The sequence below is a fragment of the Pezoporus flaviventris genome, unplaced genomic scaffold (assembly GCF_033815535.1).
Source record: "Pezoporus flaviventris isolate CSIRO_AGI_PZ_B2104156 unplaced genomic scaffold, CSIRO_AGI_Pfla_v1 ptg000022l, whole genome shotgun sequence".
NCBI lineage: Eukaryota > Metazoa > Chordata > Aves > Psittaciformes > Psittacidae > Pezoporus > Pezoporus flaviventris.
The window spans coordinates 6,745,538-6,817,626 of record NW_026892570.1 but is presented as its reverse complement, the minus strand read 5'-3'; the positions used below and the strand labels follow the sequence as shown (position 1 = coordinate 6,817,626).

Genomic DNA, 72,089 nt, shown 5'->3' with positions numbered 1-72,089 from the left:
CACGGGTACTGAGAACTGGATTAAGTTGGCATGGCAGAAGTAGCTGCAGCAGCTGTGTAGCAGCCACACCTGGGCATCTGCCAGGCTCTTAACCTTTCCCATCTTTTGAACCAAGAGTCAGAGCCCAGATGTTCCTTCAGATCTCAAAACATCTTCCCAGCAGAAAGGATGTACCTGTGCTCTGCAATTTGGGCCTCTCCTCCTTGAAAAGACCTGAAGCCAGGATTTACAAATCAGAGGCTGGATCAAAAGAAGTTGGTAATTCACTTGGGAGTGAGCCTAATGAAAGCCCTAGTAGTTACAGCACTAGGGCACTGTTAGTTGGCTTTTCCTAAACTGTCTTGCACATTTGTTATTTATTTCTGACTTGTACAAAGGAGCAACATCCAAGTGTGTTTTGTAATTTGGCAAATGTCAAGAAACTAGGTGGCTGCTTTTCTGATTTCTCTTCTTTACATGCAAGGCTTCCCCTTCCCCCTGCTGCTCAGCAGAAGTAAACAGTATTCCCTGGGCCAGAATTTAGCTTTCCTTCAGCTCTTCATAACATTTAACTCAAGACAGTTAATGTCATTAGTTAGAGATCTCCAATTTAAGTGTCATAAAATACTAATCATAATAAGGCGCTTGATGTCTCCCTCTGGGTGTGCCAGCTCAGGATGCTGCTGAAGTCCTATTGGGCAGGAGTTACCAGGACAGAACAAGAAAGGTGTTTTCTCATGCTAGGGAGAAGGTTAGTCAGAAACCTCCTCACATTATTGATGAACCTAATTTATTTTATTACTTTAGAAAAGAATCCTGATTATACCTGGAAAATAGCTGATATCCCAACAGGAAATGGTGTGCACAAGACCACTCAAGTTTATGACTATGCTGCAACAGCACATTTTGCTGACTATTGAGTAAGAGTAATGAATAAGACTTTGGCCAAGTCAGAAGCACAGAATATCCACAGGGCAGAAAGAGCCTTGTTTTGGTTTCATGAGAGGAAGTCCTGATGATTTCAAGATTCAAGAGTAAAAGAGGTTGTTTTCCATTTCCAGTAAGCAAATTATGTCTGGAGATGACCTTCCCAAGGACATGATTTTCAAAGCTTGCTTGCTTGCCTCATGCTTAAACTCTACTACACAGTACTAATGGGCTGCATTCTTTATTCTATCAGTCTATAAACAAATAATTCATGTCAGAAGTGTTATGTATATAGTCTTACATGAACTCAGAGTTAATGCAGCTTTCAGACACCTGCTCTTTCTGTAGATGTATTTTAAAAGCCATTTTCCTGCCAGCTGCTGAGCTGGTGCTAGATGGGATTTCATTAGTAAGACAGATAGATACAAGCTGACATCCTGGTTGAATCAGTTATTGGAGCTAGGGCTTACAGAAAATCCTTAGGGATGTGTGTACAAGCATGTGAAACCACCAAGGAAAAGAGCAATATAAAGTCTTTGTTACTTAGAGCTGTGACAGTTGTCCCAGAGGTTAGGCTGGCTATAGAACTACAGGCTGAAGGTAGCAGGGAAACCATCTTGAGCTATATACATGGCTTTTGTTTTGTTTTATATATTAAACCTTGCATGTTAACATAATAAATATGCATCTGGCTTAGCCTGTTGCTAAGAGTGACTGGAAGGCTGGCAGAGCTTCCTGGGGATTCACCACTGCTGGGAAGTCCCACTGGGGTTTTTAGGGTGTTCCTCCACTGAGCTGCCAAGCCCTGTCTGGGTTCTGGTAGATGAGGGTGGGGGAGAAGAGCCTCCTGGGCACACTCTGCCCCATGCCAGTGGGGCACACAGCAGTGCCTGGGACTCCCCACATGACTGCGAGGTTGTATATGAGTCTCTAGCTGACTTGCATGCAGGGCCCTGTAATAGAAGGAAGTAAAAACAAAGATGAGATCTTGCTAGCACACATTTCCAAGAGACTTCTGTTAAAACAACAGTGGATTTTTTTTTGTGTAAAGTAGTTCCTTTTGGCTGCGTTGGAAAGTGCAACTTTTTTGCCAAATGGATCTTGCATCTAGAGATTTTGTCATTGTAAGCATGTCAGGAAGGGAATGAAAAAGAAATAAAAGCTGCACTGACAGCGTACCTTTCAACGCTGATGAGGGATGCCTATGATCATACACAGAAATGGGAGATGAGTAAGACACTCAAGGCCATAATCTGCTCCAGCTATGCAGAGATGCCGAAGAACAATGAAGAGGAGCAGTTGGCTTAGGAAAGTTTCTCAGGGCTGCAGGATGTTGGATATGTGCCCCTATTCTTTTGGAAAGTAATACCATTAAGTAATGGAGAAGAAAAAGGAAGACACATACTCTTCTGAAAAATGGCCTATTACATCTCTGGTTTTAATCCTTTCAGTCCAGAGAAAATATGGTGCACTGCAGGTGATGGATGTGTTGCATTTATAAAATCAGAAAATGCAAAGTTGGTTCCTTCAAGACTTAAACTCAAGATGGGTTGTAAGAGAACAGACCTGACACTGCACATGATATAATCATGAACGAAAGTTGTGCATGCGCTTCTGTGTTTTTATAGATCAGGAGTTTGTAGCAGATTGTGCTCTGCCCCATCAAACCTTCATGCCATTAGTAGAGTGAGAATTAGGTGCTGTGAGACAGTTTCTGCCAGGAGGCTTTGGTAAGCAGAGTGCCCAGCTGCTCTGGGCCTTGAAGCATCAGCCCGAATGTTTGACAGCAGAATTTTGATCACAAAATCTGAAGCCCTCACGTTTGCACACAGACCATGTCTACTTCAAGCTCCCCATGCTCTTCCTCTCCAAAACCTGAAAATTTTATTGCTGAAATCCTGCTTGTTATTGCCTTGCTGACCGAAGTACTTTTGTTTGCTCTCTCACTGCAGATACCTGAAGAAGCACCATTTGTCTTTTCAGAAGAGTCTGAAAACAATTTACCTGACTTACTTTACTTTGAGCCATTGTAATCAGTTTATGTCTGGGTATGATTTCTTTTCTTCCCCACAATTATACTAGCTTCCAGTCTTACCTTTATGCCATAGTTTATATCTCGTGAGTTGAATCTTAATAAAAGACAGTTACAAGCCTTTTTATAAGCATTATTACTGTTTGTTGGATATGTAATGTAAGTATTAAAGTCTGAAGATGTTCTGTCTGCTATGCTGTCAGATGCATTTCTGTAGCAAAACTTATGGCACACTGAATATTTAGTTGTAATAACTTTTTCACATAAACTGTGGTAATGCCATCTTAAATATATTCTTTCATTGCAGGACTAATATGATAGTAAAGCATAGGGTTGTTTTTTTTTTAATTCAACTTGAAGAATCTGACTGTTCTGAACCCAGTAGCAAGTTACTGTTTGTAACCATACTGAGCTGAAGGCTTGCTTTCACAACCGTAATATGTTCACAAACACATCCAAAAGGAACTGAGACCAGCCTGCATATATAGGGTTGACTTTCCCTTCAATGTGTAGCCAGTGCAGAGCATTTCTGTAAACACAGAAGGAAACCAAGCATGTAGACCTCTGGGCACAAGGTTCTTAATTTATGGAAATCACTGCTACCCAGCAGAAGTCCATGAAGCTACGACAGCTCATTCCCTGCAGCAGATCTGCCCTTTGGCTTCTTCAAATGTGTGTTTGTGTGGTTATTGTGGGACAAGCTGAATGTGGCCATCCACACTGATTAATGTCTGTCTTTGGGAATAGGACACCCCTCTCAAAAACATTACTTTTGTAAACTGTGTGCTGTGTAGGAACTAGTTTCTGGCAATGCGACAGAATGTTGCTGCATTCTGCACTCAGAAAGACTATTTCTCACCAATTATTAAAAGCTTTCAAATTACATAGTGGTAAAAGTCCTATTGCCTGAGAGGAACTCTCTGGCCAGACCAAAATACATCTGAAAAACTTCAGCGTATATTCTTCCTGCATTTCTAGCTGTCAGGACTGAAGACTCCAATAGGTCTCCAGGTCTGGCTAATTCAGACCTCTAACTGGGACGCTGTTAAATAGGTTCAGAAAAGATTTGGTTTCTCTTAAACAAAGCATCTCATGGTGGTAAGTTTCACCATTTCAGGAAGGAGTGGTGGGCTATCATTTCTTAGTCTGCTGCAAGGCTAAGCACAGAAGGCATGTGAAAGCACGTGAAAACAGCAACCTCACTGGACTGTGTCAACACCCAGCACTGATGTGAAAATCAAAGCTGCTAGGTGGAATGGAGTTTATCTGAGCCATGGAGCAGCAACATCCTCTACTAAATAAATGTTCTTGCTTGCCTCCATCCAGGTTAGAACGGTACAAAGGGCCAGCAGCAGGCCCTGGTCCAGCTAGGTAGTCTCTGACTACTAGGGTATCAGTACTATTGGTCAGTTTTGTTGCAGGAGTACTTTAAAGTCCTAACTTGGAACTGATCTGCATTTTCAAGATGCTATAAATGTGCAGCAGAAAGATAACGCAGCTCCTGAGAGCTGGCAACTGAAATATGTAGTGAGCAGGAGCTGGTGAATTCAAGTGGGTGCACAAGGCTGTGGATGGACGCAGCCTTTTTTTCTGCTGTTTCTAGATTTGCTGGATGACTGAGACGGCACTAGACAGTGGAGGTTTTGGGAACACCAAACAGACCATAACCAGGAAAATGAGAAGGCCTTGTTGGTTTCTCAGCTCCTTATGATTCTCTTTAAGGAGCACCCTCTGCTCTGGGACAAAGTGCCAGGCTGTGTCCAACACATACACTGAATTCATCTCTGCTTTTGATATGCCTGGAAGCTGTTAATTCACTCAAAATTGGTAATTCACTCAAAACTGGAACTCTTTTTGTCAACACTAGCTACTTGCAAAGGCAACAGATGCAAATCAGCACATTAGCCAGCACAGAGCTTCCCTGTGGAGATGTTTAAAGGGGACAGTGCCCAGTTCCCTATTTTTGCTCTTTGCTTTCACCAAGATGTTTGAAGTCTAAACCACTGCCTGGCGGTAAAGAAAAGACAGCCTCTTCCTCTGCAAGCTGCAGGGTACTTTGAAACAGATTGTCAATTTCCCTAACAGTGATAAAAACATACCAAATTTTTCTTTTTTTTTTTTCTTTAAAAAAAAAAAAAGAATATTGATAAACGAGAATAGAACAGGTTTGTAGCTTTAGAAGTCTGGTGCCCTAGACCATTCTTACATCTACTCTTGGACTTTACCACCTGCTGTTAACGCAACTTTATTTACTACACAGGATGCAGAAAAACTAAGCTATCAAACAGGACTCTTCAAAACATAGTGTAAATCCTCTTGTGTTAATTGTGGTTATGCTCAATGCCTTCTGATGGGGTAGGCTGTGTAAGTGAAGGCAAGGTAGAAAAGAAGGTAAAATTATAGTGCAGAGACAGTGTAATACTAAGACTGCAGTTTGTGAAACATTGTATTACATAGCACCTCACCAAATAAAGTCAAGTATGTGTTTTTAAATATTAGTGAAGACATGGCCTTTATGGGCAGCTATTGAAGGATATTTCAGTTTCATAAAACAAGGCACAAAAATAACACTGGTAGATAGTTATTGATATTCTTTTTTCTTTTGTTTGAAACTTACTTTTAGAGTATAGAAATGGAATTCTCTAGTTGAAACAGGTCTGTGCAGTTGGTCAAAAAAGGACGGAAGACTTGAGCTGTTATAGGAAAATGATAAGCCAACAACAGCTATGGTATAAATGAGAATATCTCAAGTAAGTAATTGAATTTGTTCATAAAGGTGATAAGTGATGAGAAAATCTGCTTGGGTTTGTACTTGATGCATGCCAGCATCCGGGTTTTCTATTGGTCTGAATGACAATTCACAACTGAGGGCTTGCAAGTACCTTTCTATAAGGATTGAAGCAATTTGGAGTTACAGTTACAATAAGTATCTAAAGGAATGTTACTTAAAAGCAACTGAAATGTGATCTGACTTTTTTTTCTTAAACCATACAATATACTTACTTTTGTAAGCAAGTGTATTAACCCTAAACATGCTTTAATTTGATATTTCTTGTACCCCACCCACCCCTTCCCCTGAATTCTTTGACATGATGTGGTAAAATACAAGCAGCAAAGATGTTTGTACAGCAAATGTATACAAAAAGTACATACCTTTTTTCAGATAGACTTTTAGATCAGAATTGAAGAGCTGCCAAGGGACTTCCTCAGACAGAAAGATGTTCTTTGAACAGTGTGCAAATGACCCAACTTGTTGAAACAAGCCAAAACAAGACCATTTATTGCTAGATAATTGCATCAAATCAAGTTTGAATTAAATGCAATTTTAACTGTGAAGGGAGATAATATAATGTAGCTAATATAGAATAGGAAAACAGACTTCAGGAACAAAATTCATTCCTAATATACTGTTAGTGGAACCAGTAGATGTTATTCTGGTGATATGACTCACACTGTCATACAGAAACGATATATGATAAATGATATATATATCATTCTCCTCAATATACACGAAAAGGACCTTTTTTAATATGTTATTAATCACTTTAAATAATGCAATTATTAAATGCCATATTTCTTGATGAGTGAGCTAGAGTGTTGTAACAGCAGTTACCTAAGACCTTTTTGGTAAGTCTCAGGGTGGTTCAGCAAAGTTGCACACCTGCTTAGTACTCCAGCATTTCCACACAATACCATGGACCACAGCCTGTGCTCACTTATGGCAAGAAACTCCAGTGTAATAGGAAAGCAGGACTTTTAGCCATGGGAACACATATTTATCCTGGATAAATTACTTTGAAATTGATCTGAAAACTGATTATTCTGCCAATATTCTTATAAAAAAGAATACCCCCAAAATATGACTGTGATGTCCCTAAAAACAGTTTTGTGCTCAGATCAGAATACTTTGACTTGGCTTAAAAATTGATTTTGCTCTGTGACTGGTGTCTCTGAAAGGCCACTGGCTTTTGTGTGTGTTTGGGTTTTGGTTGTTTTTGTTGTTGTTGTGGACTTTTTGTTTTTTTGGGGGAGCTTCTTTTTTTGTTTTTGTTTTGTTTTGTGACTGAGATGAAGACAAGCAAACACTGTGCAGAACTGCTCAATGTAAAGCAACAGATTTCTTCATAAAGGTCAATATCACGAGGTGCATCTAGACCATCAGAAGATTTCACTCTGATTTTACTGTCTAAAGAGCAAAGTGAAGGCATGAGGCACTTTAAAGACCAACGATCAAAGAGAGGGCTATGCTGGAGCCCTCATGTGGGAATGGTGCATGGGCAACAGCACTCCGTCAGCTCTATGGCTAAAACCAGTTCCAGTCAACACCATGATCCAAAGGCACCTAAGAAGAGAAGAAAGCTGGGACTGAAACTTGCTAAGACAACTGGCTTAACCTTCAGTTTATATACCATTTTCAGTCCATGTCCCCCTACACACAGCTTGAGGACACTGAAGTTACAATAGGATAACATTTGTATAATATAAGGAACTGTCCAACACTTTGAAAGACAGTGGTGACACAGGTCATATTTATCGTATGTTTGTACCAAGAACTGAGCATGATCTTGCTTGGTGCCTCCATGAATGGTCAGACCTGCAGTATGACTACTAGGTAGACTAGTAGCAGCACTGAGAAATTAAAAATGTTTAAGTACTCAGAATTTGAAGGGAAGGTAGTGAAAACTGGTTATTGTTTCACTTCTGCCTCAGTGCCCTCTAAACGCATAAGGAGGGCAGACTGTGTTTGGTGTTTCTGCTAAGGGGAGAGAATGCTGCATGTGAAGCATGAAAGAAATGTAGTCTGATACTGCTTCACTGACTGTAAACACCTTTCCTCTTCATGGCTGCTCTGCACAGCCCAGCCCTTAGACTCAGTTTACCTCCTCCTCAACCCTCCTGTGGCCAAAGTGGCCACAGGATCTGCATAGGGTTGCATATGGGGCAGCCGAGGGAGATGGGAGCCAGCAGCCACAATGGCAACCTGTCCCAGCTGTCGGTGCAGCAGGCATCTTCCCGCATGGTTCCTGGGTACGGGTGCTGTGAGACTCAGTGCTTATCCTCTGTCATCCATCCTGTCACTGCTGAGGGACACCCTGGCTCCTCCTGCACGAGTGCCGCTTGCTATGAAGAGAGCCTGGCTCAGACAGGACTGTGCTTCTTCCATTGCAATGACAGCAAAGCATCACCCACCATATACAATTTCCCATGAGAAGGACCATCCCACGGGTGTCCCTCTAAAGCATTTATTTCCTGAACAGATGTGGATTCAGCTTGACCACAGGTCAAAGAAGAAATCAACTCCTCCTGTGCTTCTCCTTAGAAATGAAAGGCAGGTGATATCCATAGGTAAGAAAGAGAATATGTTTTTTTCTAACTACGCATTTTCACTAGAGGGATATGCTCAGCAAGGTGAGTGGTTCAGCATGGGGGTAAGGGTGGATAATTTCTTCATTTATTTCTGTGGGTTTACTGTGGGGTCTGCAGCTTGCCAAAGGACTATGCAGAAACATAGTGTTTCTATATGTCGTTTTCCCAGTAAAGGACAAAACCATTGAGTTCATGTGGGCTACATTGAGGTAGAAAGAATGTCACTTCAGTGCAGGATTATTAAACTTGTCCTAATTTACTCCTTTGAACAGCATTTTGACCTACATGTCCATAAAAGGTTTCCTGATGGTTTACGTGTGTACGCGTGCCTGACATAAATAAAAGACACACTAAAAAACTGAAGATACTGAAAAGCAATCCCATAAAATATTTTTACAGCAAACAGCTGCATGTCTGGTCTCTTTAGATTTATGTTAAATTCTGACAATTATCTTCAAATTTCTCAGTGCAAGAATCTTGTTCTTTCGAGATTCTATTCTGTAAAACTTCTAAGTTCAAGCATGAACATGTTGCTGTCTTTTCTCTTTCCCCCCCATATATCTGCATCAGGCAGATTACATTAATTCATCAAGACAGCTAAAGTCACTGCCTTTTAAACTTGTGCTATGTGTTACATTCTCTTCCTAGACTCTCGTTTTAAATAAAACTTTATCTACTTGGAGACCACAAAAGGAACAATTTGCTGCAAAAGGACATGCTCTGGGATCAAACAGGGCAGTCTGTGGAAGGGCTACAGCTCCACATCTGAGTTTCAATTCACCTTCATCCTCTATCATTTGTGGTTTTCTGGGTCTAGCAGTAATCTGAGCAACTTGTTCTGACAGATTTAGTGTGTTTCATACGGTAATTGGAATCTCACTACTTTAATGTCTTCATTCAAACAGTTTCCCTGATCATGGCGCTGAAAGGGATGTCTTAATGCTATACATAGCTTTATGTGAATAAAGGAGGTTTATGTGATTATGGTAATAGTTTGTAAAATCTAGGAGAAGGAGAAAAAGAGTAATTTGGAATTCATTTATTCATAACAGCAAAAGTTAATATTCTTCTTGCCTACAAAAGGGTTTTGTACATTAACCGTTTGTCCTGGATTTCTATTTCTTTGCAGAACTAGTTTGAATTGCTTCAGTATTACAGTTGCTCTAACTTCTTTTTTTGTCCTTTTTAGTCTCTTCAAAATACTATTTTTCCTTAAATAAATAGTCCTGATTCCATAAAGATGGTATTAAACCTGTCTTCCACCTTTTCTGAAGTATTTGAACAGAATGTTTAATTCTGGTCTCTGTTTTGTAGCTAAGCATTTTACTCATACAGAATAAATTGCCTTCCTACAACTGAAGATTAAAGATTTAAGCAATTTAGCTTATTCTTTCATAATTTTAAAATTTCTTGTTAATGGTGCATTTGTTTCTGGAACAGGGGCCTAGTGTGTGTGCACGTCTTTTTTATATATGTTATCTATATTGTTTTATTGTCTCACTGATTTTTACTTTTTTTTTCTGATGATTCTCCTCTTCACCTTCTGTCTTATCTAAGATTTTTCAGACTTCCCTAAATGTAATTTTAAACCGAGTTCATAAAAGCCTAGCTACAGTTTCAAATACTTAATTCGTTACCTGGGACCAAATTGTGTACTCCCTTGGCCTGACTTTGTCAAAAGCCTTGCAGTTGAAAGCAGAAAAAAGCCTGGCATGTGGTCATGAGAGGATTGAAGAGCAGAGACTATAGGCACAGTGATTCAGATTAATCTCTGTATTAACTTCAGTGAAGCAATACATCTGGAACATATTAGAACAGTTTTGCTGTGTGATCTGTCAGTTACGTGTTATCATTCTAGAGAGCAGATCTTTAAAGCCTTGTCCTCCAGGTTAAATGAATTCAGAGATAGCAAACTGACAAATAGCAGGAGATGCTTTTCCTTAGAGGTGTCTGTGGGGAGAATTTGCAGCAACATTAGGCCCAATGCCTGTCATTATTTTATGGGGGAGCTGAAAATACAGGGAAAAATACTGTTAATAAGATCTGTGGATGACAAGAGGAACAGAGATCTGCTAGAGAGATACAAGTACAGAGAAGGCAGGAAATTTCAGAAGAACAGCCATCTGGCCATCTGCCTTTTTCTTAAGTTGTGTTGGCTAATAGGAATCCCTGACCATACCTCTCTGTGTGTGCATGCACTTAGACAAGGATAGAAATGACATAGTTCTCTTTCTTGTTAAACTTTGGTGACCCCTGGTGAGCTTCTTGCATGCTCACTCTACCTGTGAGGAGCATAGCTAGAGAGAGGGCTTTGCCCTTTGGGTGAAATGGGGGCTGGATGAGACAATCCATTAGGGCCATACAGATCCACAAGTGAATGGCCCTTATTCCCTGGCAGTATCTGCAATTTTGGAATTAATGAAGAATTATGGTTAGTCCAACAGGGGTACCGAAGGCCACTCAGAAGTGTAGGAGCAGGGACCCTGCAGCAGTATCTACAACGTTCTACTTCTGGGGTGGGTAGAGGTTGGCCAAGCTTATTCCACTGCAGTGGGCTTGCTGCAACCAACAGCAAGACTAAAAGTACTGCCTGTATGTCTGAGATAAGGCATATTTATACACAGTTCCACATTCCTAAGCACAGCATAAGCAAAATAAATCAATCAATCAATGAACGTACATTAATTTAATCTTACACAGGGCACAAGGATGAAATGCCTTTTTTAATAGTGCGCTGTCACAGTGCCCCTAAAAACATGCTACAACTGCCTGGGTGCAAGCTGAGCTTTAGTGCTCATCCGAATGTCTCAGGGCAAATATCCAGCTACTTTAAGTTTGCTGGCTTATGAGTGGAAGACTGTGCTTCTCAAAGTTTTTTCACGGGTGATGCATACTGTGTCTCTCCTCCTTCCCAGCCCATCCTGCCTTTTGGAGTTACGGATTTCCTGGTGACCCCCAAAGGCATGCAGACACATCCTCTAGCAAGGGCACGAGCATGCTGGCAGCAGATCAGCTCCTTGAGTGAGGAGCAAGGACTGGCTGCATTTAGTGGTTATAGAAATAAACACATGGAGTGCATGTACCAGTATGGATAACATTACAGTGCTTGTGTTAGCTGAAGAGGATGCAGTATTTGTTTTTTGTCCCATAGTGGGCTGGAGGTCCAGTGACAGCCCTGAGGGGTTTAGACCACCATGTGTATGGTTTACAGAGGGTGCTGAGATCGCAACTGGCCAGCAAACCACAGAATGGTGGGTTGAGTGCCCACTGACCTCTGTAACAGCGGGGAAGATGCCAGGCACCATCACCACCACTGCAGTCTCTCAGGTGAACTGGATTCACACCTCCCAGGGAGGAAGGGAAGGGTCCTGGAGGCTCCCAGCAATGCCACCTGGAAGTGCTCCGCTAGCCCCTTTATGCTCACAGCACATGGACTCCCTGATACAAGCCTGCCTGATTTTTTACTCTAGAGAGGTGCGAACCCTCAGAAGATTTATATCAAATGGCAGCTTGCAAATAACAGTGAGACCCAGAGCCCCTGTGTGAAGCACAGAGCTATAGCAGAGGCTAAGGGGTTTGAGGGTGTCTCACAAGCAGCAGGAATCAGCTTGATAGCTCATGTTCTCAGAGATCCCTGATACCTGATTGCAGTGGTCTAAATTGATCAATAGTGCAAAATTTACTAGTGTCAGGGGGACAACCTAATTCAGGGAGCAATTCACCGGATGAAGTCTGATGGGGAAGTATGGGGACAACTCCTTGGTCACTACTTGCATGAAGGTCTGTGAGATTTAGGTGCTTAACTGGGGTCTGGAAGAAAAATCTGTTCTCTTCATTATCAAATAGCAGACAAAATATAAATCAGCTACTGCAACTTGTATTTCAGAAAGGTTCAGAAGATTTGGATGCCTTGTTCTTTTACATTCAGCAGTCATTAATTCACCTTTACCCCTCCTTTTCTTTACCTTGGGACCCACCTGTCCCTGTTCAGACCTGCAACACCTTTCAGGCATTCCATGTCAACACTTGTGAGGTCATCAAGGTTAACACCTGCGGGTTATGCCCCTTGTTCTCCTGGAGACAAGGTGTGTGAGACACCAGTCAGTGTCCAGCAGCTGCAGCCGGTTCTCTGCTCCCTCCCTTCTAACTTCTTTTCTCCACAGCAGCAAGATGTCAGAGGTAGAAAACACTTTCCGCAAGTTTGCGACATACGGTGACGCAGCTGCCAGTGGCAATAGCATGACAGGGAAGAACTTCTCCAAGATGTGCAGAGTGTGGGGTGATGGATGGGAAAGCCGTGACCAGCACTGACATTGACATCGTATTCAACAAAGTCAAGTGAGTGTTGCAGGGAGGCACGGTGGGCAGCGCAGCCAGCTGGGAGGAGGGAACCGCAGGAGGCAGGCAGGCTCTTGTGTGAGGAGCAGCCTCTGGGCAGCCTCATCCCACTGCCACCCAGTGGCAAGGTAACTTTCTTCTTTTTCTCTCTTTGCCATAGGGCCAAGGGTGCTCGCACCATCACCTTTGCTGAGTTCCAGCAGGCCATGAAGGAGCTCTGTGTGAAGCACTTCAAGAACAAATCACCAGAGCAAGCGCTGCAGGCTGTGTATGGCCTCACTGAGGGGAAGGAGCCCAGCCACATGGTCACCACGGTGAGTACGAGTTTCATCACTCACTACGCACCTTTAGCTGTCACGGGGTGTTTGTTCCTGCTGCTGGCACATGCGTTGTCCTCACAAGTAGGGAAGAGCTTGTTTGTGACTTGTTTCTTAACACTGGCTGCATCTTGCTGGCCTCCTTTCTTGCAGAAAGCCACTGAGGCTGGCGGCATAGAGAGGCTGACAGACACGAGCAAATACACTGGGACCCACAAAGAGCGTTTTGATGAGAGTGGCAAAGGAAAGGGTCTTGCTGGCCAAGAGGATCTGACAGACAACAGCAGCTGTGTTGGAGCCTACAAGGGGGCTGGAACCTATGACAAGACACACTAGGACTGGAATTACTTAAGGAAATAAGGACTTTCCCTCTATAACATGGGAGAAGAAGCAAATAAATATCTCATACAAGCAGTCTTCTGTGCCTGTGCACCCCAAATCTGGCAGGGTGGGAATGCATGGGGTGAGCACTGGATGAGTGCTGGATAGTGTAGGCTCCCTGTCTGACCATGCTTTGATTGCTATGTGGTGGGCTTAAATCCAAGCACAAGCTAGCCTATGGACAAGCTAGTCTACTGCCATTGCATTGCTTTGCATTTCCAATCAAGTGAACATTAGGTTAGTCTCTGAGTAGTCATTATTTAACCCTCCCAACATGTGATACTTTCTGCTGTGTTTTTTGGTTTGGGGAGCAGTGTGTGCATGCTGTTGTAGAGCTACACTGGGTCACTTTTGAGTTGACTGCTTCTTGTGGCAGACAGCCCATCAGTGGTACCTGACCACACGCTGAAGAGCGCTCTTTCAGGGCATAGAATTCAACATGTACCTCACTGTGGAGAGGGAAGGGGGACCACTGACATCAGTTTCTGCTTTCCCTTTTGCCTAGTTTAAATCCTCTCACCTGTTTCTAGCATTTGGCATGCTCACTCATTACTGTTCACCCCACTTTAGAATGCATGCAGCTGGGGAAGAGTTTGTGAGCCCGAAGAAAGCAACTGAAAAGCTGTGGTGCTGGGGATCAGAAAGGAGAGAAGGACTTTGTGGAGCATAGCAGGCCTCTGTACTTAAGAGAATGGTTTGCAAGCTCTGCCTGCACTCTCATCCTTTCCTCAAATCCTCTTTCTTTTTCTGGTAGCTGCCTTTGCCACCCAGCCCCATCACTGTGATTGGTTACGAGATCTCTTGTGCTATAGAACTAGAATCATAGTTCTTTCCCCGTGGCCTTTCAGCAGGCTGGTAGGACTAGCATGTCCCCTGTCTCTGCGGCTAGATCTCTGTGTGTGTGGCCAGTTTTGAGGTGTTCAGTGTGGGCACACATCTAGGACCCACTGCTGAGCAGTGAGGGGCTCCTTGGGTGTGTGACTGGCTTTCAGTCCACTGCAGCTATCTTCCCTGCTGAGCAACTTCAGACTCCTGGATTAGCATAATGGAGCTTTTAGGAATAACTGAAACAGCACCTTTGGGACAGTTTTGCCTGACATTATGGAGAATTATCTAGCTGTACTATTCCAGTCCTACAAGCCCTCATCATGGGCCATGATGTTTGTTAAGGCACAACACTTGCTCAGAGCGCATTGCTCTTTGCCCCATAGCACTAATGAATGTCGTCCTTCCTCACCTAACAAACCAGTTAGGTGGATCTAGGAATTAACAAACCTCACTCACTCATGCACTTTCTCTTACATTGTCCTTATGCACCAATGACCTTTTAGGCTACTTTATGATCCATTGTGTTCCTAGGTAACTTGTGTGCAAAGTGGTTTGGTGACTCTGGGCTATATGGCAAAAAGTTCTGTAGAAAAGGGTGCAGGTGCATTGGGCATAATTGGCAGGGTCTTGGTAGCTGGGCGCTGCAGGGGTGACCTGAGAGGAGATCACAGACCACCCTATACTGGCCCACAGCCTGAGGAGGGCTGGAACAAAGAGATGCCACCAGTGAGTGCTAGAGCAAAGAAACCCCCTAGCACAGGCAGGCAGACGGGAGACCCTGAAGGAGGTATGACTCTAAAGAGACTGTGGCTGGTGGAGAAGGGCAGACCAGTGCAGTGAGAAACAATAACCGGAAACAGAAGAGGAACCACAGTGGCTGACCTCAGTCTCCTGTGCTGTCCATGGCCCTGAGGCACTGAGAGGATGGAAGGCCGGGAAGGGGCAGCAGAGGTGTCTGGGAGGAAACTGATGTACTCCCCCTCAGTGCTTGTTTAATTGCTTGTCTATATTTGTTAATATCAGAATGGATGATTTAAAGTTTCTACTAGTAGGCAATAAACTATGAAATTCAAACTCAAGACTGCTCTTTTGCTCAATACAGTAGGAATTGGATATGGTAAAATAGAAATAAAAGCATTGGAACATATGTAAAATAAAAAAAATAGGCCTTATACTTGCTTTTTGAGTTTTGGTACAACTAAGATCTTTAAAACATACTCTAAAGACTGCTGTTCTCAGCAATGCTGTATTGGTCCATCATGTTCTGTGCAATAATTTAAGGAAAGTACCGGTAAATGGAGAGTAACAGAATGGTGCACAAAAAGCTAATGCACTCAATAAAATAATGACAGAACATTCTCAGATAGCTCTTCTTCTTGTAACATAGCATTCCTTATTTCAATACAGTCTGTAGGTAATTGCAACAAACATTAATACTTTAGAGCTATGACTGCTGTTCCCGAAGCTTTCTCTCATTAGCTCTGAAGTGGATCTACTCATCCTGTTGCTCTCAAGATGTGCCTGCAAAAACACTGCTGAGAGGTTGCAGGACTCGATAATGTTGTCCTGGGCTCGAATAAAGTTTTTCAACTCTTTCCTATGCTTTGAGGTGTAAGTCATAGGTCACAGTCCCCCTGGTCCTCCAAGATGAAGGGCCGACTGATTGCTTCCCCACAATATAATACTATGTGAGGAACAATGCTAGTGCATGTTACAGTGTAACCAAAAACATGGGTTTGAGGGTCTCCCAGTATTTTTGATCCACCCCTAAATGCTTATCAATACTTGATGTGTAGTTATCAGCAAGGTCCTGCTGACTCTTGGTGGCCAAGCAGAAAGATGTACCAGATTGATGGGCCCAGCAGTGTACTAGCACCAAATAATGCAGTTTTCAAGCAAAAGATGTAGGCACCAGCAGTCTCACAGTTGTATCAGTGTTTGGGTTTGGTGTGGCATCCGATGTCTGACTCCTTCTAGCTGCACTTCAAACACCTTGAGACCTTTTCATATGGGGAAAAGGCAAACAATGATTGCCTTCAATAACCAAGCAAACCTTGAGTATTTATTTGCTCAGGCTCCAACTTCCTTGCAATTAAATGGCCCAAGCAATAGTCCGCATGCAGTTCTGCAGACACACACAGGGATGCGCTGTTGGGCTTTTTTTTTTTTTTTTTTTTTTTTTATTTTTTTAATGTAATTTTAAAAGAGCATATATGGCTGGCACGGAAAACACTGTAACACTATGGGAGCTTTAGTAACAAACTGAGAGCTTCGTACTTGTGCTTGTGTAGTTTGAGTTCTGGTTTGCATTAACTCGGGTACAATGTGACACTGGAGGGTGTATATCTGAGACATGATTCAATCTGTACTTCATCCTGCGATCTAACTTGTGCAGTACTCCAGCACCAGCAAGAATCACTACTTGTCCTTTCTATTCCTTATAAGTAGAAATCACAAAAGATGAGGAATGCCATGTTCACTCCCTACAGCAGCAACAGAGTGAACGGGTCAAAAGGAAGTCATGGTTGACTGAGGAGTTTAAAAATAGTACCTGACTACTCTATGCCCCTGGGGAAGCAGTAACACCACTGAGCAGAGGATTTTAAAATGGCCAGAGACATGATGTATCAATTAGAGTCAACAGCACATTTACAAACAAAAAAGAATAAAAAATGCAGTTAATGTTCTAGTGCACTGGGAACATTCAAAAATAAATGTCTGTGTCATTTTATATTTGCTCTATTTAAGAGGCCACATTACCTAGAAACCCAGCCATGCTGGGAGAAAGAGGTTAGAAGCCTTCCTTTTGGAGGTGGCTGAACTTTATTGGGCATTGCTTCTCTGCACTGTCCCACGAGCATCAGAGACAGTGTGAGGGCTCTGGGAGAGGGCTGGCTGCTGGTGCTCCTCCACGTATCTGCATAGCAGTCAGGAGGACGAGGCCCTTGGAAGCTGCAAGGAGATAAATGTAGCTGCACACATGTAAGTGGCCCAGTTTGGGGGGTTTACTGGCAACAGTGGGAATCTTGCTGAAGTAAAACTACATTCATTATCTAGGTGCTTATACCCAGCTACTGCTAAATTGTCAGTACTGCGGATGAATAGGGAAGCATTGGCATTTACAACGTTCTGAAGTACAGGGGAAAAAATACCACAAGTCCAGTTCACTTTGGCAAACTCAGTGAACTTGTTTTCTTGTTTCTCTGGGGTGTTTCCTAATACATTCCTACACTCCACTTTCCCTCCACCCAACAGCTACATCCTTCAAAGCAGTTTCCTTGCTATCTTCTAGAAACACATCTCAAGACCAATTAGCAATTCTTTGCCAGCTCATCATTGCTCCACTGTACTGGAGGCACAACATCACACACCAGTCAAATAAAAATCATTTGGTAACAGTGGTGAAATCTGCACACAAATTAGAAGAAGATCTGAAGATACAACTGCTGTAGCTGTGCAGTAGGAGCTGCAGCAGTAGGGCAGGGTGTTATTGAACACAGGTAGGAAAGAATATGACAAGAAACTACACACACATGTATGCATGTATGGGTGCATAATGCTTTTAAAGCACTCTTCAGACTGCACAAGAGAGATACAGAAGTCCTCTGCTACCTCCTCTGCTGCTCAAGCGTGCAGTTGGTCTTGCATGTCAGTCAACTCTTGCTGTTGCTGAAACCAGCGTAATTTCACTTTAACAAAGCAGGAAGAAAAAAGAACAGATTGTATCAGTGGACCCACTGGCTAGTAGAAATGCAGCAGGACAGACAAGTGAGCATCCTTGTGCTGCAGTGTGGTGTGATGATGGCTCATGGCATTTTCCATGGTATTGAACCTTTTTTTTTGCAAAGTTGCTTCTTTTTGCTGTTGCTGTTGCAGGTTGTATCCCTAACATGATGGCACAGGGAGCTTACTGACCTGCTGCCACATGAGGTGTTTCAAGGTGGCATTGGGCATCCTCCGTAAGCACTTTGCTACAGTTAAGCAAGGTCTGGACCTAACAGGCTCTCACCCTGACAGTTTAAAGCATTTGCAATGGTACACAGATGTGGAGAACTAATGATCTGTCCACATTTATACTGGACTGGTCAGTCAAGTGCTATTTACATTTGAAGTTACGAATTGCAATGGACGGCAGTGCAAGGCTTTCCCCAGCTGGTTCTTGTTTCCCCTGCTGCTCTGGCTATTGAGAAATGTGCACATCTCCACTGCCTCAGGGAAGCAGTGGTTATACTTGGGGCAGAGTTAATTATATGCTAAGGAACCCAGTGGGTATTCACCTCAGTTAATGCATATATGACAGAAAAGGAAAAACACCCATTTGGAGATTGATGCACAGTGCTAACCTGGCTTCAGTAAGCTTTGTGTAGCTGGAAGACTACATTGCTCTGACTGTTTCATGGGAATCCATGTTGTAATACAAGCCTGAAGGAAGACATGTATGCCATAGGCTTGTCTTTTTTTTTTCCAGCAGTGTTCATCAATCTAGCAGGAGACAATTTCTCTCCCTACAAGCTGTCTTTCTGATAGTCGCTGCATGCTCACCCTCATTCCTTCCCTCCTTTCCAGCTGTGAACCTTCACAGGTTACCTGAGTGCCCAGTAAAGGTGTTTGCACTTGAGCCCCCAGCCACATGTAATCAGGGCAGAAGGCATTCACAGTGGAGTCTTGCCCATCAGCCCTACAAACCACCCCCTGCTACCATCGACCCCTTGAGCCGCCCCCGTGGAGAGAGACAGGGTATAATGCAGTTGTGCCACTGTGTTGTGTAGCACCATGATGTGTAGCGCTGGGATACACTGCTGTGTAGTGGTGATATTGGCTCTTGAAGTGGCTCTTTGCCACTGAGTCTGGGATTGCTTGAAGTCTGGTATTGTTCTTCACTGTCAAGAATCAGATGCTGGTTTTTGCTTTTTTTTTTTTCCTTTCTTCTTCTTTTGCATGAATGATGGGCTTTCTGTCCTCACTAAACTCAGAGCTGGTAATTACAATTGCTGGCTTAACGTTTCCCTGCCTTATTCATTCAAGATGCCATCCTTACTCTTATCTATGCACGTGTGGCACATACTCTCTATCTTTTTGTCTACAGTCCTCCACTGCTGGTGTCACTTAAAAGATGACAGGACACAGTTCCAGAAGTCTTTACTAATCATCCACAGCTAGCCATTCACAATATAAATCACTGAAGATTTTTCTCCCATGGAATTTAGCTTCACAGCAAGCAGCAAAGACAAACAAGTTCCTCTGCCTCACAGGCACAGCAGCAGCAGGGAGGAAGAGACGGGGAGTGTATAAATGCTTCAACAAGTGCACTGGTCTGACAGTGTCCAAGGATTGCCACCTCCCAGCAAGGCTAGGCCATGCAGCTGCTGCAGCACTGGGGCTGCTCTCAGATGTGCCCTTATTGGAACTGCAATCCTGACCGTGACAGTTTCATGTGTGAAAATCAGGGGTATTTTTTATTGCCCGATTAGAATTCCCCTTATTGTGCAGTGTTTGAAGCAGGCAGAGATTGCACTGTGGTTTTTAACAAGTTTGGGTGGGTGTTCATAGGAAACCATGCCTGACCCTTCGATAGTCCGAATGAAGTCCATGATTCTGTAGCTTTAAGCCCTAACCAAAGCTGTAATTACACAGTTTTCCTTCACTGAAAAACCTGTTTAACATGTTCTCACCCACTCCTTCTCTGAGTTACTCACACCAGCCTCCCTTCCTCCATGCTGCAGTTTGCTACCCTTTAACTCTGCTGTGACAATTACTTTGTGGGGCTACACTGTCAAAAGGCATTTCTGATACAAGTCAATCTAAAAATAAAGACAACTAAATCCAGACAGCCAAAAGACAAAGGAAGTCTTGCAAGTGGGAAGGTGGAACAATCACGCCAGATTTGCTATGCAGGAAAACAACTGCAGCAGTAGTGTCAGTCACTAACTGATCCCCCTCAAATGTAAGTACCTGCTTCAGGAGTTGTCCACCTTTCAGACTTTGTTGTTTATTATTCAGATTCACATTCAGTCCCATCCAGCCTTTGCTCTTCTGAGGACTTGAGCTTGCAGGCAAAAGCTAGAAGATTAAGACCTCTCTACTGGTATCTTGGACTACCTAGAAATGTTGCCTGCACCTTTGAGGGAGGGTTCATGTGATATAATGTGACTTAAATCATGCACAGCTGATCTTGTTACTCCTGATACCTCTAACCCTTCAGATCCAGCACAGTATGTATGCACAGGATTTCTGCATTATTCCTGACAACTCTAACCCGTCAGATCTAGCATAGTATTGCTGTATTGTAGCAGTATCTTGAAGGGCTTAGGTGTAGTAACAACATGCGTATTTTGGGAGATTTTCCTGCTAAGTCAAGTCCTGAATAGCTCTGAAAGCTGCCCAGGCTTCAGTGACCTTATCTGTCATGTCAGGTACTTTCAGTGCCAGGTACTTGCAGATAGTCTTCCACAGCTATCACAGTAATTCAGTAAATACTCAGCAGAGCAACAGCATTTATAGAAAGTACTTAAATATTAAAGGATACTTGTTAAAACAACATGTTTTGAAAACAGTCTTTAATTTGTATTTTGAAACCTAATCTATTTATTTCATAATACTTTATATTCTCATTGTAAACCTTTATTACATAAAGAGTGAAGTTAAAAATAATCAAGTAACAACAGAAAGTGACAGTCTCTCGGAAGAGAGGGGAAGAAATATTCCTCCAAATTTCCTGTACCAGATACCATTTTCTAAGAGAGAGATTATCTCAGGGAAATTGAGTACTGTCACTCATTGGATAGTAGAGATTTGTGCAATTTTTTTATAACTAATATCCCCATGGATTTATTAATTGCACAGGTACTGCTAACAATTTTGCTGCAACAGGATTAAAGCAACAAACCACCTACATATAACTATGGCTAACTTCTACACAAGCTGTTCTTGTAAATAAATGTTTCTTAAAAACAAAACAAAAAATAGATCATATTCAAAATAAGTCACATTTTGTCACATTTGAAACATGGTCTATTGCACTCAGTATCTTCCAGTAGCATGTGGTTTCTGAAGTGTCCTGCATTGGACACCTGAGATTAAACTACCAAAAATCACCAGGTATATTTTAAAAAATAGACCATAAACTTGCAAAAAGTTGCAGTAATTCCTATATTTCTTATAGTCTTTCCTTAAGAAATTTATTTCACACCTTCTCACTGTAATTGCCCACAGTTTCTTTGCTAGAGAAAAACTATCACTGCATCTCTAAGAACGCCCTGTTCACACAACAGTTAAACACCTATGTTATAACCAGCCATATGCATATATATAGTTAACTTGAAATCTTATTCTTTATATACATTTAAAATCTCCATGTCTAGTAGATGCAATGCATGTAGACTCCTGAGATATATGTGAATATCAGTAATGTAGCTGCTTGTGAGGAATAAGTGATAGAAATTTTGATTATTTATAATACCTAAAATGAGATTTGACAAAGACAGAATAAGGGTAAAAATGGAATCAGAAGTTCATTACATTATCGTTATTACCATTGCTATTCTTGCACATTAATGGAGATGCATGGTGAAGCACAAAAGAGCGATTAGACAAATACCTTTTCCTGAGATGTTCACAGGGATTGCTAACAGGACAAATACCAACATTCAGGAGTGGACAAAAGTAAACTTGACGTCCATATTCCTGTTTCAACAATATCCGAGCTGGGGGTAAAATTTAGCTTTAGAGAAGATATGGTGTGGTGAATTCTCACGTACACTTTTCAAGAATGGTTTCAAAAAGATAGAAATGATTGCTGCTCAAAACACAACACAAGGAGTTTTGGGATTCTCAAAGAGATACATGGAGAAGGTACCTCTAAAGAAGACTGAAACAGCACAGAGAAAGAAAGGTGCTGCTCTGTCACAGCTGTCTTTTCAGGAACGCAGTGATGGTGTTCATGTTAAAGCCCAGAACCATTGTCTTCGGTCTGACAATTTTTGCTGAAAGATGAGAGTAAGCACCTGAGTTCCCAGGTTTCCTGAGGAAAAAATTACTCCCTGAGGGACAGCTGGGCTTCCACATGAGATGAGGAACAAAAGAAGCTGGTCACATTTAAAGGAGAAGATGATGTTAGAAATTCACATCTCCCAATTCCCCTCTGTTTACATTACCACTGAGAAGAATACAAGTTGTAGGCTTGGGGCTAAAATCAAACATGTTGTCAGTCAAAGCGACTGACACACTTTTACAGTGAATTTCCTTCACAGTGAAAAATGTTTATGCTATTCTTCCTTGGGGAGGGTGAAGGCTGGAACCACTCTTTTATGCCTTTGATGGCTAAGAATATTAAAGACAAGAATCTAAATTCTAATCCGCAATCAAACACATGACAGGAAGAGGGCTGAAAGACATTAAATAGGTTTTACATGACTGCATAATGTAATGCTGATAAAGCTGTAAATAAAATGAAATGGAATGTAGCAAAAATACATCTTCTCTGATGTCCTTGCTGCTTCTTTGGCACCTCTCCACTTTTAACACTATTTCAGGGCTGGACATTGTGTAGAAGGCACGAAAAAGCAACCCTACAGATACAGGGTTTAGCTCTGAGCTTTCCAGGGAGAAAGTGGCAGGACAAAAAATCAAAGTCACTTGGTTTTGGGAACTGCTTCTCAGAGGCTGCTGGCTGGAGGCAAGGAAGCTGCTGTTCTTTGTGTTGTTAGTGGGAAATGTCATAATAGTAGTTACGTAATCTCAGCTCGACTGCAACAAATCCTGGTCGGTCATCAACACTGTGGAAAGATGACAAGTGTCACTGTGCAGGAAGCAGAAAGCTCTGAAAGTGCATGGTCCTTGTAACACTCGGGCCTTTACCTCAGTGATAGCTAATTTAAAGCTGCTCACTGTATTTGAAGGCTACCAACATGAATGCCAAGTGGCAAATATCACTACAGAGCATCCAGTCAGTGGATTTAATATCATGCCTGTTACTTAGTGGTTGGTGAAGGTACTGTGAGAAAGAAATGGTAAATCAGCTCCATTTCATTTTCTACTTAATTTCCTCCAGCAAGAATCTACAGAAAAAAAATATTTACAGCGCAATATCTGCCTTATAATGGTTACTACAGTCATACAGAGTAGCTTACCACCACTGAGAGCAGCCTACACATACACTATATGGATATACCAACTATGTGTACTGTCATTCCTCTATATCTGCAATTCTTTGTTGATTTGGGAGAACATAATTGAACTGGCAACAAGCCCTTACAATAATACATTACACATTGAAACAGTTACACTGCCTGACTTTAGTTTTCCTTTTTATTTCTTTTTTTTTTTCTTTCCGATATTAAAGATATGTGAATACAAATAAAAAAGCAGCACGCTTTATGATATGCTTATTCATCACAACAAAACCCCGAGACTTTAAACTCTAGAATTGTTACGGCATTTTAATCAAACCAAAAGGCAGAAATTATTTAATGGCTCCACAGTCTTTCCAGAATACTAGGCATAATAAAACTAACAAAGCATCAGGATATCTAAAAGTGAAGTACCACAGCTCCTCATAAAGAATCCAGAGACCTTTGCTAGGCACATACATTCTCGAGAGGGTGAACTGGGAGAATAAGTGACATTACAGTAAACTTTGGATACTTTATGGAGACCTTCCTACAGCTAAAGGTCAACAAAATAGTTCAAAACAAAAGATCTTAAAACATTTTTAGTAGATTTTTGCAATACACTTATTTAAGAACAGGTCAGGTAGGCTTTCTTTTCTTTCTTGTCTGTATTTCATAATTCTAACTTCTGAATTGTTATTGATCAGAAAAATGTGTTTGACATACTATGTGTGATCTGAAAAGATGTGCTGCCTCTTACTAAAAGAAAGTCAATGGGATCCAATTTTGAATATATTCAGAAATCAGAGAAGAGAAAAATAGGTCAAAACAATTAATTATTGAGGAAAAGAATGAATAATTTGGCAATATGACTTTGAAATTTCAGCAAAGTCTTGGAAATTAAAATGAAACAAAATACAATCCAAAACGAAACAAAAATATTTGCTTAATTGCAGACTTTCTTTTCAAAATACTTGTTTTTTTATGACACCCTGTATTTTGTATATAACTATTACAGCAAAACCAGCTGTGCAAAATCAGCTTCTCTTAGTGCACTCAGTAACTCGAACAATTTTCACTTGAAAGTGCAACTGATTCCTTAGTTTGGAGGTTGTTTGCAAGCTACACACCAGCTGAAACAACATATTTTGAAATACCTTTCCCCATTCCTCCCCTCCATCCTGGCTATTAAGTAAGTAGACTAAAATATGCTTCTATTAAAAGAGAGAGCATCACATCATACTCACTTGTATGTCCAACACAATTTCATTAGATCATAGACTTCTGTTGGACAGACTTCTGGACGTTCCATTCGTTCTCCTCTTTCAATCATCTGTGCAACTTCACCACCTTTCATTCCCTGGAATCAGGGTGACCAGAACAGTCATTCAACTTGCAAATGATTGCAGCACACATGCTAGTATAAAACAATCAGACGCCTGGAGCTGGTTTTAGGGCTATCCTTTGCAACTCATTTGTTGCAACAGATGGGGTGCTAAGGCCATCCTTGGCCCGTAATATAAACCTTTTTATGTAGGAGAAGGGATTGGTTCAAATTTGCTCTGCATTTTTAGAGAAAAAAAAAATGCTAGATAGAACTACTCACCTTATATGGTTTTTGCCCGTAAGAGAAAGCTTCCCACATTAAAACCCCAAAGCTCCACACATCACTTTTGCTAGAGAATTTGTAGAAATTCATGCATTCTGGAGCATACCACTTGACTGGCCATTTTCCATGACTTTGTGCCTAAAATACGTCATAAAAGAAAGGAAAAAAAGCAGGCTAGGGACAGTAGAAAGTAGTAAACAACATCAGAATTCATATGCACACATTCGTACCCTAGCATTTCTGATACAGTTTGCATTAGAAAGAATGGGTAGCAGCTTCTTTAAAATTGTTACAAATTTGCTCCTAAATCTTCTACTTTCAAAATAATGCACCAAAATGAAATCTATGGTAAATACAAGCTTAGATAAATAACTTGGAGTCATGTTTATAGTGGCATTTAATTTAAAGGTTCTCTTTAAAAGTAAGATTTTTCATCTAGGGTCTCCATAGAGGGTAGAAGATACACAATCAGCTACACAGAGCGTCATTACTTGAAGTTGATGCCCCATTTCAGAGCAGACTGATCACCTTATGGCAGACTTCAGTTTGATTAAATTATGTCATAACACTTTGTTATGATAATGCAAGCATTAAGCTATCCCAGCACAGAGCTAGATCTAGTGAAAGAACTCCACTGCACTTTGTGGAGTTGTAAAGGGAATGGGCTTTTGATACTGATTCTCAAACCTCTGACAGGCAGCTCCGGCTAGGCTACTGGCAGTGATTTCAGATGTTACTGCCTTTTCTGACAGCAGATACTATTCCCACAAGGTCATCAGAAGGGAGTATGTGCCTGCTCCTCCTCTGCAGGGTTTCAGAGTGTAGCTTACTAGTTTTATATAGCTGATGAAAGGGAATGTGCTGAACAAAGAAATTGAACTACGAGAGCAATATATCAGAAAAAAAGAGATGCAGACATGATTAGAGCCTTTGTCTCCCACAGATGTTTGCACCTTATTACGTGTCAGTTATTTAAGACCCTTTAGCTGCACACAGATCCAGTGAATTTAAAACCAAGCTAAACATATTCTGCTTAGAGCAAATGACTATGTACCAGTGATGTTCTTTCAGAAACCTCCCTGAATTCAATTATTAGTCGATAGTACAGTGTGCTAGCCTAAACTGTTCTTACACATGGTCAAAATCATGTGCCCAAAAGTTTATATCTGCAACAAATACATTCTCCCCCTTTTATATACGGAGGTATCTCATTTCTACCATAAATTTCAACCTTTTACTGACAAGTTTACACAAAGTAAATAAAAGAAGTAAGCAAATAAAAGAAGGGACAGGCTTTTTTCTCCATACACATCTCCTAGCGTTGATCACATATTTTGAAAATTGCTGACATGCTGCCAAGCTATAAAATAATGGATGATACATATTATTTCTAATTTTCAACTTTTAAAAACAACTGCAACTTTATTGAGCTATGCTACTATACAGTTTTCACGTGTTGTGCAAACCTTACCTTATAATAATTTTCATCAGCACTAAGAGCTTTAGAAAGCCCAAAATCACTAATTTTGGCATAATGTTGGGTGACTAATAGCACATTCCTTGCAGCCAGATCCCTATGAACAAAGTTACTCTCCTCCAGGTATTTCATCCCCATGGAAACCTGATGTACCAGCTCTGTTATATTCTTCTCCGTGACATGTCTGAAAATCATAATTGAATTTTAAGAGGTCAGAAGTTCATTTTCATGACTTTTCATGGAGTTCAAATATAAATCTTTACTATAAACTTCCCCGCATCATATAGAAACCTGATTCACTTATACTTAGGTAAGCTTTAATTAAAACAGGCAGCAGAAGAATATTCTGACCAAGATGATGTGTGATCCTATCAATAAATGAGGACATGTGAAAATTCTTTCATTTATTTAAAATTCACTGGTTTACCTGAAATATCTGACAGCTAGAAAACATGTACAAAATAATCATGTGCCAGTAAAGAGTAACTAAATCATTAATTATTACATTAACAACATGTGAATTTAAAATTGCCCTTAAAGGAAAATCAAATCAAACCAAAAGAAACTGTATTTTTTTTACCCTTTGGATAAATCCTATGAAGTAGAATCAAACTTACATACCTATTTTTTTGCAAAAATTTGTTCAATGGCCCAAGTTCAGCCATTTCCATCACTAACATCCATGCCTCAGCTTCACATATACCTATCATTCGGACAATATATGGGTTATCCAGTTGCTGCATTACATTTGCTTCTCTCAGTAATTCATCCTTTATGGCTGGATCATTACTCTCATTCTTAAGAATTTTTACAGCCACTGGCTTGGCACCCCTATGAAAAAGAATCCAATTCTGTGATTAGTTGCTGAAAAATCTGTGTGCAAATGCAGACAATCTTCATCTGATGCATATGCGCACACTGTACAAACTGTGACAAAAGACAGAAAAAACATGATAAAGAGGGCATAACATGTTCTGTCTTCCTGAAAATCAATGTTCCAGCTTCATGAAATAGGTATTCATCATAATTATTTTAGGTGAAAATCTCTGTGCTACATACAGTTAAGCTATCCATGTCACTCTATACCATTTCTCAAAGAGCAGTTGTTCAGATGTGACATACTGAGTAGTAGCACAACTGCCCATACAAACTATGGAGGAAGGCAGTGGACTTCCCATCCTACTTTCCCTAACAGGAGAGAAAATTGTCTCAAAGGGCACTTCCTCACTTCACAGACAAAAATAATGGCTGGGAGGTGGCTAGGCTGTAGGCAGAGGTGTCTGCAAACAAGAGAGAGGGGGATTTGACTAGATCTCTACAGGTCCCTTCGAACCCTAGCAATTCTGTGACTCTGTGAAAATGAGTGTATGAGTGCATGTACAAAGAGAACTGGTGAATGCTATTTAAAATTATTCAGGTGCAATCTGTCACCCCAAATGAAATGCACAGATTCTTGCTGCTCTGAAAAACTAAAGGCTAGAGCTCTTACATATTAGACTCCATGAAAGCAGAAGAGAACACTTACTTTTTCATCTTATAGAACCCTTTCTTTACAGTACCAAAGTTGCCTGAGCCAAGTTCTCCTTCCTCCAAGGTTAACAATTTCCTGTCAAGAGTGACATTTTTTGGTTTCATTTCATCTGGATCAGCATATGGACTTTCATAAACCTCAGTATCCATGGGTAAGGCATCTCTCTGATCACCTGCAGGTCAATTAATGAAAAAATCAGACATTATTTAAGACATTTTTGCTGCCACGGCTTTTATATATTCACCCTTTCTATGTTCAGGATCATCAGTGTGTTTGACTTAGGAGGGCATTATGAAGAAACCACTGGCAGTCCAGCTACAGGCACTTCAGAAAACCCCAAAAGAGAGCAACCTCCACCTGGTGACATGCTCTAACTACTGAGCATTTGCATAATGTGAAACTAGGAGGTTCCTTAATGGAAGGAGGGTTAAAGGCTGGCCCTTCTCCTTAGTATTTCCTGTTAGTTACCTCAGACAATTCTTCACTCAGAATGCTGCCTTATATGTAGCTCATTTTTAGCACAATCATTAATTACATTTTACAGAAAGTCTGAGCACTAGCTTTGCACTGTGGATGCAACAGGGCACAATTCCTTTTATGAAGTGGAAGATGCAGCTTTTAGAGTCAAAGAAGTAATAATCTTTCATGTCAACATAGAAAAAAGATTTCTGCTAAATTACTTTTATTACTGATGGTGACGTGGCAATTTCAGCTTCACAGCTTGAGCTATGATAGTGGCTGTACCAATACACAATACGGTGTGACACAAATGCAAGAAAAATGAAATATGGTTAATGGGAGATCTTTGGCATAATGTAGGAAATTGCATTAATGACATAAATTGCCTACCTTTTTCCACTCCTTTAAGACCTCTTTTCCTTTGCAGTACGTAAGGATTAAAAGGTGCTTCATCAGGTGGGTGGCTAGTAGTTGGCTGAAGCTGTAGCACACCAATAGAGGTTTTATGTTTAGCAATGAATTGGTAAGTTAAAAGCATTCTTTCCCCAAGGATTACGGCACAATAACTGCAACAGCCACACAGGTGAGAATGGGAAAATGAGAAAGGGATCCAGCAAAGTTATTTCATTCTGGAGGTTACTGCTTGAGTAAATATGCAGGCCAAATAAAACATACACTGCTAAAGCACAAAAAAGGCTTTGCACATATTTTAGAGCATTTGATCTGAGAGAATGGGTCATGCACAAATCTTATTCTGCAGATACTAAATTTACATACTTTTTTCAAGTCTAACCTGTAACACAATTAGTCATAGGAATTTCTCTTTAATCTGTCCTTCCTCCCTCTCCAAGTTATCTCTGTCCATACCTATGCCACAGAGAAATTCCTAACACAAATTCAAACAAAAAATACTTCCCTGTTTCTCCTGTGGATGCTACAGAGTGACTCCACTTGGATGAATCTGGGGTAAAAATTATTTCATGGACCAGATACTAGACCAGTCAGTCTGCTCTAAGAAGGTAGAAACTGACCTAATTCTTACTATACTTGAGCATCTGTTTCAAATACAATCCCTATTTCTTTATTATTCATCAAAGGAACACTATGGAGCACACTAACCATCCCAGCATAAACACAGCATATTTTCATGCTACTTGGCTGAAGGATGAGTCTGGCACTATAAAGTAGATGAGAGAAACTTATAGTCTTTTCTGTTTACGAACTGTCAGGAACAGGGAATTACAGACCTTATTTCTGCAGTTTAGTCCCTTTGTTTCTCAGTGTGAAAATTCTACTCTAGTCATGAGTGACCTCACCCTCCTAAGAGTGTTTTGATACCAGAAATTCAAACATCAACATGAGTTTGCTTGGCTTGAATAGGAAACAAAGCATATTGTACTTGCAAAACACTACTTGAGTACGCAATTCTTCTTTTTAGTAACTGAAGCTTTCAGTGGCATAAGGTCCTGCCTGAAACAGTTGTGCTTTCCAAGTAAAGAGAAACAGAGCTTGAGAAATGACCAGGAGTGAATTATTGGGTGCAAGAGAAGTTCTATCACCTGGAAACTGCATTTCATAGGAAAAATGCCTGACTTGGATGGTATGGACCTTTTAAATCATAAGGAAGTGTTCTGCCCACTTGTTGGATGAAGCTGAAAAGGTAATACTACATAGATAATGTAGTATTAATAATATAGCAAACCCCAAGTTGGAGGCCAAAATGCAGCAAGATTCTTGCCTAGTGGGATGAGCATGGTGACCTCAGGGATGGTATGAATAATGTTTCTGATTTTCATTGCTCGGTCTTGTGGAACAGTGTTGAAAGGCCATCTGCTGTCAGGGCAAGCCACAAGAGCCCTGAGATGGTTCTGAGACAGGTGAGAGAGGAATCAAACTGATCTGCAAATCTCAAGAAAAAGGAGGCAAATGAATGGTATGTAACAAGATCTTCAGCTCTAGTTTTGTTTTTCTAGTCTGGTACACTTGGCCTGGTCTGCAAGTTAAGAACTGTATTTCCAAGACCTGTGTCACTCTATTTCACACACAGGCCATTCACTAAATCCCCAAGCCCCACTATAATTGGAATTCAATCCTAAACCTCTCAACTAATAGACTGGCAGTTTCACTGTGAACACTCAGGACAGTCTTTCTCTACACTGTGTCAGGATATATAGGAAAATGCTTATGTTCAGTAAAAAAATATTAATCATCTTTTGCAAAGCAAAACCAAATCAGATGGAATTATACCTACTGAGACCACAGTGATTTCATATATCCTTTATTGCTTCAGAACACATTAAGAATACTTAAGGTTTTCAATCTTACTGCTAGTTACTATGACCCATTCATTATTATTACTGAGATTATAGTTTTGTTTGATAGCTTCCTGGATGTATTCTTGATTTCTCTGTTGACTGTATTTATACTTTAAAAGGGAGATAATTTTGTATTCCAAAAAGTAATTGGAATCAATTAACTGAATTGATATAAAGCAATATGGACTGACATAAATACCTGTTGCTAGATAGATACAAGTACAAAGAAAGCAAGTGCAATTTGCCACATTGCATGGATTTTATGGATGCCTCTGATTAACACTTCTTGGCCAAAGTGTCTGAGAGTAGAGTGGGAATAAAAGGATTAAAATATGACTACCTAAGGAAGGGACTGAGATGCTGATTCTTTGGCAGTTTCCAGGATACTGGAAGGAAAGTTCTGAAATACTTAGGGATGACAGGATCATGCTTTTAAATGATGCTTTTGTATATTTTATACTTAAAATAACCTTTCTGATAGAAATGTAAAGTGTTCAGAAAATGACATCTAAAGGAGCCTGCATTACTCTGGGCCTTCTTTGCTTTTTGAAAGGGTTGACAGCACTATCAATTGTTCTCTGTTCATTGTGGGGACTACCTCAAATGTGCACCAAAAACTGTGATGGGAATATCTGAACCCAAACCATGTCCCACAGCACACCCACCTCTAAAAACTCTGAAACCTTTTCTGCAGCCACAGTTAAGTCACTCAGTTGTATGTGTAGGTGTAGCTGTAGCTTCAGGCTCAAGCTAACCAATGAAGCATGCAGCTCTGTTTTCTTCTTTTCCATAAACAGTCAAGTGCTGGATGGAGCTTGTGTAGTTATTGTTGTATAACTAGGAATATAAATTCATCCAACAGAAGGCTACAATTTCAGCAGATTTTCCTCAGTTTTAGATGAGTAGAAAGATTGCGTACCACCTTTCCTCACCGTAACCCAAGCTAACAAGAAATGAGATACAAGCACTTTGGGAAAGGCCTTTGAAAACAGTAAGCTCAAGATTTCAAATGGCATAGTATGTGACACCTTGTGGTATGGACACTTCTAAACTCTGGGGCAGGCTGTCAGTTTATGCTCTCATACTAGAAAGCTGTTGTGATCCAGTCCTGTTTGCACATCAATTTTTTTTTTTTTTTGCCTTCTGCTAAGGTTTGATTTTCATTGGTTAAACTACTCAGGTAAGCTAATCTTATTCAGTTAAGCTCATCTAAATTTGCCATTCTTCCCCTTATGAGGGACTAGCTATACTAGTGTGGCACTTTTATAGAAATACAGCCACACCAACAATGACAGGAGAGCAGAAGGCAGAGACTTTGCACTGACTCAAAAGGTATCTTTCTAGCAAAAGGAATACCACTTTCTATGCATGGATAAGGCCTTACCAGGATAACCCCTGAGCAGATTTGATAGAATCTGGTTGATGGAATGGGAACAAGACCCTCCTGTGTTTGTTTAAAAATATGAATGAAATGGCTTTAACTACTATAAACCCAATCTTTACAGTAAAGATTATAATTTTATAGTAAAGAACATACTTACAAAGTCGATCAATACAGCAACTGCAAGCTCTTTTCAGGTTAATAATCCTGATTTGCAAACACACAAACGTAGTCTCTTATTTTGCTAAATCAACCTGAATGGCAAAATACTGCATGATAAAAACTTTAGCCAAATCTTCCATGAGAGTTTGCTATGAAAACATAAATCACCACTAGGTGGCACAAGGTCATTTAAATTGTCAATTTTACATTACAGTAAAACAGCTTGAAAATTTTTGATCTGAGTACTAAAATTACATGCAAATAAACAGTTTGTGGTTTGGATTTTTTTTTAATGTAATTTCCAAGACTATTCCAAGCATAAATTTTCCATTTTAGTGTCTGAAAGTTTTTATGTAAGAGAACTGCCTAATTAGCCAGGTCTAAAGTAAACTCTGCATGTTGGGGTTAATGGGTGGTATATGTCTTTATATGCCTGCTCGTTTTTGTTAAAGAGCAACTGGTAATAAATAAATAAACAAGAAAAGACTCACGGGTGGAACAGGGACACACATGGTATTCCCAGCATGCAAAGAAAGCTCGTAACTGCATGCTTCACAACTACATCAATTGCTGGAAAACACAATCTTCTGCAACAGCATTTTCATTAGCACACAGCTAGATTTCCCTTGACTCCCTGATATCACCTTTCCCATTCTACCTGGTCTTGTGACATCTTACACTTGTGCAAACGTAATTAGCATGAATGCATAACAAGATTTGTGCACACTGGTTCTGTAAGAATATACTTTGTGGCTGTTATTAACAAATTATTCCCTAAATGTGCTCAGTATCATTACGTAAGCAAGCCAATCTTCTGATTAGGAATGATATTTCGGAGTAGAAATATCACTTTGTTCTGCTGTAAGTGACTGTTTTTTTGAAAAGCATTTTATCACATTTTATTTGCAGACATTTTGTGATCTGCGCTAAAATTTTGGGATGTGAGAAATTACTTAAAAATAGTCCCACAGTTTTAAAAACTTCTTTAAAACTATTGCTTTAGTTACAAAATCAAGGTCATACTTATGCAGATGATTAGGAAAAAAGCAGAAAGTTAAAAAAATCTTCACAATCAGATTGTTATTAGCCAAGACACACATCTATAATAGCAAGCCAAATGAGGGGAGTAAAAAAAAAGAGTGAAATTAGTCAAATATAAGTCCTTTTAACTCATTCAAAAACCTGAGGAGACTATATGAGGCACCTTTTTGCTGCCAGCCTTTGGAAAGGTGTACGATTTGAGTCTTGAGATAATTCCACCTCCTGCCCAACTCTAGAAACCACAATATCAAAAGGAACATTAAATATGTCAGGAAAATAAATAAAGGTATTTTACAAAGCAGATGTAGTATACAAGAATAAAACACTCCCAACCTTTCCCTTGTGTGTGCCTGCAAGTACACATATGATGCATCAGACAAATGCAATACAGGAAATACTAGTACAAAATTTTCTTTCGACTACGTTACTTTCAAGCCATCTTGAATATATCCATATACCTTAACGCAGTTTTTAAATTCATGCACATTGTCCTTTCCCCAGATCTTTTACACAGTATGTTTCTCTGCCTGAGTTATTGAACTTTAGCACACATTTAGTAATGTAAATCAGACAATAACTTTGGTGGCTACAAGTCTGATTTAATTAAGCAAGATTTGAAGCAAACCTTGGTCTTACAACAACGTGGCTATTGAAGCAAAAAGCACACAAACTGATATTAATTCCAAACAAAAATGAACAGGCTTTAGGTTTTAAATGTGCACTTATGTTCTGTATGAAGATATTTTTAAAAGAAATACAAATATACCTTACTATAATGCATTTGTTTAATTAAATGGGACTAATTAGCATTTCTAGGGTAACAGAGAACCTACCTGCCTAATTAAAACTGTGATGACCAAGCATTTAGGCTGATGCTCAGGTTGAAATAATTATCTGAGCCACATTTTCGGTTACTTTAAACAACCTTTAAAATGACTTATGGTTGGATGTTCTGAACTTTCAAAAAACCCAATTTGACTTTTTTTTACTTTTTATTTTTCTCAAAAGATAGCTTTTCTAGTGGTTAGGATCAGTACCTTTCCTAGCTTTCTTAATAAAATCGCTTTCTTGATGTTGTAAAATTTACTCCAACCACACCAGCAGTTTCTGGTTAAATTAATTGGACAGTCTGCTTTGGATACCATCCAGCAGATCTTTCCCCAGTGGTCATATACTCTCTTAGCTTCCAAGCAACTTCATATTTGGGCATGCTCTCCACTATGTCTTTGGAATCTCACCAGTGTATTTCAGGCATTAAGATATTAAAAAAAAAAAAAAAAAATAAAATAATTACTGAAAAATAGGTCTAGATAGGAACACCACCATTGGATTGCCCCTCAGAACGGGCCATTCCCCTCCATTCTTCAGCTATTAATCATGTTCTGTCTCAATTTTGCTCCCTTTTTTCTAACCACTCTATTCTCACAAGTTATCATTTTTCCTGTTGCCTGGCTTTGCATTATCTCCTGTTGGCTAACATTCCTCGGTGCAGTGCCAAAAACTGGTGAAAGTATTCCAGCTGAGACCTTATGAGTATTGAACAAGCTGGAAACTCCTCATGTTTCCCTTTCTTCTACCAGCATGATGGTTGCTGGTCCTTGTTCCTGTTCTGATTCATTACAGGCATCATCTCCCCTGAAAATCTGTTCCTGCTCCCCATTATCCTGTGTTCTACAGCTGGCTATTAGAAGTACAATGCCTTGAGCTAGTTTCTACTTAACTTCACCTTCTTTTTTCTAGGACAGTTCTCAATTCAACACAAATCTTTTGTGCCTAGTTCAAATACTCATAATCCCAATTCATATATTTTGGCAATTCCTTTTGTAAAATAGAAAACATGCAGTACTTCAGAAATACTCTAAAAAGCAGTATTAATTCTGATGGTGAATATAGATTCCATACCCTCTATGTAAGATCTTGTGATTGTATTTGTTCTTTTCAGGATGCATTTTTTGCAATCTAAATCACTGTATTTTAGCCCCTGCATACAAAAAAAGAGCTACACAAATGGTCTTCAGTAAGTTACTGAGGACGATATTAATGTATGACAACCTGGCAACAGTAACTGAAGTCTTTGAGCTCCATAAGCAGTAATATTAATTTAGATTTTTTTTCACTTTCTGTTTCTATATTTATACTACAGGAAAGTAACTTAACAGGCTTGTTTGAGAAAACTAAAGAAAACACAACGTTCAGATTTCAGTTTAAAGAAGTTCAGAATGTCAAACATATTGTAACTTTAAACACTATTTTAGGAGAATATTTGCAAAATATGCAATTAACACACTCACTCATCTCTTTTTCTTCTAACTATCATGATGACTCCTAAACGTAACTACTACTGATCAATCCTGAAATCATTAATGGTTGTATGCAAAATGTGAAAGCGACCAAGCATATTTAAGTCAGCTATCGCTAGAGAAGTTAAAGGGTGGAATTAAATCTCATAGAATTACAGAATGGTGTAGGTTGGAAGAGACCTTAGAGATGATCTAGTTCCAATGCCCAGCCATGGGGAGTTGCAACCAGACCAGGTTCCTCAAAGTCCCATCCAACATGGCCTTGAACAATGCCAGTGATGGGGCAGCCACAACTTCCCTGGGCAACCTGTGCCAGTGCCTCACCACCCTCAGAGTGAAGAATTTTTTCTAATGTGTAATCTAAATTCCCTCTGTCACCTTAAGGCCATTCCCCCTTGCTCTATCACATTTTAACATGTCCTTGTTAAAAGTCCCTCTCCAAATTTCTTGTAGGACCCCTTAAGGTATTGGAAGGCTGCTATAAGGTCTCCCCAGAGCCTTCTCTTCTTCAGTCTGAACAAGCCCAACTCTCTCCGACTGTCTTCATGGGAGAGATGCTCCAGCCCTCAGAGCATTTTCATGGCCCTCCTCCGGACTTACTCAAGCAGGTCCACGTCCCTTTTGTGCTATTGCCCCAGAACTGGATGCAGGGTCCCATGAGAGCAGAGAGACGTAGAATCACCTTCCTTGACCTGCTGGCCAACCATATCCTTTGATACAACCCTGGACACAGTTGGCTTTCTGGGCTGCAAGCGCACCCTGCTGGGCCATGTGGAGGTTTTTTTTGTCAACCAAGACCACTAAGATCTCCTCAGGGCTGCTCTCAACCCCTTCTCCACCCAGCCTGTAGTTGTGCTTGGGACTGCTCCAGTCCAGGTGCAGGACCTTGCACTTGGCCTTATTGGACTTCATGAGGTTGGCACTCACCACATCTCAAGCCTGCTAAGCTACCTCTGGATGGCATCCTTTCCCTCCAGTGTGTCAACTGCACCACACAGCTTGGTGTCATCGGCAAACTTGCTGAGGGTATACCCAGTCCCACTGTCCATGTTGCTGACAAAGATGTTGAACATCCCTGGTCCCACTACTGACCCCAGAGGGGGAGGGTCCACTTGTCACTGATCTCCTCTTGGACATCGAGCTGTTGACTGCAACTCACTGGGTGCGACCATCTCTCTCTCTCTCTTCAAATTCCTCAAAAGCAAGCCTTTGTAATTTCCTGAATGACTGGCTCTTGATTTAAATTCATTAATGTTAGCCAAGATTAATCACATCCTGTCAGCATGACCTACGTTTTCACCTGTAAAGCATCATCAACAACTGGGGTGGTATTACTGCAGTGTGCTGGCGAGAAGAGGTTGGTTTATTTACTTCTGTTGCACAGTCCTAAATATCAATCAACTTTGTCAGATACATGGGGGGGGGTTGTTACTACTTCTTTGAAAAGTTAAATAACTACAGTAAGACTTTGGTTGCATAATTTTGGCAATATTGGTTGCGTAATTTCCAATGATTTAACGGGGCACTTGATTTTCAGAAGGTTGTGGTAGGAGAATTCTTGTTCATGGACACACAGGTACTGAAGTAAATATAATTGCTTATTTAAACAAAAATATTTTTTCTATGATGTGGGACTGCATTGAGATAATGACTTAGATGATTAGGCTCTCCAGGGCGTAGTGACACAACCAAATTAAACTCCCGATTTCAGATGAGATCAGCTACAGCTGAACGAGATGGTGTTATGTATTACACCTCAGGTGGCTCCTCTAATCAATGGACCCTAAGAACTTAGGCAATTATAATCACGGATGGGCTTGCTCACTCTTCATGGAGTTGATGAAAGAACTTCCCTCATTACACAAAGAATTAAACCCTTCTGCAAAGTCTGCTGTTAGGTGCACACACCTAATCTAAAAAAAAATGAACCTCAATTTCTACTTCAGCCAGTTGATTCTCAAAACGGACAAGGCATTATCTCTCCTCCTAATGTTGATACAGTCACTATAGAATGATGATCAGTGAGGCATTCCGCATATGATAAATACTGATTTTTGCATACATTATATATAAAAAAGTTCACAAAATTAAATGACAAACAGCTCATGCAAAACTCTGATGAAAGCAATAACCATGCTAGAATATATTAGGCCTATTCTTTTCAACCTACTACTTATATACCTTAAAAACAAATTCACTGATTAACAATATACAAGCATTAGGCTTCTTAGAGCAGTATGTGACTGCAAGTCTTCTCAAATGAATGCTGTTGCTATATCACCACCTACTCTTACCTTAGAAGGGGGTCCAGGAAAAGGAAAACCAACGTTATCTGTAAAATAATCACATGTGGAAGGATGCTGAGCAAGGTGAGAAATGTACTATAAGAACATAAACTTTTACATAGGGAACCAACTTTCTATTTTTTAAATTGCATTACATTACAGTGCATTTTCTTCTTACCAACCCTCTTTCCTTTTGTCTCCAATGTGCAGCAGACTCTGGTACTTGCTGCCACAGAGCCAAAAGTATGGGTAGTGCCTAAAGTGATTTGATGAAGCAGAATAAGTATGGGCATATCTTCCCACCATGGCACCGACATCTAGTTTGAATGACAGAAGGCCTTAGAAAAAGAACACCACTTCTGGAATAGCACAAGTTAGTCAATGATTGAGCAGAATCATCTTTTTTTTCCCTGACAGTCAGGGCAAGAGGAAGGACAAGGTCTCATCAGTATTTAATATGACATTAAAGGAGAAACAGGACAAAGAATATACTGAACCTCAGGGCACACCCCCCACACCACTATCCCTTCCCCTTCTCCCAGGTTATCAAAGAATGCCTCTCTGACCCCCATTTTCAACATCAGGTGCAGCCAATCCCTTGTTCTGCCCTGTTTTCTCCAACACTGGGTGCAACTACACCCAACTTGAATGCCTATAGCACTGCTGCTGATATGCTGGTCTCAGCCTGGAACAAGGACAGTTAGAGGAGTGCCAGGATAACCACCTTGTTAGTGTGTGGGGTCCACGTAACACACACAGCCACTTCAAGAAGCAAAGCACATTCTCGATCTGATGTCAACTGAGAGCCAGCCATAACTGGACTTGGGAGACTCCCTTAATCTACAGGATCTGCCTCTATTCTGCATGGTCTGACACAACTTATTTGAAAAGTTGGAAATTTATATATATTTTTTTTAATCCAAATTTAATCTACCTTAATCTGTACCCACCTACATGGCAAGTGGAAAAAAGGCACACATCTTTATCATCATTACCATGGTTACTTATACATATTAAAATAATAGGAATAACTCACCATTTTCTGAGCCAAGTGGACAGGGAATGGTAAGAACCCTTAATAATCCATCTGGTTTGTATGAATAATGCTCAACTAACTACCAGAATGAGAGGGAAAAAAAAAAAAAAGAGAAAAGAAGAGAAAAAGATATGAAAAGGTAAAGATGATATAATTAATTGTCTCTTTAAAACTGTGTGCATATGTACGATTGGTACATATTACAGCAAGTGAACAGGGCATGCAGCAGATCTTTATTGCACATGTTCTTACTTCATCTTTACTTCTCTTTAGCAGGGATTTGTTTCTGATGCAACCTTATGGATGAATCTGGAACCTGATCCAGGAATTTGTAAGACTCAGGATTCCACACCCGGTTCTGCTACCTTTGTACCTCTGAGCAAATCACTTCTTTTTATAAGTCAGTTTGTCTTTTTTTCTTTTTTTCTTCCCCAAAATAGGTATAACTATAGTGCAGGAATTGTCCTCATAAGCAATGCCTTCTTTGGCCCTCAAAGTCGCAGTGGGATGTAAGCAATTAATAAATGTATAGCACCAACAGTTGTGGCCATTTTTGCTCCTCGGTTGTACTCACCATGCCATTTTATTACTGGTATTTTGTCTTTGGTACATTTGGGTATAAAGGAGGGGGGGTCTGTGAGTGAAAAAGTTGCAGACATATTTGAAAAACTTGTAAGACAGCATAGCTGCTTTTAAATTTCCACTGACTCCAGGAAAGTAATATGCAGGACTTTTACAGGAAAGGCTAAGAATGAATATATACAAGTAAAGACTCATATTTTAGATTTGTGGCTCACTTTACTTGTTTTAATAGAATTTTCAGCAAAGAGGATGTAAGAGATTTCTGCAGAGATTTAAATTCGCTTAGCATTTTCAATTTACACAGTCATTTCTCCAATACTCACTTTATTACCATTTATGGCATAGTCAACTATGAATTCCTTAATTGCTTAATCTTTACCAGGGTTCAGACATATTTTGGTGGTAACCTTCAGCAAACGATGTTTTTTCAGCCTTTAAGGTAGAATATTAGAAAGCTAAAGAATGCAGTATGTGCACAGCATCCTAAACCATTTCCTTTGTGCTTCCTAGAATTCTGTTTCTTGCTGTTATAAGCTCATTAGCAAAAGACTATACCTAGCATAGCTATTATTGATCACTTGCAAATGCAAATGGTCCTCCACTCTAGATAATATTCAGCTGCCTGCATAATAATTACAGCTATTTTGAACTGGCCCAAGCTGCAATATCACATGTGAAAAAGATCAAACTCTCTACACTTACAGAGTAAAGCTATGTGTATCCTAACATATGTTTTCTTCCTGTGTAGAAACCACATAAAGTTTGAAATATATGAAAAATAACCTGCCAAATGATGCTGCTGTTTAGATTAAGACTGTTGTCACACAGCGTCATAAAACAAGCTGCCTTACTCAGTTACACAGAAATATGATGACAGATATCCAAGTGATTCAAATTTAACAGACCTGCCAGAGGGTGTCAAATCTTTTCCCATCCGGTATGGAGAGCTTCCCTGTCTTATCTCTGTCAATACGGTAATGCAGTACTTTTCCATCATTCAGCAGACACAGGGCATAGGAACCATTGCTGTCCCTTTCTCGGATACTGTAGAAATAAGAGAGATTCTGATGGTTATTTTTAAAATCACCCTTTCATTTAAGCTTTTGAATTAAAACCAAATAAAATCAGCACTGCAACTTTTAAACACATTTTGTTAAGCTTTTCATTAATTCCTTAGTGTCATTTGGTTTTAGACATAATTCCCTATTTTTTTTTTTTCGCCCACAAAAGGCAAGAGATGACAACAAAAAAATTCAGGATGTGGAGCTCTTTGCTAGGCAGCTACAAAACATTGTGCAGCACACAAAGCACTCTCCAAGCAAGGAAGCATTTGAAGGCTTATGCACTGCAGGCCTGCAAAGCCCATGGAAATCTGAGAGCAGGATTCAGCATATGCAAACAGCTACACTTCAGTGTCCTCTAAAGTTGACCTAGAATTAAAAACAACAGATTACTGCCTTCGCTAAAGCAAGATTTCTCTCTCATATCTCTTATTTTGAAATAAAGAGATGACAGGAAGGGCAGAAGATAAAATACTAAAAAAACATAATGTGAAATAACAAATAAAGGGAAAATCTTTGTGCACTGAAGCATCTTGTTTGACTGGGAATGTAAAGAAAAGCATACGTTTCTGTAATCATAAATTCTTGAAATTTTGGTAAAGACATTAGTGCTTTGCAGGTTTCACATGAAATTCACATGAAATTTCCATGGTGTTGGGAGTATGTATCTGGTTTAAACTTCAGCAGTGAGAAATCAAAAAATGTAAAGACATTGTCTAGAATTCATAGGTAGGCAGGATGATTTTCTTACAGGAGATCTGTAAGTAACACCTGAGATGCCTCTGAAGACTGGCAGAGTTGTTTTATGTGTACTCAAGGCTAGCTCACACTGGGACCAGTGTCTTCTCGTGCCTGTTCCCAGAGTAGATACGAGTTTTATACTAGTTCCATAGCACTTCTGGGTTTAGAAAGTATGCTTTTTCTTTTAGTTTAAGTTGCCTATGTTCACTTGCTGCTGTCAGTGCAACAGAAATAGAGCTAGATTAAAATTTTCTGGAATAATGGGTTTGTCTTACGAAAAACCCAGATTCAGCAACACTGAAACATTACTTGTTCCATTGTGCTTAGAAATCTACTCATTCTCCCCTGAATTTTTTAAAAGTCCCGAAAAGAAATATAGCAGGATATGCTCACTAAAGTGTTGTGAAACTTTTCTGTGAGTAACACTAGTCCTTGCTATCATATCTCAGAAGACTGTAAATTCTGCTCTTCAGCTGACCCACTCAAGGCTGAACTAAAGGTGTTTTGTCTGAACTGCTTATGCAACTGTTTTTTTTCCAAGCAGTGATTCTTGCTGCATAAGATGTGAACAGGACACTGGCTAAAAAAAAAAAAGAACCAAGGTCAGTCTTTTTTCTGAAACCAAAGTAACTTGCCTAGTATCTCTAAAGCAACTTAAAACACCACAATCTGGTTTCTCATGATATTCAGATATTTTCTCAGAGTGCTGATTTCCTGTGATGACTGACCAGTGGTGAGCAACAGGTTCTGTTAAAAGGAAGAACGGCTTTTACTTTGTCTTTCTGTGACTTTCTTTTACCAAATAAGGCTGAAAAATATTTTCAGAATGTAAGACATTGTTTCTATAACACAAATGAACAGCATTTCGTTGCACTCAGATTTCTGTTCAGCATACGTAAGATTATAAAAATGCAATGGATTGTTTCCTAGTAAAAAATGTCCTTTGTGTTTCTCATGAGGAAATGGTGGCTCCAACACAATTAGCTCTACTAAAACCGATTCTCATTTGCAAGAGTTTTTACTGTTCCAAGTAGCATTGTAAACATTTCTTGAAATCACATTCATCAATGGGAGAAGAGTCCTGATTTCTAGGGACCATGGCATAGATCCAAACAGTCCTATCAGTATTCAGTGCACGATTTAGGAAGAGTTCAGGTTTAAGAGAGCATTTCTGAGCAATCCCTTCCCCCACTCCAACAGTTACATTAACTCTGAAGACATCTGCAGTTCACAGTCACAGCAACTTCTGTCAGACACCCCTATCACAGCATGCACAAAAAAATCTCCATTCTAACACTTATGACTGACCAGTTCCCAGACACAGCCTCTTTTTCTTGGGGTTATAGCCCAGGTGTTTTTTTAAACTGTAGCCAGTCAGCTCCAGGACAAATTGGATCCCTACAGAACACAACAGGAGGTACTAGTATCTTCCAACACAGGTCTGAAGAGCAGAAGTGTCAAGAGCATTGAAGCAACAACCAAATAAGGGTCTAAGTCTCAGTTTTGGCAATGAGATCCCTTACTGGTCCAAAAAAAGTGCTCTCACAGAACTTATCATCATAGATCAAAAACTTTTACTACCTTTGGTGACAAGTACAGTCACAGACCATGATTTGCAATTTCATTTTGGTTATGAAGACTGTGATAATGGCTGCCTAGGTTAGACTAAGCCTCCAAAACTTCATTTGGGTACACTATACCCAATATCTTACAGTACCGATACTGTGAAAAATGGTATTCAAAAAAATGGTACCAAATAAAAGGCTGCTCAAACTGAAAGGTTATAAAGTGAAACCTCTTAAAATTGAAATCAAGGTTTTCACATCTTCTTGAGGATGCTGCCTGTACTACCACGGGCTATCATGTTAGATTTGGGGTCTTGCTTCATATATGAAATTCTCCTATGAAACGAAAAAACCCTGAAATTCCAAACGCACTATCTGCCTCAATGTGCTTGGAAATTACAGACAGTACTGATAACAACAACAAAAGAATCTTCATTTTAAAAAGCTGTATATAAAAAACCAAAAAAGTATTTCAACAAGGAAGGAAGCCACTAGTGAAATATCACCTGGTCCTCGATTTCATGGCAATTGTAGTGAAATACAAATCTACAGAGTGAGAATATACAGATAAGAAACACCTGTAAATAAACAATCTTTTCACACATTGAGATTAATCAGAAACAGTGATAATGAACAATGAAACCACTGATAATCAACAATGTTACTGAAATCAAATTTGAATACATAGATACATGAGAGAAGCACCAAGGTATCCAGAGTTTCTAAGACATACATTTTAAAAGAGCAATTTTAGAAAGATCTGAGAAACTCAAATTGTTATGCAATGCAATGTAAAAAAGGTTTATTGATTTAAATTTTCATGCAGTGTACTTTTGAGTATTTTTTATGTTTCTGTGAATGTAATCAAAATAGCAGCCAGGAAGTATTTGGTATATCATTACAAAGTGTGTAAATAGCTATCTGTTTTCTCATTTGGTAGAATCTCTATTTTTGCTTGGAGGGAAAAGAACGAATGTCTGTTTTTTCTGCTTCCAAGTGAAAAGCCAAATGATCTCTTTTTTCTAAAGGAAAAAAATTCCCTGAGGGTGAAAAAAAAATAAACTGCTATTACAATATGCCTCATTGACTGTGTAGGAAAGAAGTCACAGCATTCTACAGTGGAGAATAATGAAGGAAATAAACTAGTAAAATGCTTGCTTTAGGAATGGTGTGAAATATTATCAGTCCTGAATCCAAAGGTGTGTTAAAAGTTTGTTCTCAGCCTTGCTTTGCCTTCTCAGTTATAACAGCTTCCTTGATGTCAGAGATATCAACATTCCCCACTGCTGATCAAACTCCAGCCATTCCCTGCTTGTCCGCCTGTATGTATATCTCTCTCTCGTAACATTATTAACAATATGGCTAGTCATTATCACTTCAAATATGACTGCACATATTCTGAGTTGGAGTGCAATAAGGAATGACCTTGATGCTATCTGTAAAAGGATCATACAAAGGAAAAAATGGATTGAGTGCAGTCTTCATCTACATTTGTGTTCTCTTGGGGTTATAATTTCTCTGTTTAGTAACACATTAAAAGCTGTTTCAGAAATGTCAGCATACTGTAGAATTTAGGAGCTAGCTCAGGCACACACTACTGCTATCTACAATACAACCTAAAACTTCAATTCGTGGTCACGCTAGTAAGCTGCACAGTGAAGAAACACCTTTGCGAGAATGACTGCATCATTGCAGACTATTCTGTTGGCATTGCCAGCAATGCTGGCATTACCCTGCCAGCAAAATACACTATGCTCCACTAAAATTTGCTCCTTAACAAGTAGCTCTGCTGTATAACTGCACCTGTAACATGGGATTTTCTTGATACAGCTATCTCAGTCAGATATCTCAGTGTTTTTTTCACACCCCCAACCCACTCTGCTGCTAAAGCAGTGTATAGATAGCCTTCAGAAGCCACAGCCCTGCTGTAATGGTCTGCAAGTGGCACTTAACAGTGCACTTCACTGAAGATCAGCAAACACCTCTCCCAAATAGCTGTGGGCATCATCCAGGCTGCTGTGGAGGGGAATCTCCAGAAGCATGGTTCAATGTCTGTATTTTTTCATGTATCTTGGAAAATTTTTTAGGTCATCTAAGCCTAGCAAGTGCTTGGTAGTTTGAAGAGGAGCTTCATCATTAACATCTCTAAATTAAGCTCATGTCTAATAGGACTGTTTTCTCTTTGTCTGATATTAACGATGTCCAATTCCATTTATGGATGCAAACAATACTGATAGATTTATTTAAAGAATACTTTAAACATCAGATAAATCACCTAGCTCAGAATGCACTCCACCAGTGGTAAATTCCTAGTGGAAGACAGTAAGATTAATGTACACATAGGCTGCTACATGTATCAAACCCACAGATTTTTGGTCAGACAAAAGACAAGAAGACTTATGGAAAACTGCACTTCAAAACTTTTTATTTCTAAATTGTTTTACTAGTGTTAACTGTTGTGACAAATAAGGGACAGTTTAGACTTGATGTCATGAGATGCCATGAGATGCTTGGATGAGTCACTGTGTTAGATTCACAATGCTATTCATATTCAGGAAGCTTTTAAATTCTTTCCATATTTATGGTATTTTAAAAAAAAAAAACCTAGATTTGATAATCTTGTTGTGCTGCAAAGCATCACTTTAGAAATCTGAGTGATAGATGTGTTCCCACAGAGACTGCAGTACTGGATTTTGTTTCAAGGTACGCATGTCAGACTGTTAGCAGATTTCTGGTGTACTGAAGTTTTAGAGACCCTTGTGAAAGACTATACAGAAATATTCTAGCCTTTTAAAATGTATTATTTTAATAAACAAGATTATCTTTTGTCAAATACCAGCACCTGTTTATGTTGAATAGCCTCATAGTACATCTCATTGAAAACCTACCTTCCTCCTATTTTCCCAGGCTCCAAGTCATATCTTAACACCTGAACTTCTCTTAGACACTGAATGTTTCTAAGTTTTACCTTTCACTCAGCTACCAGGCTTGAATGTATCGACCAACTTGAGAGAAACAGTCCCTGACCAGCTACATTCACAAGCACAAATTCACAGCCTTCAGCCTACAGATGGACAGAAAATACCGACATGCTCTGCTGATAGGTAGTGAAAAAGTATGCAATGCCTGGGCCTGAAATACAAAACGCACCTCTCTAGCACTCAGAAATTTTGCTGCTGCTGTTTCAGTTAGCTAACTAATGAGTGGTTTATTTCTCAAAATGTACTGAGCAAGCCCATGTTAGGCAAATCACATATGCAGAAAACAGAAAACCTGTCCAAATTAGACAGTTCTTTTCTTATTTCTGATGAGCCTCTAGGTCTACCAAGCTGAGATCTAGAGGAGCAGAGATCTAGGTCTACTGCGCAGAGATCACCAGTCTCTGATACAAACGATCATCACATTATTTCTCTTGCTGCTCTGGCTGCTGAATTATGGGGCAGATGAAGAGCTAACCCTGTTTCTTCCCCAGGAGAGTAAGAGTAAAGGGCAGCTAAGTGGTTACTAAGTTCTAAACCTGACAGGCAGTCTGTGCAAGAAGAACTAATGCATCATAAAGCACTGTACAGAAGTAAATAGTGTCATACTAAGAGGGACTCAAGCTCAACATACTGTCAGTTATATCTTCATACCATCTAAGCTCTATTGGTACATAGTTGAATTTTGCATTTTCCCCTCTGTGGGGTTTATCTACCTCATGAGAAAGCAGCTGCCTGATTTCTAGAGAACTATTATAGATAGGCACCCGCTGACATACGCAGTCCCACAGAGGTCTGACTGCCCCCTCTGAAGCTCACTGAGCACGTCACTGCAAACAGCACCAGAACATCCCTAGGGGGAACAGGAAAATGCTTGGGAGTATTTCCATTTAAAGCTGTAGAAATAACTATAGAAGATTAAAAAGAGACCAGAGTCTACAAAAGAGACTGAAAATGTCAAGTCTGCTAAAAATATTACACTCCTTCACTCCAAAGCACACATCTAGCTAAGAAATGATAGCTAAGAGAACCATTTCTCTGAATAAAAATAGTAAATCATACATATATATATATATCCCCAAAGAGAAGCATTTTGACCACACAGAAACCAAAGTGTGCAAGAAAGAAACTGGAAAATCTGCAAGTTTTAATACATGACTCAGGTCACTGATTAAATAGCACTGATTTGGTAAGATGTTAATTCAGAAAGTAGGATTTTTTTAATAGAAAAAAAACAAGCCATCAAAAGAAAGGGTTGCTGCTTTGTTTCAGATACCTGCTCCTGTGTCTAAAATGTAGAAAAAGACACTATGAAAATCACTGGGCAATGAAAAGGAGTGATAGTATGGTAATGCTGTGCTTGTATTCTGTGACAGTGACTACATTCATCAAACCAATGAAACTTCTGTGCTACAGGAAGAATAATTCAGAAAATATTAATCTGTGATAAGGGGAATCTTCGGATCCACCAAATTTTGTAACAAAAATTCTAACAAATTTATAACAATTTTTTTGTTACAAATGGCAACAAAAGCAACTGGTAAATGACCACCTGGATGACATAATTACGGCAAATCAGTGAAGTGAAAGAGTGGGTACTGTAGAAGCATACCCATCCTGCACTCACTCTTGGGGTTTTACTTTGGACTAGCTTTAAAAAAGTCAAAGATAGTCAAGTGCTGAAGACGACCACGTAAGTGGGTGAAGAAGTTTCTCTCAGGAATTGCACAGCTCTAAGTGATCCTTCCCTGTTCATGACCCTTAAGCTTCATTTTCTATCATATAAATACTTCCACTGGGGGACAGAGGGAAAAAAAAATGCTCAGTGAAAACACGTTTTCAAATGAGGGTTTTCCAAAGAAAATCTTTTTTTGCTAGAAGATTTTGCCTGGCTCTAATCTTCATGAGGTGACGGATGTTAGTCACTACCCTAAATGACGCATTTGCACTCAGAAAACAAAACATCACAAGGTCGAGTAAATGCAGACAGTGGCAGACAGAAAATGGCATTACCAAGGTAAAAGCAATTCCGTTTATCGCGTAAGTACAAAACCAAGCACCACCACTGTCCCTGGGAAACTGACAGTTATAGATCCCAACAGGCAGTTTGTATTTTTACAACTTTGGTGAGTCAGTGTACAGGGTGCAAGTGGCCAGACTGTGGCAGCCATGCTGTAGGGCCTCTCTGACAAGGCCAGGGGCTGCCCTGGTTCCAGCTGGCCTCAATGGACACTTGCGGAGGGCACTACCAAGATCATGGCACCACCAAGCCATGTATATGGTGTCTGCCTCTGTGAAAACATCATTAAGGACAGATGTACACTTGGTGGGTGGTGGTGGAGAGAAAAAGCCAAACACAAACCAGAAATGGCAGCACAAACACCAAGGACAGAGAAGGAGTCAGGAAGAGATGCTCCAGGCACCAGAGCGGAGTCTTCTGCAGCTTGCAGGAGGGGCATGGTGGAGCAGGTGTCCACATCATTGCCCTCCAGGCAGGTGGATGTTTCCTGAAGGATATTTCCTGTGGAGAGCCCATGTTGCAGCAGTGTGAGGATGAAGGAGCAGCAGAAAGATGCTGCTACAGGCTCACTGCAGCCTATACCCTACACCCATCCTCCCCTGTGCTGCTTGGTGGGGAAAGGATTCAGGTGTGAAGGCTGAAGTTGAGCCTGTGAGAACTGAGGGTGTGGGTGTGTGAGGGGAAGGTGTTTTATTTATGTTTTTGTCTTTGTTTCTTACTGTCCAGCTCAATTTTAACTGATAACAGAATAACTGTATTTCCCCAAAAGGAATCTTGTTTTGCCTATGAGAGTTAGTGGTATATGATCTTCCTGTCTCCATTTTGACCCATGATGCATTTCCATCCTGTTTTCTCCCATGTTACGTTGAGGAGAGGGAGTGTGACAGCCTACCAGGTAGGTAGGTTAGCCTACCACAGTCAGTACTGTTTATCAGTTATAAAACAGAGTTCAATGGATTTTTCTTTATTGAGTTTCTCTGAGGCTCCCTTTAGAATTAAACCTAGTACTTGATCAAAACCAATGATCCATGCTTTTGCTATGGTTTCCCATCTTTAGCTAAGTAGAAACCTAATCTTGGAAGCACTTGCTTAATACAGGGATGATTATGTCATGTATATCATGCTCGACTGGGCTCTCTCACTGTGAATAAGCCTTTTCACCTTTTAGGGCATACTCTCTCTCATTTGATTCACTCAAGGGTTCTGTGTAGTAACAGTGGTGGTACACAAAAATACCAGAAAAAAAACACTCACAGAAATTTTCCATTGTTCCTTGGCCCAATGAGGATACGGTGTTCTGACTCTTCCCGTGAGATCCTCCCATGGAACCATGGCATCTTTTCATGGGCTGTAGTGGCAATCAACTTCTCCAGCTGAGGCTTTTGACTAATGATAGCTTGTTCAAGAGCATGCCCCTAGAGAGTGGTAAAAACACAGTCAAACTGTCTCCTGCACTGAAAACATGACAGGTAGGCTCCCAGTAAAGGATTGCTTTTGGGACATCTATAATCTACACATATATAAAGAAAAGATCTGGTTGCTATGAAAATATTAAACCAGAAACTAATGTAGAATAATCTAAACATCACAGAGCTGGAATTCTTCCTTTACCTCTGATAAATAAAAAGAAAAGTAAGTAGTAAATTAATCTTTTAATATATCAGCATATAACTGAAAATTACACCGTATTTTTACACTGAGACATAGCTAACTATACATAGTCTCAATATCCTATGACAGTTTCCTGAAATAAACTGAACATGCTTTGAACTGCTGAAATGTGTTAATGTTGAGGACATCAGTACAAGTTCCCCAAAAGCAGGCAGGACAGTCCCAATTTTAGAGTGAACTATGTTAATATTTTGATATAACCTATATACCTATAAACCTACAACCTACCACTTGTAAATTTGGCCCAGAATTTGAGGGCAAAACCCCCTAGTTTCATCAGTTTTTAGCTTGAGTTCATCAACTTCCTTCTAGACTGGGCTCAGACTCATCAGAAAGAACTGTAAGCCTCAACACTTGCAGTAAGTTTCAGGCTTTTCCAGTTTGTGAATTGCTTGATATACTTTAGAGAACAAAACACACAAGGTTACTTGCTAGTAACAAAAGAGATGAAAAACCTAGTGTAACTCCATTAGTTCATAATGGTAATTCATGGCATCCCAAGGTGAAACAAAATTCCCACTTCAGTCTCCTACACTAGTGTTTCCACGTTAGGACTGGCTTCTTCACAGTCATTCTAAGGAAAAAATCCAACCTGTCTTCCTCAGCATGGAACATACCTGCTTGACACAGGCAGTACCAAAGATGTATAAGCGGTGTTCTGCAGTTAAGAAACCAAGTTCTGTTTTGGACAAATTTAAATACGCAGGAGGCCAGCTAAGAGGGGAGGATGCAAAACAAGCCACCATGTCACCATGCCTGCCTGCACATCAATGAACAAAAATTCAGAAACAAAAGCAATAAACAAACCATTTCTATATCTTGTTCATTACATCTATTTTGGTGCATGTGGAAATCTGATGACACAGATTAGTGCTAGATAGATAGATGGTAAATAAGGCTATACCAGCCAAAGACATCATAAAGCTCCTAAGTTTTGTAAAATTTAAGGAAAACTATTATGGCCAGCATACTGCATGCACTGGGAAAAAAGAAACAAAACAAAACCAAAACCACCCCCACTGCTCAAAACTCAACAGCTATGGTTCCACTGTGAAAAAATGCCACAGTATGCAACAGTAATAGCTGGAAACAAACACTGCAATCTCTTTTTTCTCCTAACTCAAAGACCACTGTATGGCAAAATCATCCTGGACTTACCTGCAAATTCCAAGTTTGTTTGACATACTCCCTGATGAGGTTCTCTTTTAAATCTTCAAAGGGTCCTGTTTTGGGTTCAACGCCTGGTGGTCGGTTGAAAGGTTTTCTCAACAGACAGATAAGGCCATCTGCTGCTTCTGAGTGATAGTTAATGAGTTCAGCAGGACTGGCATGCAACTTGCCTCCTGCAATTGCATATGAGCCACTCAGCTCCCTCTCGATGGTATAATGATGAACCTTCCTTCCATGGGCCAAGGATAAAGCAAAGCCACCAAGGTAATTCCGGCTTTGGCGGAGCAAGTACAGTCCATCACTCGCTCCTCCTTGCATCAGATACTCTTCTGCTTCTTCACGTGTAATATTGCCAAAGAAGTATGGCAAATGGTTAGCAGGGTTCACTGTGCTGGAAGCCATGTTTTTTTCTTTTCCAAGAAGCGAAAGTATTCTATATCTGAAAAACAGACGGAGACATGAGTATAAGCTGGAAATAAGAGAATAATCTAGTAACATGGCAATTCATATGTGGTATGTCAGAAGCACATTTTTTAAAAGATTTTTGGTTTTACCTTAGAAGTGCTCTTTCTAAATCGCAATTGAAGTTTTTCCTTGTTATAAAGCAATAGAAAAGTTTCCTATAACTGAACAAGTTACCTTTGACTCTTTGCCACTTTTCTTCTTTGCCTAGCCATACAGAGGTCCTGACATTTTCACTTTCCTGAACACCTTCATCTATCCTTTGGTCCTGGCCTTGAGGTGTTTTCCAATACAAGGAAATAACTAGGTAAGACAGATTCAGTGAGAAGTTTTTCTTTCTGGTTTTGTGCCATTCTAATTTTGCTTATGAGTAGCTTATGCCAGTATGTGGGCTGAGTATGGACAAAAGTCTTATATTAAAATAGTTAACATTCTTCTCCACAGAGATTTACCAATACTAATGATGAAAAAATTATAGTGTCTTGTCACCTTACATAATAGGAAGGCAGACTACCAATAAAAACACAGGAGTCAATCAAGTTCACGATCTCTGAAGAATAATAATGAATATAGCATAAACATCTTTTATTTTTAAAAAATAAAAAGCATGTTTTTATATATAGATCATATACACACACAGTGTAACACTATTATAGTTCAATATATATTTCTTAAAAATATGCACAAGGACTCTACAGAACTCTAGCTACAGGAGCAATGTTTTTGTGTCCTGTCTTCCCTGAGTTATCCCAGTCTCTAACCTACACTGTCAACAGAGAAATTTATTTTCTTTAAGCCTCACTGGTGGTTTACACTGCCTGGACAGCTAAGCATTGTGCTGGAATTACTTTTTTCTCTTTTGAGTTACTGAAGACATCAGAATACAAAAGTTGAATTTGGTTAATTCTTGTTTTAGAGACTTTTAAATGACTAATGGATACTGGGAAGAATACCCCAGCAAGAGTATTTGCAAGCATATCTTTAGGTCAGATGAAGTGGTCCACAACTACAATTACTTAGGTAATTACTTAGGTCGAGTTATTGTTTCTTGGAACAGTACGAGTTTTTCTTATACTTTCTCATATACTTTCTCTTCCAAATGGTTCCTCAGTCCAATCACTGTTTGTCCTGGGTTCAGCTGTTATTTTTCTCTTTGCAATGTAATGTAATGCAATGTAATCTAATAGTTCTTTTTCTTCTTCTAGTAGCTGGTGCAGTGCTGTGTTTTGGTTTTAGCCTGAGAACAAAGCTGATAACACACTGATGTTTTAGTTGTTGCTAAGTAATGTTTACTCTGATCAAGGACTTTTCAGTATCCAATGCTCTGCCAGTGAGGAGGGGCACAAGAAGCCGTGAGGAAGCAGACACAGGACACCTGATCCAAAGTAGCCAAAGGGGTGCTCTATAACACAGCACGTCATGCCCAGTATATAAACTGGGGGGGGGGGAGGAGTCATCTGGAAGGCCCACATCACTTCTCGGTTCAGGCTGGTATCAGTTGGCAGATGGTGAGCAATTGTATTGTGCATCACTTGTGTTTATTGTTGTTTTTTTTTTCCTTTTTAGCTTTATATTCTCTCCCCTTGTTATTTCCCCTATCGTTACTATTATTAGAAGTAATAGTTTTGTATTATACTTGATATTTTGAACTGCTCTTATCTCAACCCATGGGGTTTACATTCTTGTGATTCTGCTCTCCACCCTGCCCGGAGGTGGGGGGGAAGGAAAGCAGGGGGGAGTGAATGGCTGCATGGTTCTGAGTTACTGTCTGGGGTTAAGCAACAACACTGTTTAATCAAGGCTGGCCACAGATTGTTACATCTACAGTTTATGTAGCCTAAGAAGGAAGGATCTCCATTTAGGGACAGTTCAACACCTTCCTTCAGTCTAGAAAGAGAACAAAAATCCTATTATTGCCTTTGCATCTGTAAAATTACTTAATCTGAAAAGTTATATTCATATGAAAAATGTATGAAGTGCTTATGTTCGTATTATTTGTCTGTGTTAAACTTTTCCTTAGGGAGTATCTCTCAATTGTATTAACAAAATTTTTATTTTCCTTGTCTTTGAAGTTCAATTGTGACAACTTGATATTGAAATGCTCTTAAGTATACAAAATAAGTGACAGCCTCTCTTATCTGTAGTGTATTATGCAGACTTTAGACTAACAAGGCAACAATACATGAAAGAATAAACCCCATTGTTTGTGTTTACAACATCACTGCATATCCTGTATTTCTTTCCCAGTGTGTATATACTAAGAAAAACGTATATATACTGAATATGAAACCTCTGAACATTAACTGACAAAATACTGTTTTCTGTGTTTTATTTAGGTTACTGCAGCTCTCTTTTCCCACCTTGCATTAAGCTTGGATAGAAGCAGACGAAAGGATCAGAAGTTCAGTTCCTGTTTCTATTGCTGTGCAGGATACAGCAGTAAAAACAATGTGCCCTTCACAACTGAACTAAAGGTAAAATTTTAGGGAAGCCATCCAGCAGTCTGTGGAATCAGCATTAAAAAAATCAGGATGTTTATGAACAGGGTTAATAGACCTCTCTACTTGGAGCTGGCCAAAGCCTTTAAATGAGTTACATGAGCACATGCGGAGAGGACTTTATGGAAGACCATGTAAGAAGGGAAAGTCCATAATGCAAAGCTGCAACTAAGGAACTGATGTTTTAACACAGGGCCTTCTGGCACATGGTGCTTTGGACTGGCAGCTCTGCGGCAGGCACAGCTGTGGTGTTTGCAAGGTCTGGACTGTTAAGCAAGGCCTTTGTGCTGGTGTTGTGCTTGAAGAGTCATTCTTTGCAGCTCTCAGGGCTCAGCTCCAGAGCTACTGAAGGATTTTCCCAGCCCTGCCAGAATACCCCAGAGTTGAGCTTACAGCAGCAGAGGTGAGCTGTGCAGGGACACCTCACCCTGGGGAGGTGGGATGGTTTTCTTCTTGAAGGACCTGGGCATTTCTTCTCTCCTTCCCAGCCAACAAATGACCGTGGCCTCTCTTCTCTTCCTAGCACAACACCCGCTGCTGCAGCACCGGAGACAGGGAGCAGCTCAACATCACCAACTCCCTCCAACCCACTGCAGCCTGTAGAGAGCATGGCCATGGTGCCTGAAGACCGCTGTGCTATCTGCCTGGGCAGCTGGGAAGACATAAGCTATGTGATGCCATGCCTCCACCAGTTTTGTTACCAGTGCATCCTGCGATGGGCTGAGATCAAGCCCGAGTGCCCCCTCTGCAGGAGGAGGATCCAGTCCATCTTGCACACAGTGGAGGCAGACGATGACTACAGGGAGCATATCATCACATCACCTCTGACACCATCAGTCATCATTCACCAGGCAGAAATGCCCAGTCGCCCAGCCTCCCGTGACTTCCATCACCCTGGAGCATCCCATCCACAGGCTGCAGAAGGGGTGCCCAGGGATCCTGTGGGCCACCTCCAGACTGAGGGAGGGATAAACCTTTTTCAGGACCACCCGACCCTCCTTGAGACCGTGCTGTCCTGGGCTGAACATAGGCTGCAGCAGATCTTTCGAAACCGGTGGCTGGAGGCAGCCATAGTGGAGAACACCATCAGGGTCCTCCTGACAAACTATGGCATGAATGAAGAGGTGCTGGTCCAAATGCTTGGGGTCTATCTCCACACCCGCACAGTGACATTTGTGCAACAGCTTATCCAGGTTGCTGTGCAGTGGTGTGGCAGGGAGGCCCGCCATCTGCTAGGCCAGCAGGAAGGTCTCCTTGCCCTGGCCCAGGGACCTCCAGCAGCCCAGCAAGATCCACCAGGGATGAGCTTCCCAGCCACCCGTCTGCTTCCAGTGCCATCACCACTGCAGCAAGAAGAGCCCCAGCAGCAGCCAGAGGGGGCCGTGCCCGGACCCTCCACTCCCAGCGGGGGCAGGGAGCACTCCACTGGGAGGCAACAGCAAGTCCCGAGGAGGAGGGGCAGCAGCCCTGAGGCCGCTGCAACCAACAAGAGGCCACCACCTCGTCTGTGAGCAAAGTAGGTTGCCTTGGGGGGTGGCCGAACCAGGGCTGGGAACCAGCTGGGGTATGTGCCAGCCCTCAAGGGCTCCCTATACTTCTCATGCCAAAAATTGCATTAGAGTACAGTATCTGTTCAAAAAAGCTCAGTAATGTTGCAGTGAACAAAATTCAAACAGAATTTGCCACAGCACTCTATCTGTGGAAATTTATTCTCAGAGAAGTATTTCGTGGAAGTTTCTTTTCTCCATGCCTTTAGTTTCGGACTTACAGAAATGTTAGGACCTTTATGTCTATAAAGGATAAAGAGCTCTGCAATGAAATTTAAAAATAATATAGTAAAAGTTGAGTGGGGTGGGAGGGGAAATTTGCATTCCCTAGCTGCAAAAGTTTCTGATGTACTCGCTACTGAAGTTAAAATTCACTTTGACTTTGATGTGTTTCAGATCAGGCTACTCCTCAGCATATTGTTTAGTCTCAGTATTTACTATATACTCTTCAAGTTGAGCTGCGCAGACACAAGTTCTCTTTGGTGGTCTTTTTGTATAATCAGCAATGCCAAGTTTTTCCACTGCTGATAATTCAGCACATTTATGAGTATTAATATAAATGCTGAAAAACCCCTCATACCTGTTCATTAAGAAGTCACAGAATACACACAAGCCAGAAATTATATGTATGCACAGCAACAGTGTCAACAGCCTCTAAGTAAAATTTCTGTAATCTTTCTAGATGTTCCAAACCACTATTCAAAGGGGGAACATGTATAGGCATATCAAGTTTAACTGAATGATCATATCAGACACAGAAAACAGAGAAGGTGAAACACTCACTGGATGCTAAGGGTATCATAAAGACTTCTGAGATTAAAATTGTGGCCAATAGTTCACTTTTGGCACAACAGACCCCTCTATAAGGAGATTGAAGTTTTCCTGATAGAAGCTTTGACCAACATGTTGAATGAAAGACCAGCAAAAAGGGCTGTTCATGTGCAAGACTGGTTTCTTTGACTCTGCTTATCATACCTACAAACTGCCCTCCTAAAATCAAACAAATGTACAGACACTCCAGCTCTTAGAAGTCTATTAACATGTTCTATGTGTCTACCAGCTGGGACAAAATGTGAGAGAAAAAATAACACTTCGTACATCTAGTCATGCTGCCTATGCCCTAAATTAGTTATTCACATCTCATTGTAATGAAAACAGTGTAAGTGCTATCTCCTGACTCGCAGTATCACAGTATCACGGTATGCTAGAGATTGGAAGGGACCTCAAAAGATCATCTAGTCCAATCCCCCTGCCGGAGCAGGAACACCTAGATAATGTTACACAGGAATGTGTCCAGGTGGGTTTTGAATGTCTCCAGGGAAGGAGACTCCACAACCTCCCTGGGCAGCCTGTTCAAGTGTTCTGTCACCCTCACTGAGAAGACGTTTCTTCTCAAGTTTAAGTGGAACCTCTTGTGTTCCAGTTTGTACCCATTACCCCTTGTCCTATCATTGTTTGCCACTGAGTAGAGCCTGGCTCCATCCTTGTGACACTCCCCCTTTATATATTTATATACACTAATAAGGTCACCCCTCAGTCTCCTCTTCTCTAAACTATAGAGACCCAGCTCCCTCAGTCTTTCCTCATAAGGGAGATGCTCCACTCCCTTAATCATCTCAGTTGCCCTTCGCTGGACTCTCTCCAGCAGTCCTTCTTGAACTGAGGGGCCCAGAACTGGACACAATATTCCACATGCGGTCTCACCAGGGCAGAGTAGAGGGGAAGGAGGACCTCTCTCGACCTACTAACCACCCCCCTTCTAATACACCCCAGGATGCCATTGGCCTTCTTGGCCACAAGGGCACAGTGTTGGCTCATGGTCATCCTGTCGTCCACTAGGACCCCCAGGTCCCTCTCCCCTATACTGCTCTCTAACAGATCATTCCCCAACTTATACTGGAACCTGGGGTTGTTCCTGCCCAGATGCAGGACTCTACACTTTCCCTTGTTATATTTCATCAAGTTACTCCCTGCCCAACTCTCCAGCCTGTCCAGGTCTCGCTGGATGGCAGCACAGCCTTCTGGAGTGTCAGCCACTCCTCCCAGCTTAGTGTCATCAGCAAACTTGCTGATAGTACACTCAATTCCCTCATCTAAATCATTGATGAATATATTAAATAATACTGGTCCCAGTACTGACCCTTGAGGCACTCCACTAGTTACAGGCCTCCAACTAGACTCCGCCCCATAGACTACAACTCTCTGGCTTCTCTCCTTCAGCCAGGTCACAGTCCACCTCACTACCTGATCATCCAGTCCACACTTCCTCAATTTAGCTGTGAGGATGCTGTGAGAGACTGTGTCAAATGCTTCGCTGAAGTCAACGTAGACCACATCCACCGCTCTGCCATCATCCATCCACCATGTTATTTCCTCATAAAAGGCTAAGAGATTGGTCAAGCATGATTTCCCCTTGGTGAAGCCATGTTGACTGCCCCTCATAACCCTCTTATCCTTGATATGCCTTAAGATGGCACCAAGAATAAGGTGTTCCATCACTTTCCCAGGGATGGAGGTGAGGCTGTCCGGTCTATAGTTACCCGGGTCCTCCTTCTTGCCCTTTTTGAAGACTGGAGTGACATTTGCTTTCCTCCAGTCCTCAGGCACCTCTCCCGTTTCCCAAGACTTGGTAAAGATGATGGAGAGTGGTCTAGCAATGACTTCCGCCAGTTCCCTCAGCACCCGCGGGTGCATCCCATCTGGACCCATGGATTTATGGATGTCCAGATTGCTCAACTGGTCTCTAACCCATTCCTCATCGACTAATGCAAACCGCTCTGTTGACCTGACTTCATCTAAGGTCTCAGGGGTACAGGGCTCTTCAGGACTGCCTGCAGCAGAGTAGACAGAGACAAAGAAGGCATTCAGTAACTCTGCCATCTCTGTATCTTCTGTTACCAGGGCACCCATCCCGTTCATCAGTGGGCCTACATTGCCTCTGGTGTTAGTTTTGTCTGCCATGTATTTGAAAAAGCTCTTTTTGCTGTCCTTGACCCTTCTCGCCAGGTTTAATTCTAAGGAGGCCGTAGTCATCCTAGCTGCCTTCCTACATCCTCTAGCAGCAGCCTTATATTCCTCCCAAGTGGCCAGCCCCTCCTTCCATGACCTGTAAACTCTCCTCTTCCACTTGAGCATACCCAGCAATTCCCTATCTAGCCACGCAGGTCTCCTGGCCCACTTCCTTGACTTCCTACGTGTCGGGATGCTCCGATCTTGAGCTCGGAAAAAGCAATCCTTGAATGCCAACCAACTATCTTGGGCCCCTTTACCTTCAAACAGCCTTGCCCATGGGATTTCCCCTAGCAATTGCTTGAAAAGGCCAAAGTTTGCCCTGCTAAAGTCCAGGGTTGCAATTCTACTTGTTATTCTACTGGTCCTACCACACAAGACCCTGAATTCCACCATCTCGTGGTCGCTGCAACCAAGGCAGCCCTCAACCCTTACTGCTTCAACCAGACCCTCCTTGTTAGTGAGGATGAGATCCAGCAGCACTCCTCTCCTGGTTGGCTCATCCACCATTTGCAGGAGGAAGTTATCATCCATACACTGGAGGAACCTCCTGGACTGTGGCTGGGTTGCTGAGTGGTCCTTCCAGCAAACATCAGGGAAGTTAAAATCCTCCATGATGACCACAGCCTGTGACTGTGAGGCCGCTCTCAGCTGCCTGTAGAAGGCCTCATCAACTTCCTCACCCTGATCTGGTGGTCTGTAACAGACACCTACAACAGTATTCCCCCTGCCAGCCTGCCCCTTAATTCTCACCCACAGACTCTCAACTCGCTCGTCATCTGTCCCTGGACAGAACTCGGTGCATTGTAGTTGCTCCTGCACATAAAGAGCAACCCCACCACCCTGCCTGGATGGCCTGTCTTTCCTGAAAAGGACATAGCCCTCCATGACTATATTCCAGTCATGTGAGCTGTCCCACCACGTCTCTGTAATTGCCACCAGATCATAGTCTCCTGACTTAACACAGGTTTCCAACTCCTCCTGCTTATTTCCCATGCTGCGTGCATTGCTGTACAGACATTCCAGGGAGCGAGCTGAGCACACCGATTTCACCCTAGGATTATAGGAGGCCTCCCAGTCTTCATCTATTCTGGAGTGCTGCCCCACTGGGGCAAGCCCAGCTACAACCCCATCCCCCTTCGAATCTAGTTTAAAGCTCTCCCAATGAGCCCTGCTAATTCGTGCCCCAGCATCCTTTTGCCTCTGTGAGATAAACCTTTCCCACTTGTCATTGTCCAGAATAGTGCCCTATAAAACCAGCTGTTATCAAAGAATCCAAAGCCCTGCTTGTAGCACCAGTCTCAAAGCCAATCGTTTATGAACTGAATCTTCCCATTCCTTCCCACATCATCAGTGGAAGATGGAAGGAGTGAGGAGAAGATCACTTGAGCCCCAGACTCTTTCACCATCCGCCCCAAGGCCCTGTAGTCTTTCTTCATCCCCCTCAGACTGCGGGAAGCAGCTTCCCCCTCACCTGTCTGGAAGATCAGCAGCGGGTAGTAGTCTGTCGGGTGCACCAGGTTGGGGAGCGCCCTCGTGATATCCCTGATCCGGGCTCCAGGCAGACTACACACTTCCCTATGATGAGGGTCAACTCTGCATATCGGGCCCTCTCTTCCTCTCAGAAGGGAATCGCCTACTACAATGACCCTTCTTTCTTTCTTTCTTATCAGAGGCAGTCTTGAGGTGCAAAGTCGACTGCCTTTTCCTGTGTGCCCTTGTGGGCTGGCCTTGCCCCACATTCTCACCTACCTCTCCTTCAAGATCCAGGGCCTCGAACCTATTACGGAGGGACACCTGGGGAAGCAGGGCAGGAAGGGGGGAGGGTTTCCCATGACGTCGAACTGGAACTCGCTTCCAACCCTCGTCGTCTTTTTGGTCCCCTACCTCTGCACAACAGCTACAGGGCAGGGGCTGTCTCGGGCCATCCCCCTCTGTCTGAGAGGGCAGGGGGTCCTTCCCCTTTTGGGGGGTATCTCCCTGGAACCGTTCCGACTGCCACGCCAGGGAGTTACTCCACCAGTCGATCTCCCTTTCGCACTCCCTGATGGTCCTCAGCGTCTCAACCTCCTCCTTAAGTTTAGCCACCAGGCTAAGCAGATCTTCTACCTGCTCCCACCTCACGTGGGTGGAATGCTGTCCTCCCTCCCCCGGCAGCAGCAGGCTCTGGCACTCCCTGCACCCAGAGACCTGAACAGCCACGGTTTGGGTCGGGGTCTCTGTCTGAGTTGCTGCAGTCACCTTACTGCAAGCTCTCCTTCTGGAGGCAACCATATTGGTCCGCAGTCTGGGACACCAGCAACAGGGTCAGCAACACGACCTGCTTGCTCCTCCCTGCGCCTGGTGGGCAGAGTCGCTGCCCTCTCAGAGGCTCTTTCAAGGCAAGGGGCAGGGGGGTGGTCACCGTTACCGTGGGAACGCCCCCCCCCAACGTCAGCCGCTCTCTCGCAAGGGCTGCTGGGGCTTGGGGGATCGGGAGATGTCCGGAGTCGCGATGTCTCTGCGCTATCCCCTGATTTTCCTCATCTCCGTTGACCCTCGCGGTCGCTGAAGCGTGCCGGCTGTGGCTCTAGCTAGGCTAGCTCCGATCAGCTGACTGAATGCTAGTAGCGAGTTTAAGCCGCTTTTAAATCTCCCGCCGTCAGCGTGGGAACGCCCCCCGCCACGTCAGTCTGAAGGACTTGGAGGCTTAGCACTTGAAGGTTTAAGTAATACTGTTCATATAAATTCTGTTAATCTGATTATATACTTTAAATTTAGACACCATCAGCTGAAAAAGTAGGCTTCTGTTTGTAATAAGGCAGGAGCAAGGGAAATACCCTATTGCTGTATGCTTAATTTCAGCTACCTTCCCACTTCATATTAGAATAATTTTCTGCATTTAATTTGGTAGAAAAGAAGTGCACTGGATTGACTGTTTCTGATTTTTATTTAGTCTCAGTTGACAAAAATACAGAGAAGTTGTTTAAAGATTAAAAAGAAATTGCTGGATTGCTGGCTTTTTTTACATGGTTTTGTCATCAAACTTAGCTGGTTTAAAACTAGTTTTATAAACCTTTTTATGATTGTTTTTGATTTTGGTTACTGGTATGTTGCCTAAATAAAAAGAAATGCAAATAGGTATCAGTCAATGTCTGTTTCATCTGCTAGGCAATCCTAGTGTCAATTGATAGTTTTGTGTGTGTTTCTGTTTCTTAGATCAGTGTGCAGATCAGGTGAAGAATTCTTAGGGATGCAGAAGATTCAAGTTAAAGTGTGCATATGAACTTGTTTGCATAAACTTTATAGCCACTGTAAATATGTTTCCCATTATGTCCTGCCTTAAGGGTACAATTCTTAGTGCAGAAGTCAGTATCTAAAACTCTTGAATTCTTTGATATGCTTGTTTCCCTGCAGAGAGCAATCATTCCTGGTCCACCCTTCCTGGTTGGAGCATGCATTGTTCTTCTGGCTTTCCTAGTTGCCTTATTTATTCCTGAGCACAGCAAAACCAGCAGTACCAGAAAACACAGCAGCAGCAGCAATACTCTGGGAAACAACCTAGACCGAAGTAGTGAAGAGGACATTGAACCATTGCTGCAAGATAGCAGTGTATGAAGGCTACTTTTGAGAAGACTGGAAAAAATTCATGCACTGAATTGCAGCTCTGAAAGCTTGGTGGGATGTGCAGAGATCTAGCCCCTGAAAAGAAGGCAGCTTCCCTCATGACAGGAGAACATCACATGCAGTATGATACTTAAGGTTGATACCATACCTGCAGGAGGGTTTTGTTTAGCATAGCAGATCACAGCTGGGTGTGACTCAACCCAGTATTGGACTGCAAATGCTATGTCAATTCCTGGTATTGACAGAAACGCAAATACACAGGCATAATATTTTTTTTTTCTTTAAAGTTTGAATATTCTATTCCCAGAGTCGTATGCAAAATAACCAGGTTTGAGGCAGAATGGTTTCTGCCACCGCTGGTAAAGGTGTTTTTGTGTCTCTTATGCCTTTTATCTGCATGTTTACCACATATAGTCCTCACATACAGTTTCTGGTATCTGAAATAGTGGTAATAAAAGTAATACAATTTCTGAAGATACATTCTCAAATATTATTAGGTAAAAAGAAATCCAGAAGCTACAAGAAAGCTATGATAAAACTGAGATAACTTTTGAGGATATATGATCACACATGACAGTCATTACCCATAAATGAAGGTCATACTGGAATCTTAAACCCACATTCCAGAACAGTCAGTTCTGAGCAGTTAAAGCAAATCCAGATGGCACCTGAGAGCACTGGTCACATTAATGTTTTCCTGATTAAAAAAAAACATAGAATTTTAACTATAAAATTAGCAGCATCAGAAATATGGAAACTTCTGGCTTCCGAGGTAGGAAAAACAGTGGCTGCCAGAACAGTTTACATCAAGAAATATGTGTATTTATTGCATTTTGTCACTTTATCTGCCATATGAAATGCTTCCTATTAATTCTTTTCACCCCTGCCTTAACTGCCGTTTATTGTTATTAATCATATTTAGCCTTCATATCACTGTCATACCTGCTGGATATCATGGGTATATTCATATTAAATTTCCTTTAAAAAAGAGGCTTTAAAAGAGTTATGAATGTGTACAAATGTGCTAATTTTTAGAGACATTTTATGAAAAAGAGATTTATATGTATTTTGTTGCAGTGTAAATGGACCATTAAACCCAACTTTAATGAAGTACTCCTATGAATGTTTTATATGTATGCAATGTATGTAGATATTTGTAAGGAGTTTTAATTTTTCCATATGGGGTGCTGTGTAAATCAAGTATTTATAAATTTAATGAGGGTACTGACAGATATACAGTTTTTTAAAAGGATTGTGTATTGCCTGAACAAATCTAAGAATATATATTTTGAAACTTGTTCCACATAGAGCAAAGATAACAAACCTTTTGTACTATGCAGTTTGGTTTTTAAGTTAATAAGCTTCCTAATGCATAATAAATCTACAGCTTAAGCTTTCTAGGTTTCATGTGTAAGTGTGTTTTCTTCCATGTCCATAGAATTGTAGAATGGTTAGGGTTGGAAGGGACCTTAAGATCATCTAGTTCCATGGCCTCACACTAGGCCATGTCACCCAAGGCACTCTCCAACCCAGCCTTGAATGCTGCTGGGGATGGAGCATTTACCACTTCTCTGGGCAACCTGTTCCAGCATCTCACCGCCACCACTGCAGTAAAGACCTTCCTAATGTCCAAGCTAAACTTACACTTTTCAGTTTAAAAAAAAAAGTTACTTTAAAGTTTAAAAAAGGTTGTCCCTTGTCCTGTTGCTACAGGCAGTGCTAAAACATCTCTCAAGTCTTTCTTATAAGCCGTGTTTATATACTTAAGGAGTCTCCCAGAGCCTTCTCTAGGCTGAACAACCCCAACTCTCTCAGCCTATCTTCACAGGAGAAGTGCTTCAGCCCTCTGATAGTTTTTGTGGCCTGGCTCTGGACCCACTCCAACAGGTCCATGTCTTTCTTCTGTTGGGAAACCCAGAGCTAGATGCAAAAAAATTGGTGCTGTGCAATATGCTTCATTATTTTTGAAAATCTTGGGTTTAACACTGCAGCATGGGGATTTGAAGGTCTGGTTCTAAGTTCAGTTTATTTTAATACTCGGTTTTAATGGCTATCATTGCTGTAAGAATACTTCACGCAGATACGTAGATCCAAATGGAACAAGTGCCTTGCTGGCTCTGCTTACTAGATTGTGATTCTCATTTTTCAATGCCATCCAACAATTATGCAGAGGTGTTTGTTAAAATTCAGGCAGTAGGTTTCCATCCTCTCTACTGTGAATCAGTTCTTGCAAGCAAACTGTGAAGTCTTGAATTTTTGTGGATTTTAACAAATGGATTGAAAAGGCACTAAACCTCATCATTTGAAGATTTTTTAAATAGATGAGGAAATTGTTTTCGAGTTCAAATATGCAGGTATCAGAGCTTTTATAGGTGATACCTTTGCCCTGCTTTTTGCAACAAAATCACGATGAGGGAAACATTTCCAAACTTCTGTTTTCAAAATGATCTCTTCATACAATGAGTTTCTTTAGAAAAGCAGTTATTTTCCCACTCACTGTCAAAAAGTCACCTTTACCTTGAAGAGATAGATTAAATGTTTTTATTTTTCTGGCCTAGGTAGCATGGTACTGACAGGCCTTTTTCATCATAGAAAAGGTCAGGAGATTTGAAAAACTTGCTTCTCTTTTTCTGAAATTAAACTGTATACTTACTGTTAAGTTTGATTACTCTTTGCCATGAGATAACCAGTGAACCTCTGAGTTACAATAGACTTTTATGGTCACTCCCTATCTCTTCCCAAAGTATTGTGAAGATTCTAATATTGAAAGGTCCTTGGGTTTATAAAATTAACCACATTGATGACATCTTGTAGCACTTTGTGCACTTCTAAGTCCAACTTAATTGCTGCACAAGTAATGGGTAGTGTAAATGCAGTCTTATCAATTGGGTACTAATTGTGAAGTTACGATATTTTTTTGTAACCCTTGGTTTTGTTGGCAGGAAACGGTGGCCATTTCTGATTGCATAGCTAAATGAGAATTTAGGCTTGTGGATTTCAGAAAGTGGCTTGTATCTGAAGTGTCCCTTAATTGCTACCTTATGTATCCCTTAATGCGTATGTATCAATTGTGTAAGAAATGGGCCATAAAGGAAAGTGCTGCTAGGTCTGAACAAAGGCAAAAGTCTGCCCAGAAGGACCTTATTTAGTGATTATGCAACAAAAACTGACAGTGAACGACAGAAAAGCAGCATCAGCCAGGTCAAATGACTTTTGTACACATGGAAAGTGTCTGTTCTTGAAAACTTTGCTGTGGTTTTACTGTTTTCTTCAGAAAAATCTGTTTTACAGGCAGATTTTGTCTTACTGGCAACTATTTTTCTTCTCTTCCCAGTTTTGATAGAGAGTATTTCTAAGCATGTTTTCATGCTTTGCGGCAAAGTACTGCAGTCTTTCCTGAAAGTGAAGAGTTTCTTTTATTAGAGATAATAAAGTATGGAGGTGTCTGCTGTATGTATGCAGATATTACTGTTGACGCCTTGATGCTTTTTCTCAGAGCAATGATTGAAAGATACCTGTGAAAAATAGTGCTGGAAAAAAACATGTCATAATAGTTCTGGTAACAGACTGAGGAGTTATATGCTGAAGAAAAAACGGAACATACGTGTCTAATCATCCTTCCACGCTGGTGAAAGCTCCAAAGCTGTTTTTTTCTTGCTGCATTACTTCTTTATGCCTGCATAATAACTGAAATGTGTTTTGTAGTCATTGGCTGCATTTGTAGAATCATAGAATAGTTAGGGTTGGAAAGGACCTTAAGATCATCAAGCTCAGCCCCCCCCTGCCATGGTACGTAAGTGGCTGCAACATCATACTTCTGTCTTGCCACACTTGTCCTCTAGCCCCTGCACTCTGTGCTTACACTTAAATGCACTATGAGTTTTAATTCAATGCTGCTAGTGATCCCAGAAAGATTTAAATATATATTTAAGTGCTACTAGGATACTTTAAATACGATATTTAAAGAAGTCTACAAAAGGTGTATATTTTATATTTTCGTTAACACAGGGAGCAAGAAGTCTGAGGAATATAAATACTATTTATAGACTATGCCACCTAAAGCCAATTGCATTCTGCAGGTCCTTGTCAGGCACGCATTTTGACCTTTGAGAGAGGTTGCAGGCCTCCCTGCAGTCCACAGAGGTAAAAAGCTGTTTGCCTAGCTGCTAATTTGCAGTCTTGTGGAGTGGTTAAGGATTTAATGTGCTTGGAAAACAGGTTTCCATTTTTCCTCAAGAAGCAAGCTTTCCCTGCCAATGAGTTAGCTTTCATTTTTCAAACATGTAGGCATGTTTGGGTAAATACCATGGGAAATAATGGAGTGCTGAGAACTCCTAATGATTCTGGAACCAAGTAATCCAAAATAAAACTTTTTTTTTTTTTAATTTTTATTTTTAATGCAAATCACATGAAAATAGCTTATGTGGCAAGATCAAGAGAAGAGTTCAATTGTTGGTGTTTCTAAAATTATGAAATTATTTATCTGCGTATGAAATACATCAGCAGCACCACAGCTGCCCTTTGTGAAGGTGAAAGAAAAGAAAAATGTGATAAAGGTCAGTCTGTCAGGCAGTGCATTATGAGAAAAACACTTTCCTAGGGTAAAGCCTCAGCAAAAGTGGGGTGGTGCCACCTTGACATTACAGCATCCATCAAAAGGAAAAACAACTCATGACTCTAGGCAATAACTGAAGGTAGTAAAAACAACCCACTTGCCCTATTTCACCCATCTCTGGCAGGGGGGAAACATCAAGCTACCATGTAGCAATAATATTAAAAAAATCTTCACAGGTGCCTCAAGCAGCTGGTCGAGGTCTTGGTCTTCTATTTTATTAGGAAATAGAATCATAGAATAGTTAGGGTTGGAAAATGCAGAAAGAGTAAAAGCTTAACTCTGTTTGTGGAAGAAGCCCAAGGCAAATATATTTGTATTTATTTGGGTTTTTTCAGCATTACATGTAGTAGTATTTGGAAAAGGGACTATAAAAATGCAACAGGGAAGATTGCGTGTGTGCCCTTTGAGGTAATATTTTTTAAAATATTATTTTTCCTTAATTGCAAAGACTCCAAACTCAATCTGAGATTTTTCAACTCGTGCTGTTGTATTTCTAACACAACTGTCAGAAATTCTGGCCATCTAAAGTGCAGAGTAAGTGTAATAAAAATGCGTTTGAAATAACATGGGATTACTGAAGAGAGAGAAGGAAAGAAAGCAGCTTGAATTCCAGTTGAGTTTTCAGACCCAATAGAAATCATGAAATGAGCCGGCTTTATCTGGAAGTTGATGCAATAAGGATTAGTAGTGGTTGCACAAAGGCTTTGTTAAAATCATTTAGTTAAAAAGTGCTTTACTTTCACTAAGACCTGGCTTTGAAATTAAATATTTTTGACATCCTGTTGATCAAAGACTTTAGCCAAGGTTATATCTGAAATATACCTAGATTTTTTTTAAATGAGTCCTATGAATCAAAAGGTAGTAGAAAACCCTGCACACCAAACTTGATCTTTGAAACCTGAAAACAAAGAAAACAATTCAACCCCATCTCACACAGAGCCATTTTCCCATGACACCTTGTGTGCCACAAGCTTTTCTGGTATTCATTTATCCCCACAGAAGAAAACTTAACAGCTTCAGGCACCTTGTTCTTCAAAGCTGGGAGAGTCCAGCTGCTGCAGTCTCTGATGTCAGTTTTGCAGCTGCTTCCAGCTGGTACACTTCCTAAACTGCAGTGCTGTAAAAATGTCTTTTGCTTATCTGTTCATGTTCCAGTATTTCCCCCCTGCCAAGATGACAATTCTTTTCTGACCATGTGACTTTTGAGAAGATTTCTAGTAGCTGGCACGTGACAGGGTTAGCAGCAAATAACCATGTTTGAGTTAGAGTGTTCAGATGCTTGCTGTCAGAGGGATGCTGGTTTAATGCTTTTTTGTGTCCTCTCTGTCCTGCATAAAAAAGATGTAAAAGTCTAAGGAAAGGGTGAAAGATCAGCAGCACTATTCAGAGCATCGTACGTGCTGATCATTTAAGCCTTGACTGCATAGTTTCTTTACTAGCCAAGGTTCAGATATTTAATCCCTTTGACAGTAGAGAGTGGAAGTGCCTGATACTGCGAGTTGCAGCTGTCTAGAAAGCCTAGTGATAGTAGTAAAAGCATGTGGAATTCTTGGCTTTAGTTGTCACAGTGTTAGCATTCACATCGTGGTCTCAGGAGTACTTTAAGATGTAGGTGTCTTTATAAACAGATTGTACCCCTTTATTCCTGAGTAGAATTAGTCATAGGAGAAAATCTTAGCTGAGAAAGTAGTACATCTAATCCACAAAACCCAGCATGTTGTTTTAGTCAGAAAGTGCCTCAAGGCACTGAGCTTCAAATGCTTGGGTAAAACATCACAGATGCTTCTTAGATACTAGTCTGAGACCATCTTGTCAGTGGTTTTAGAAAATCCAGTGCCTGCATTATGGCAAAAAGCCATTGAATTCCTAAAAAAATATATATATCTGGCATTACCCTTCAACTCAAAGGACCATAAAGCCCTTTACCAACTGGACACAAACTCTATTTCTAATGCTACATAAGGACAATCCCCGGTAAAGAGCAGACTGAGGGACTGAACAGTGCTTGTGTTGATCTCTTTGGAAGTGCCAGTTGTGAAATCTGAGGTTGGTTTCATCTGTGGATGGACTAAAAATTGCCACTCATGCACAATAGAGTGTAGTCTGTGTTGCTCATACCTTGCTATAAGTCTTAGTAAGCTTGAATAGCTGTCTTCTGTGTTTGCGTACTGATTAGTCTGGATTTCTAAACTAAACAAAAATTTTTTTTTTTCAAAAACAATCACCCTCTGCAGTGAAAATGTATTTGCTGAAGCAGATGATGGAAGATAAAGCACATTCCTGTTTTATAATTAAACATGACAAATATAAAGTAGTCTAACACAGGAGGAGCTGCACCTCTCAGGTGTTAAATAGCTGAATTACTGAAAAACAAATGGAAACAAAGTAAGCTAATTAATTTAAAGAATGTACAGAGATTTCTACCAAAAATATGAAGACTGGTATGACTGAAGTGTGAACAGAATAGTGTGTTGAAGCCTTAGAAACAGCCAAGCAAGGGTATGGTATGTGTTAATTGCTACAGAATGCTGTACGTTGTTTGATTCAGATAACTTGACAGCAAGAAAAAAACCCTGAGATAGTAATGCTGTCAAAGTGAGAGATCTGAAGTCATAAAATACCCATATAGGAAGAGAAGAGAGTAACAAGTCTCGGGCATCTTGCTCAGGGTTTACAAAGGTTGAGACAAGTTATGGAGGTGAAAAATCCTAAGCGGTGCCCACAGTGAAGAATTATTAAAAGTTATAAGTCAACCAAAGAGAAATCGCAGTATGTGAGAGCTGAGTAGATAGTGTTGCTTGTCCTTCATGTTGTGTCAAAGCAATCCTGGCCAGACTGTTTAGCTGCCTACCTTGGTGCTTGTTGGTATGCAACTACATGCGCAGTGTATCTGAGATAATTTTGTTGAATAAAATCACCTTCCCCATCTGTAACATCTTGCATTGAATTTTGCTACACTAACTTCCCACAAATATAGGAGTGAGTTAAAAGCCTTGCCATGACTGACATAATTTTAGTCGAGTAAGTGGTGGCTGAAAAGTAGTTTGCTCTGTGTCCGCAAAAGCAAGTGATGCCACCAGGCAGGAAGGCTGTCAGAGGATAATTTCTTTGGTGGCAATGCTAGTTCTGAATTGGTGTGGTTTAAATGTCTTTCCATTATCTCAGGCAGATGAGCTAACTGCATTAGGGAAAATTTAGGAATGCTGCTCTCTGTGCAGAAATGAAGTCTATCAAGAAAATACCAACAAAAGCTCTAAGTATAAAAGAGAAAGCAAGCATATGTATGTGTATTGATGGCACTTGCTGATGGAAGGAGGAAAACAGGTCCCTGATCAGGTATTGGATTGTGTAGGACAGAGAGTGAAAACAGGAAGGTGAGATCAATGAGCCTTTGGCATTGGAAAGTTTTTATGTTGCAGAGAGTGAAGGCTGTGGAGGGAAACATATCATACACTGTAAAAACTGGCCAGTGCTGGCACAGCACAGGGTGCTGCAAGAGGTGACAAATGTGCTGGTCATTGTAGACTTATGGACAGCCCTGGAACGGTGTTGACTGCCAGTCTGTAAGCACTCCTCTGCAAGCTGCTTGTAGCTGCACAAGTTTTTAACTACCCAAGTTAATTAGAAAAGTATTGCCAACATCTTTAAGCAAGCAAACAAAACCATAAACATCCTGTTATTGAAAATGGGGAAGAAAACATGAGGCTTACAGCTAGATCACAGCAAGACTTAGGCCACCATGTCTGACCCAAAGGGAATCTGGAGCCACAGAGCAGCCTTGGACTGGAGGAGAACCTATGTGGGGCACTGATGCAAGTGCCTGAAAAAATGTAGCTTAAAAATAGGTATTTCCTGTCAGCTGGATACCTCTGCAAATACTTAAGGAGAATCTGAGAACTTGGATGAGATGAACTCCCTGGTGCACTGTGATGGTTAGCAAAATTTAAGTCATCCCTTGACACTTGCAGGGACGGCAGTGGCCCATGTAGAATTATTAACTTCCCTGCTAGACAGCAAGTCTGCTTGTGCCTTGGGAGGCTTACAGGTGCACCTCACAGTACCTGACACTGCTGAGGCTAATTAAATAATATGCTTACAAACAGTGTTTGTGTGTGTTTGAAGATTTCTGTTTGTGGTGACTAACAGTGTAACAAGAGTTTGGCTTTGTGTTGTTTACTCAATACATTTTGTTATATCTATGTTAGGAAATCACTTGGCACAACAGAAGGGGATCTGTAGTTGGAGGCTGGTCCCTGTCTTCTACTTCTGTTGGCAGCTCTGGTTCAGGGGGTTTACTCTGAATTACATCTAGCTTGGTCCCCTGGGTCAGAAGTCTCCATCACATGTGTGGACATAGCTAAAGGCAAAAGGATTAAGGGCTGCCCAAATGGATACTCTTGTGACAGACAGACCTGGTACAAGACCTAAGGAATCTGTTCTGTGTGTGGAAAAACACTCTGAGAAAAGAGAATGTTAAGTAAAGACAATTAGGGGAAGTGCTTCAAAACTGCTCAACCAAGTTGCTAGTGCAGATGCAGCCTGAAGGGAACAGATTTTCCTTTGCTGCCTTTAACTGCTCTCACAGGTTAAAAAGAGAAAATTTCCTTCTTTCCTCTTTTTAAAGAAAGACACCTGCTAGGTTAGGGCTTCATTCACAGATAGTGGATAATTTTAAATGATTCTGAGTTTAGGACAGATATTCTGTCCTCAGTAGTAGCTCTGTGCTTTTGATGACAGATCTGTTCCTCTAGGGATACTCCTCATATGAATTTTAATAGCAGTACAATTTTCCAGGCAAGGGGGTCTTGAACTTCAGGCTCGTATCTCAGTTCACTCCTTGTACTTATCCTGGCTGTCAGAATCATTTGCAAAGATGCCTGCTAAGCTTGTATTTATCCATGCCAAGTAGTTCTGAAGTCAAAATAAAATTAAATGGGCATGTAAATCTTTGCAGAACAATGTCCTGTGGCTGGAAGGAACTTAAACAGACTTTTTTTTAGGATATGTTTGCCCAGTCCTATACAGGCAAAAACCAGGTTGATTTTTCTGGTGCTCCTTATGAATACAAACTTGATGTGTTCCTGTGAGCAGGCCAGGCCCCATAACCGCAGCTAGCTCAGAGATGAAGACTACACAATAAATCTGCTTGCAAGGCAAGATGAATTAACACAATTTTACTGCAAGGTAGTGGTAGCTCCCAATCCTGGCTGATCCTAGTGCAAACAGAGCAAGTTTAAAGCTGGCTGCAAATTGTGGCATAGATACACCCTTTAGTGTAATAGAAGTGTATTAATTCCAGCAACCATAGAATCATAGAATGGTTTGGGTTGAAAGGGACCATAAAGATCATCTAGTTTCAACCCATCTTCTACCAGACCAGGTTGCTCAAAGACCCATACAGCTTGGCATTGGACACTTCCAGTGATGTGGCAGCCACAAGCTGTCTGGGCAACCTGTTCGCAGATGTCTTACCACTCTCATAGTAAAGAAATGCTTCTTTATATCTAATCTCAATCTCTAAAGCTGTTACCATTGTCCTATCATTGCATGCGCTTGTGAAAAATCTTTCTTCAGGTTTCTTGTAGGCCCCTTTAGGTTCTGAAAGGTTGATATAAGGTCTCCCTGGAGCCTTCTCCAGATTGAACCACCTCAGATCTCTCAGCCCATCTTCATAGGAGAGGTGGTCCAGTCC

At 40.9% G+C, this 72,089-nt stretch overlaps 2 protein-coding genes across 2 annotated transcripts; one reads left to right on the top strand and one right to left on the bottom strand.

The window, feature by feature from the left end:
• Positions 1–11,994: 11,994 nt before the first annotated feature.
• LOC133270816 (tubulin polymerization-promoting protein family member 2-like) lies at positions 11,995–13,375 on the top strand. Its single transcript, XM_061456359.1, is given in 4 exon segments — positions 11,995–12,573; positions 12,575–12,643; positions 12,804–12,957; positions 13,114–13,375. Coding segments are annotated over 4 exon segments (615 nt in total). The 5' UTR covers positions 11,995–12,364; the 3' UTR covers positions 13,297–13,375.
• A 7,336-nt stretch (positions 13,376–20,711) lies between these two features.
• Positions 20,712–51,094, bottom strand: SYK (spleen associated tyrosine kinase). The gene is made up of 13 exons (XM_061456358.1): positions 50,649–51,094; positions 49,074–49,234; positions 40,360–40,498; positions 38,873–38,951; positions 37,846–37,883; positions 33,415–33,483; positions 28,743–28,833; positions 27,888–28,065; positions 26,984–27,193; positions 26,357–26,546; positions 24,883–25,023; positions 24,524–24,636; positions 20,712–22,943 (listed from the first exon to the last, which is right to left on the bottom strand). Exons 1-13 carry the CDS (start codon positions 51,060–51,062, stop codon positions 22,871–22,873), a joined length of 1,896 nt encoding a protein of 631 aa, XP_061312342.1. The 5' UTR covers positions 51,063–51,094; the 3' UTR covers positions 20,712–22,870.
• Positions 51,095–72,089: the final 20,995 nt, after the last annotated feature.

What these genes read in the sequence shown, in the direction of transcription:
- SYK (XM_061456358.1), bottom strand. Translation starts at nt 51,062, where the DNA reads ATGGCTTCCAGCACAGTGAACCCTGCTAACCATTTGCCATACTTCTTT. An exon ending in CAAAGGCTGGCAGCAAAAAG is followed by an intron (nt 28,834 to 33,414) that starts GTGCCTCATATA and finishes GGTGTGCTACAG; the next exon opens with CTTCAGCCAACTACTAGCCA. An exon ending in GGGTTCTATAAGATGAAAAA is followed by an intron (nt 27,194 to 27,887) that starts GTAAGTGTTCTC and finishes TCTTTTTCATAG; the next exon opens with GGGTGCCAAGCCAGTGGCTG.